Source organism: Phocoena phocoena, chromosome 1 (genome assembly GCF_963924675.1).
Source record: "Phocoena phocoena chromosome 1, mPhoPho1.1, whole genome shotgun sequence".
Taxonomy (NCBI): domain Eukaryota; kingdom Metazoa; phylum Chordata; class Mammalia; order Artiodactyla; family Phocoenidae; genus Phocoena; species Phocoena phocoena.
The window spans coordinates 32,302,774-32,374,087 of NC_089219.1; the positions used below are offsets into that span (position 1 = coordinate 32,302,774).

General features: G+C 47.3%; 1 protein-coding gene and 1 pseudogene across 5 annotated transcripts; one reads left to right on the forward strand and one right to left on the reverse strand.

Annotated features, from left to right (window-relative positions):
* The first annotated feature begins 15,393 nt into the window (after positions 1-15,393).
* MFSD2A (MFSD2 lysolipid transporter A, lysophospholipid) lies at positions 15,394-35,077 on the forward strand. Of its 5 annotated transcripts, none has more exons than XM_065873011.1 (15): positions 15,394-15,405; positions 23,472-23,730; positions 25,168-25,299; positions 26,515-26,639; positions 30,206-30,329; positions 30,440-30,518; positions 30,881-31,038; positions 31,493-31,583; positions 31,702-31,823; positions 32,047-32,130; positions 32,675-32,758; positions 32,852-32,964; positions 33,408-33,551; positions 33,642-33,818; positions 34,601-35,077. In XM_065873011.1, exons 2-15 carry the CDS (start codon positions 23,638-23,640, stop codon positions 34,662-34,664), a joined length of 1,590 nt encoding a protein of 529 aa, XP_065729083.1. In that variant the 5' UTR covers positions 15,394-15,405; positions 23,472-23,637; the 3' UTR covers positions 34,665-35,077. The 5 variants fall into 5 exon arrangements, with proteins under 5 accessions (XP_065729083.1, XP_065729105.1, XP_065729094.1 ...); XM_065873033.1 differs by having other exon boundaries at positions 23,472-23,724; XM_065873022.1 differs by lacking the exon at positions 15,394-15,405 and having other exon boundaries at positions 23,495-23,730; positions 25,171-25,299.
* A 15,787-nt stretch (positions 35,078-50,864) lies between these two features.
* On the reverse strand, positions 50,865-52,918 carry LOC136124727 (signal recognition particle receptor subunit alpha pseudogene; annotated as a pseudogene).
* Positions 52,919-71,314: the final 18,396 nt, after the last annotated feature.

A 71,314-nucleotide genomic window follows, 5' to 3' on the forward strand; every position in this document is an offset into this window, starting at 1 on the left:
TAGTGTCAGAATTGCATTGCAGGATCTTTTTGCATTATGAACCTTCAAATCTGAAAAAATAATTACACTCTGCAATAATTTTTTTGAAAAACTTCCCCACTCCATTCATTTTCTTTTCTTCTCTCTTTCTGAAACTCCTGCTATCCTTTTCTTATCTTTTCTTCAATTTCAATCTCTCTGTGTGTGTGGTTTCGTTTTGGTTTTTGTTTGTTTTTGACTTTCCAGGAGATTTCCTCAACTTCCAACCTATAGATTTAATTTTTGGACTACTATATTTAAAAAAAATTTTTAGAGCTCTTTTTTTTTGGTTTCTCAAATGTTCCCTTTTTGTGGTTTCTTTTTTTTTCCATGGACACAATTTCCCCCTCTCTTTTCCCTCTGAGGCTATTAATAATAGTTTTTATATTAATTATAAATTTTGAAGTTTTCTTCCGCTCCCTGTTTTCCCTATTCCTTGGAATCTGTCTCCCCAACCCCGCACTTGCTTTGCTCTTTTCTTTTTTTTGTTAGAGGCTTTCATCAAATGTCTGGTGATCCTTGCTGTCAGCTTTTACTTATATTAAAGAGTGAAGTATTACAAGCTGATTGAAAGCTCTATGTGTGTGTGGTGGGGACCGGGCGGGCGGTGGTCTTTTAGTTATGGAGCTTCACTAAAGGGTGAGTAAGCAGATATCTGGCAGTTTTACCAGGAACTCTTCATCTGTCTGTATCAGTGGGTTTTGAAATTTCCATGTAGAGAAGTCCTCTAATCTTCTACCAGGGGCAAGGTAATAAGCCTGCTCGACAGTGTTCTGGGAACCAAGAGGGGAAAAGGGGTGAGAGGGTCTTATAGTTCAGCAAATCCCCCCTCATTACAGTACAGTCTGTCACTCCTATTCTCAGCTGTGCCTGGTGTTCCCAAGTCCAGAGCCTCTCAATTCAAACTCCTGACGAGCTGGAAGAGGGCAGTCACTTGGCTGCAGAGGTTGAAGGAGGAGATTTAGGAGTCTAACTCCTTATGCTTCCATGCAGGCCTCCCCTTTTCAGCCCCATCCTACAACCTGCCTTCAAATGTATCCAGCGCCTCCTGTTCCTGAGCTGTTTTTGTGTTCTGATGCAGTTATAGACTTGTTTCTTGTTGGCACTTCTCTCTCTTCCTCACTCCCTGGATAAGGAGCTGTATTTCAGCTTCCTCTGGCCTTTTGCTAAGGCAGCCAGCCCTTATCCATCTGGTTTCCAGCTTCACATCTCTCAATTGCTGTTATCTCCCCTACTCTTTCTTTCTTTTTAAAAATTAAAGTAGGGAATTCCCTGGTGGTCCTGTGGTTAGGACTCTATGCTTCCACTGCAGGGGGCATGGGTTCGATCCCTGGTCAGGGAACTAAGATCCCACATGCTGTGCAGCGTGGCCAAAATAAATGAATAAAGAAGTAAATAAAAAATTAAAGTAAAATTTACATAACATCAAGTTCACCATTTTAACCATTTAAAGTGTACAATTCGGTGGTTTCACAAGGTGGTACAACTGTCACATCTAATTCCAGAACATTTTCATCACTCCTCCCCCAAAACTGGTATCCATTAAACAGTCATTCCCTGCCCTCCTACACCCTGGCAACCTTTAATCTGCTTTCTGTCTCGGTGGATTTGCCTTTTCTGGACATTTCATATAAGTGGAATTATACAATATGTGACTCTTTGCATCTGGCTTCTTTTGCCAAGCACTGTGTTTTCAAGGTTCATCCACGTTGCAGCGTATATCAGGATTTCACTCTTTTTCGTGGCTGAATAATATTTCATTGTATAGATATGTCACATTTTGTTCATCATCAGTTGATGGACATTTGGATTGTTTCCACTTTTTGGCCATTATGAATAATGTTGCTATCAACATTCATGTACATGTTCTCGTTTGAATATATGACTTTGATTCTTTTGGGTATATACTTAGTAGTAGAATTGCTGTGTCAGGTGGCAACTCTATGTTTAACTTTTTTCTTTTTTAAATAACCTTTTATTTTTTAATTTATATTTATTTATTTACTTATTTGGCTGCATGCCTGGGATCTTAGTTCCCAGACCAGGAATCAAACCCACGCCCCCTGTGGTGGAAACACGGAGTCTTAACAACTAAGCCGCCAGGGAAGTCCCCTATGTTGAACTTTTTGAGGAACCGCCAAACTTTTTGAGGAATGCCAAACCGTTTTCCACTGTGGCTGCACTATTTTATATTCCCTCCAGTAATGTATAAGGGCTCTGATTTTTCCACATTCTTGCCAACACTTATTTTCAGTTTTTATTACTGTTATTTTTATTGCCATCTTAGTGGATGTAAGGTGGTATCTCACTGTGGTTTTTTTGGCGAGGACGCGCCTTGAGGCTTGCAGGATCTTAGTTCCCCGACCAGGGATCAAACCCAGGCCATGGCAGGGAAAGTGCCAAGTCCTAACCATTGGACTGCCAGGGAATTCCCCTCGTGGTTTTGATTCACATTTCTCTAAGAATTAATAATATTGAGCATCTTTTCATGTTTATTGGCCATTAGTATATCTTCTTTGGAGACTGTCTCTTCAAATCCTTTGCCCATCTTTTAATTGAGTTGTTTGTCTTTTTGTCATTGTCTGGTTACTAGACCCTTATCAGATACATGATTTGCAAATATTTATTTCCATCCTGTGGATTGCCTCTTCACTTTTTTCATAGTGTCCTTTAATTCACAAAAGTTTTTAATTTCAATGAAATCCAGTGAATCTACTTTCTCTTTTGTTGCTTGTGGTTTGGAGCATCATATCTAAGAATTCATTACCAAATCATGCAGATTTATCCCAATGTTTTCTTCCTAGAGTTTTATAGTTTTAGCTTTTATATTTAGGTCTTTGATCCATTGGAGTTAAATTTTGTATATGGTGTGAAGCATGGGTCCAATTTCTCCCGTTCCTTTCTTTCCTTCCTTCTTTCTTTCTTTCTTTCTTCCTTCCTTCCTTTCTTCTTTCTTTCTCTCTCTCTTTCTTTCTTCCTTCTTTCTTTCCTTCTTTCCTTCATGCAACCATCACCACAATTTCCAGAACATTTTCATCACCCCCAAAAGAAACGCCACACCCATTAAGCAGTCATTCCCTTCCCTTGTGAGTTTATACTTTTTTCCTAATCCATTTACTGTCACTTTAGTGGAATTTCAGGAATCAGTGGAGATAAACCCATGTGATCAATCCTCATGTTCCGCCAGAAATCTGCTCTCCCTTTCAAACTTCAACAATTCTCACTTTCATTAGGCAGATGCCTGAGCCAGGTGGTCTGAGAGGGCTTACTGGAGGAGGGAAATTTCATCTGAGCCTTAAAGGTGTTTAGGATTCCAGTGGAAGTTAAGGAGATGAAGGTGGGAGAAGATGAGAAGGGAGAGTTAGGGAAGAGAAAGGGGGAAGGAGGGGAGATGAAGGACTCTGGCGTCAACACCAGAAAAATTTAATCAGATTAAAATCTGGTTTCTTATCCCAAGTCTGTGGCTCTGCTTGAGTTTCACTGAAAAGCAATCCTTTCCTTAGAACCCTAAGAAATGTGGCCTTGCCTTGAGTGCAGTGAGAAGGGAGTTCTGGAGTCTTTGCACCTCACTCTGCAGCCAACCTGGGGAAGGGGCCAGGTGTAGAGAGACAGGGACAGCTTTCAAGAACGGAGATGGGTAGGCTAAATATAAAACTTCTCTGTTTGCAAGCTGTGTCACGCTGAGTCAGCTTGTACTGCCTCTCAGTTTTCTCATCTGTAAAGTGGTTATCCTTATCTAGTAGCATTATTGGAGAATTAAATAATACTGTTGGCAAGGCATTTGGCACAGTGCCTGGCCCAGAGGAGAATTTCAAAAATGTCAGTTTTCTTTTCTTCCTTTCTTTGGAGATTCAAGGTAAACAATATAGGTGGGGTCTCAATCGAGGCCTTGACTGTATGGTGAAGGAGCTTGAACTGAAGCTGAAAGCAATGGAGAATTATTGGAGGTTTGTGAGTGGAGGAGTGACACAGATATATCTGTGCTTTGGAAAGATCACTTCTGGAAGAAGAGAGTCTAAGCATAATGCAGGAGAGGGAGCCCCAGCTCTGCATCTAATTGACTCCTTCTTCTCATATGTGCCCGACACATATGAATGGTCCTCGTCAGTGTTTCACTAGTGGACTATGAGTTATGTGAAAACTTAAGCCCTGATACAAACAAGGCACTCACAAATTTGCCTTTTTTAGAGGTAGACTTGATGGGAGTGGGGGGAGCTGATGTAGCCAGCCTGAGCTATCACATGGGGGATGAGATGGAATTTTTGAGCAGCTCTGGAGATCATGATCATGGCTGTCGCCCAGGGGCCCTCCACGACTGCCCCTCAGAGAGATAGAATACCACGTGTCCCGTGCCTGAGGATAATTGTGAAACCATATGAACTCTCCTTAAGAAACTTTGTCCGTGGTGGATGACAAAACCTCATCCACACCCTGCTCTGGGTTCTGACCTCTGGGCACAGGTGGAGCCAGGGAATCACCTGGAATCACTCTTCTGTCCACTAGAGGGAAACCCAGGCTAGAGAGACGGTGACTCCTGTGTGTAGGAGACCTGAGGCAGCAGAAGGAGCTGCCACCCTTGGGGCCTGAGTGACCTAGGCCCAGTGCTGTGCTGGAGTTGTTGCCTTTTCAGGAATCGTGGGAACAGGTTGTTACATGTGGTCATTAAAAATTAAATTATATAAATTTACATTTAAATAAATATGAAAAACAAAGATAGTAGAGACTCCAAACTCACCATTCCCCAGTTGTTTTACTGTATTTTACTATTATCTACTATACCTGTTATGGTGGAAGTATTATAGCACGGTGTGCTACTGTCCAACTCCCAACTAGAAAGTTTTCCCCCATCAGAAGGGTGCTTCCCTCAGGAAGCACCCACCTGGGTCTGTCTTCCCAGGCCTGGCTCCAGTCCCTGGCCCCAAACGTTGGATCAGCTACACAGAACACTGTACAAGAACAAGCAAGACACTGGTGTCAGACAGATCAGGGCTCCGCCATCCCCCCACTGCCTGATCTGAGAAAGGCACTTAACCAATCTGCTCTTCAGTCTCCTAACTTGACAAATAGGGGTAGGAATACTCATCATGCATGACCATTGTGAAGATTAAACGAGATCATCCGTGCAGAGCTCTCGGCTGGGCCTTCCCATCACCTAGGAAGGTGTTCTCATGACGTAGAAGCTATTATTATCATACTTGTGGAGGGGTGGGGTAGGTGCCGAATTTAAATTGGCTCTGAGTCCTGGACCACCCTGACACTCGGTGTGTCAGGGAAGGGGCGTGGGACGGGAAGGACCAGGAGGCAACAAATCCGTCGTGGCACCGCTGGCTGACCTGCCCCAAGCACACAGCCAGGAAGTGAACCCACCCCGACTCCAGGGTTGGGGCTCGGGGGGCGGAGGGAGGCAGCCGGACGTCTCAGGCCCGGCGGTTGTGCGCAGGAAGCGGTGGCCGGGGCTGTCCCGGAGCCTCAAAGCGGCGGAAGGGAGGGAGCAGCCGGCACCTGCATTGTGCAAGGCTCGCTCCCGCTGAGTCGCCGCGGACCCCCAGGAGCGCGTTCTTGGCGTTCGCTGGTGGGGCGGGGCCCGCGACGTTCAGGCAGGTAGTTACTGGGCAGGGAAGACTCGATCTGCCTTCCTTCATGCCTTCACTCATTCACATACCCATCAGTTATTAAGGTGCGGCAGGCACAGGTCCATGATCCCAAGGACCTTCACAGTTGGTGGCTCTGTGGTCAGATGGCTGGGTTGGAATCTTGGCTCCACCACTCCGCTGTGTAACTTGGGCAAATGACTTAACCTCTCTGGACCTCAGTGGGTGGAATGTTGGATTAAATGAGCGGACGTAGCTCCACTACTTCATGGAGTGTTGGATTAAATGAATTCCGTGTGAAGCACTTGGAATCATGGCTGCAATCAGTCAGCATTAAGTGTTGGATCTTTTCAAAAAATAATTTTTATTATTGCAAAAGATCATTTCAAGAGTGGCGTGGAGGATGCACTAGAGGGGCCAAAAGTTGCACACTGGAGGCCTGAACAGTGGTTTCAAAGATTTTGAAAACTGATTGCCAACCTTTGAAAATTGTGAAACTTCATCTAAAACTCAGATTTGGGCTTCTTTTTAAAAGATTGATGGTCTGGGAAGCTTGTGTTTCATAACCTGCTATTGGCTATTGTGCTAGAGGCAGTCTCTTTATTTATAGTGTGTTTTCCTATGTCTTTTGCAAAATGCTGTTAATTGTTTTACTAGAAAAAAAAATTAAAAACGCTTGGGCAATTCCCCTGTTGCAAGGGTCTGCAAGGCAAATTTATTTTGAAAGCCAGATATTATATTTAAGCTGTGGTTATTGGTTGCCTTGGTTTTAAAATGTTGCCTTCTGGGACATCTCCTTAAAAAAAAGAAAAAGATTTCTTAAACGTGTCAGAATGGGGCAGTTCATGTCATTTGCGTCCCCTGAACCAAGAAAAGATCTGAAGTCCTTTGCGTTTTCACAGCTGGGCTAGAGGCCAGAAGTTAGTGATTAAGTGGAAGGTGTGGAGACCTTACCAGGAAGTGAAGTGGAGATGGAGCGAAAGAGCAGACAGGTGTCAGGAATTTCGAAAGTAGAATTGACAGCATGTGGGGAATGGGGGAGAAAGAGGAGACAAGTTGACTCTTGGGTTTCTGGCCTGAGGGAATGGGTGGAAGGTAGACCCATTCACTGACCTGAGGGTCCAGAGGAGGGAAATAAGTTTGTATTTAGCCATGTGCGGTCTGAGAGTCTGCGTCAGTCATGAGATCAGTGAGGTATCTCAGATCTGGTGCTCAAAAGAGAGAGCCAGCACTAAGACACACCGTTGGTGAGACAGGAGGCCTGGTTAAATCACCCCAGGGGGGGACTTCCCTGGTAGCGCAGTGGTTAAGAATCCATCTGCCAATGCAGGGGACACGGGTTCAATCCCTGGTCCGGGAAGATCCCATTTGCCATGGAGCAACTAAGCCCATGCACCACAACTACTGAGCCTGTGTGCTGCAACTACTGAAGCCCACGAGCCTAGAGCCCGTGCTCTGCAACAAGAGAAGCCACTGCAACGAGAAGCCCATGCACTGCAACGAAGAGTAGCCCCCGCTCGCCACAACTAGAGAAAGCCTGCACACAGCAACCAAGACCCAACATGGCCAAAAAAAAAAAAAAAAAAAGTCACCCCAGGGATGTGTGGGAAGAACAGAAGGCCCAGGATGGATCCTGAGGACCTGTTTACATTAAGGGATGAAGGAACTGGAAGATGTAAAAGGAGGAGGAGAGGAGCCTGCAAGACTTTGCGGGGTCCAGAATCTCTTCCTTTTACATCCCCTGCCTTGCCAGGGGGACTTATCCTCCACCTGCAGCACTGGCCCTCTCCCCAGTATCTCACCGCAGAGGTGGACTAAAGAATAGTTAAGGGGCTTCCCTGGTGGCGCAGTGGTTGAGAATCTGCCTGCCAATGCAGGGGACACGGGCTCGAGCCCTGGTCTGGGAAGATCCCACATGCCGTGGAGCAACTAGGCCCGTGAGCCACAACTACTGAGCCTGCGCTTCTGGAGCCTGTGTTCCTCAACAAGAAAGGCTGCAATAGTGAGGGGCCCACGCACTGCGATGAAGAGTGGCCCCCGCTTGCTGCAACTAGAGAAAACCCTTGCACAGAAACGAAGACCCAACACAGCAAAAATAAAAAAGAATATTTAAGGAGGAGGGGTTCTGACCAGAGCCTGATGTAGCCTGAATGGTAAGATGGGGGCAAGACCCCAGTCAAGTTCAGAACACCTAAGTGCCCTTCAGAAGCTGCTTCTTGCCCCCCAGGGTCACTTGGTGGGCCTCTGGAGCACTATTGGGAAGGGGAGCTCAGAGGAAGAGCCCAGCTGGGCCCCTCTGGCTGCAGAGTGAGCAAACAGGGCACCCAGGACATTCTCAGCTGTGGGGAAGTTGGGAGTCCAGAGGTACCTGGAGCTGCCACATGGTAGGACAACAGGTCAGGTGAGGGAACCCCAACCCTTGTGACCAAAAGGTATTGCGACTGTTATTGGTAGAGGCCAGTGATCTTACTTGGAAGCCAGAGATCTGGGCTGGGGCAGGGCTGAGCTTTGAAACATGCATTGACTCTTACCATGGGCCAGGCACCACCATGCATGTTTTATCTGATCGTCATAAAAAGTCTATGCAGGAAATGCAATCTTCTCCATTCTACAGAAGAAGAAATTGAGGTGCAGAGAACATAAATAGCATGCCAAGGACATTCAGCTGGTGAGAGGCAGAGTTGGGAGGACAAGGCTGGAGCTCAGGCTCCATCCCTACGGTTTCTCCTGGGGTGGCCCCACTTCTGTGATGGCTTCTCAGTCTCCCTGACACTTGGGCTCTACCTTGGGTATCCTCCTAGGCTTCATCCTCGCCCTCACACTCAATCAAAAAATAATTACTAAATCCTGTCAATCCTACCCCTCTACAGACCTTGTATCTGTCCGCTTCCCTCCAGTCCTTGAGTCACTGCTCCAGTTTGGGCCTTGTGATCTCTTGCATCGGTCTTTCCATCAGCCTCTCCCTTGGTCTCCCTGACTTCCAGTTCTCCCACCTCCACCCCAGTCCCTCCTCCACGTGAGCAGCTGGCGGTCTCTCCTAAAACCCAAGTCTGGCCACGTCATTGTCCTTAACACCTGCCAACGATATCCCATTGCCCTCTGGATAAAGTGCAAATTCCATAGCAGGTAACCAGGCCCTCTGGGCTCTCATGCTCACTGCTCCCCCGGCCTGCTCCAGCCAAACAGGATCTACTTCACCCTCCTCTGAACAGACCCTGGGCTGGGCTTTCTTGACTCTGGACCGTTGCACCCATTGCCTACTTGGCCTACCACAATCTCCTTCATCCATCTCTGCCGACTGAAGTTCTGGCCATCGTCAAAGGCCCAGCTTCGTGGAGGGCCCCTTTGCCAGAACCAAGTTACCTTGGATTAAAATTCCTGGTGTTCCTGACTCTCTCTCCCCTACTGGGTAGCATGAGCTCCTTCCAGCGTGTCTCTCCCTTTGCACCTAGCACAGTACCTGACGTACTGGGGAGGTTCTGTAAGCATGAGCTGGGACTCCCTTAGCCTCCATCCCCCAATCCCACTATCCTGGCTCTGGCTACAGGTTCAGTCCTTGATCTGGCCTGGATTCACTCCAGCAACAGCAGCTCCAGGTCCAGCTCCTGGCTCAGTCCCAACACTGATTCTAGCTCTGACCTGCTTCAAGCTGTAGCTCCACCTCCTGGCCTAGCACCAGCTTTGGCTCTATATCCAGGACAAGTATAGGCTTAGCCTATAGCATTGGGTCCAGACTCATAATCCAGCCAACTGTTTCCTACCTTCCCAGTCTCCAGCTCCACTTTCCTGGACTGAGGTTTCCTGCCTCAGTATTCCCCAGTTAGAAGGAGGGAGAGAGCATGGGAAGAGACTAAACAGAGCCCTATACAGCCTGCTCACTTCTGGGGTTACCCCTGCCCTCAAGCCACATTGCTGCAGTATCCCAGCTCAACGTCAGGGCCCTGACAAGTGCTATGGGGACAAACAGTCCCAGGTTCAAAGCATGAGCCTGCCATTTACTGGCTGTGATCCTTGGCGCCCCAATTCTCTTGCCTATAAAATGGGACAACAGTGGATGTGAGAATGGCAGGAGACAAGGCTGTGGAGTCCAAGGCATGGCACCTAGAGGAGAGTAGATGTCAATAACCGTGAAGGCCTTTCCTCTTCACCCTTCCCCAGGTCCTTTGGGTCAGTTCCTGCAGGTGTCCTTCACATTCCAGTGCCCATTGCATAAGGGTTTTCCTGCCACTATGACATTGGTAGGCCTGGCGCAGCCTTGTTTCTAGGGGACAGAGCCAAGGCACCCTACTGGAATACTGGAGCCCCTGCCCAGAACTACATGTCCCTGACGTCAGGTGCAAACACGAGTCCATAGAGTAATAGGGGAAAGGCCAGTCTTCCTTCTTTGTTGGGGGCTGAGTATATATATTTCAGGTGGGGAAGTAGGGTACCTCCTTCTCCCCTCTGATTGCCTCACTGAGTCTCTGTCCCATCAAAGCTCAAAAGGCAAGGGTTCCTATGGATAAGGGAACTTGGGGACCCTGTCGCCCAGACCCAGGAACCGCCATCAGTGGGGGTCTGGGTGTGATGTGCCGGTGTGTGCCTGTGTAGGTATGGCATGGTGTGTGGTGGGTATAGGCATGTTAGACTATTGTGTGTGGTGCGTATATGTCTGCAGGTAATGTGTGTCTATAAATGATGGGGGTAGTTGGAGGGCTGTGCCTATACGTAGCATGTGTGTGATGTGTATGTGACTTTTGTGTGTGGATAACTGTATATGTGGAGATAGGTATGTGGTCCAAGCAATGTGTGTATGTGGTATGTCTGTATGTGATGTGGGACAGGGTGAGAGTGTGAGCTGGAGAGCTCTGTTAGGCAGTGGGCAGTGGGGAGGTGTTGGCATATCTGGAATTCCCTGCTGAATTCTCTGAGGTGACCCGGGCCAGGGTCATTGTCCCCTTGCTGAAAGAGCAGAGAAGGGCAGTATGCGTGAGTCAAGGGGGTTGGGTCTCTTCTCCAGAGAACCAGACACTCCATGCCCAGCTGACTGCCCTGCCCTGACGTCTACAAACAGCCTGGGGAAATAAATATAACCTTTGGAAGGCCTGGTGATGTGTCTGGGGAGGATGCTACAGCTGGTAGCTCATGTGAGCACTGCCCTGCCTTTGACCAGCGGTCGAGGCTGCTGAGGCCAGTGGCCTTGCTGCCACTAACAGGCCCTAGATGATTATCTCGAACTGCATCCCAGCTCCAGAGCTTCCAGAGCCTCCCTGCTAAGCAGAGTTAGCCCAAGTGCAAATCGGCATCTCTTGGAACTCTAGGCCGGAGAAGGAAAGTTTAGGGACTTCTAAGTCCAAGCCATATTCGGGCAGCTGATCTCTGGAGGAACCTAATTTTAACTCAGGCTGGTTCCTCCCTGCCCTTTCTCTAGGTGTGCCTCTTTCCTCAGAACGGGCCATGCCTCCCCTCTCAGAATCATTCCTTAGATAATGTGATCTTGTGTCTTCCCTCACTCCATGCTGGAGACACCCTGAATCACTTGCATTTCCAAAAATGCACTCCGCAGCCCACTGCCTAAAACACCCTACCCTGCCTGTCTGACTCCGACTCATCCCTCACAATTCAGGTTAAGCGTCAGGATGCTTTCTGAAGTTGAAGCTACTAGTTGTCCCCTAATATCCGTTACCCTGCTTGCCCTTAGTCATAGAACACTGCTCTTTAGCTGGGCACAAAGTTTGCCTGGCGTAAAAGCTCTATTTCCCAGAATTCCTTGTAGCTAGGTGTGGCTCTGTGACTAAGTGCTAGTCAGCTTGTGAGCAGAAGGATTTTGTGCAACCTCCAGGAACTGTTTCTAAAGGGAGAGCGTGCTGCTTTCACGCCTTCCTCCTTGGGACTGACTGGAATGCAGCCGTGATGACCAGAGCTTGAGCAGACATCCTGGACAACGAGATGGAAGCATTGTGTTAAGGATGGCGGAAGACGGTACAGCAATAAAACAGAAAGCACTGGGTTTCTGATGGTCATGGATCCACCAGACTAGCTCTGGACTAGTTATTTCCAGACTTCTAACTGGTTGTAATGACTGTGATTTGGGGTTTTCTGTCACCTCCAGCCAAATCCAAGCCTAACTGATACACTTCCCTTGGATCGGCTATCTCTCTTGTCCCCTCAGCTCTGTCTGCCAACACCCTCCATTCTAATTGCCTAGTTCTATTTGCTCAGCAGATTGTGAACTCACGAGGGCAGGGTCCATGTCATCTATCAAGCACAGTGTCTAACAAATCAAAAAAAGTTAGCTTTTATTAACAACCGTGTGAAGTACACATTGAGGCATCCAGATTTGGGTGGAGCCGTGATTGAGGAGTTATTAGTATATTAGTATAGAATATAATACAGTCTATTAATATAAATATGGTCACTGAAGTGGTGGGAGAGGATGGGGTAAATAGAAAAGAGGGTTAAAGGAAGAGGTCCTTTAAGGTCATGCTGAGGGGGAAATGCCCTAGAATGAGGCTGAGAAAAAAGCCTGAGAGCTGGCAAGGATTAAGCAAAGGGCTCTGGAGCAGGTGAGCTCAGGGTTTCCTCCAGCAGCTTGCAGTAGGCTGGCATAGAAGCAGAGAAAGCAATCAGTTGTGTTTGACCCAGGATGAGGACAGGGGAATGTGTCTGCAAAAGAAATGCCAGCCCGGTGGAGGAAAGACAAAGTAAAACTAGGAAGGGATGCTAGGTTGGGAGAAGATGGGGGTGTGTCAAGCGATGGGAGGTCCTGATGGGGTTGAAAAATAGGTGGCATGGACATGCAGACATGAGAGACCTGAAGAGAATTTGACATTTTTTCAGGGTGTAACCATGCCTAGGATAAAAACACGGTCACCAAATTGTGTATGTGTTTTTTTTTTTTTTTTGGTTCTGCAGGACCCCAGCCTCCCTCAAAGTCCTCCCGGGAGCTCTGGGCATCCCAGGGGCTTCTCACACATGCCCAGAGAATTCACTTATGAGGCTCTCTCCTCTTTTTCCCTTTCTGCTTAGGATCTCAGTGGAACCATTGACTCTTGTCAATGTCAATGGCCAGTGAAAGCACTGCTGCTGGCGAAGCCCAAAGGGGGGCTGATGTGACTGCTGGTGCCCACCTGGCTCTGCACTGAGGCCATCCCTGCCCAAAGCTAAGGGCCCTAGTGTTAAGAGAAGCAGTGGTCAATGGCTCAGAGTTCTAGAGTCCAGGACATCTGAGTTTCCATCCTGGCTCTGCCACTAGCTCTGTGACCTTGAGCAAGTTAACTAACTTCTCTGTGCTTATCTGCAGAGGAGAGGATATTAAAGAACTTACTTCACGGGGATGTGGTGAAAGTGAGAAATTCACTGAAACCACTTGGTACAGTGCCTGGCGTAGAGTGAGTGGTTAACAAATGTTGGATATTATGATTTTTGTTATTATAGCCCTTCTTGCATTCATTAACTCATTTAACAAAAAGCTCTCGGCATTCCCCCACATGTGCTCTGTGCTTCAGCCAAAATGGATTTCCTAGCACTTAGCATCTTGCCTCACCCCTCTGTGGCTTCATACATGCTGTTTGCTCTGTCTGGATGGTCCTTCACTCCTCGTCTGCCTGGCAAACTTGCCCTTCGAGCCCCAGCTAATGCCTGTTATCCTCAAGGGACTTTACAGACTGGATCAGATGCCTCCTCTGGGCTCGCACGTGACCAGGGCAGTCTCGTTGCACAACTCTGGAGGGACCCATCATATAGACCCCCAGACTTGTGCAACATGGCAATCCTGCCCATATTTCTCCTCCGTTTCCTTCTATCATAATTTTTTTAAATCAAATCCTTACTGTAATGATTTATTTACCTGTTGGTTTCTCCCTCTAGACTCTGAACTCCTTGAGGACTCTGCCTGACACAGAGTCAGGGCTCAGTGAATGCTCACCTGAATGAAGGGCTCTTGGTCTCATCCTTGCATCCTGGGGCTCCTGAAGACTGGGAAGACACAATGAACAAACATGAAACATGTTAAGAACTGAGCATGCCCAGGAGGTTCACAACCCTGTGTGTTTTAGGTCGAGGCTTTTTTAAGACAAACAGAGCTGTAAGGGAGGATTCAGTGGTCACAGTGGGGGACTGGAGCTGAGATGTACAGAATGAGTATGTACTTGGGAAACCCAATGCTCCACACTTCTGGAATGCTTCCCTCTGGGACAGGAAGAATTCAAGCCCTCCATTCCCCATGATTTTCATCTGGTCCAAAGTGAAGGAAGTAATCATTTCAAAGCTCTTAATGGGACTTCCCTGGTGGTGCAGTGGTTAAGAATCTGCCTGCCAATGCAGGGGCACGGGTTTGAGCCCTGGTCTGGGAAGATCCCACATGCCGCAGAGCAGCTAAGCCTGTGCGCCACAACTACTGAGCCTACACTCTAGAACCCACGAGCCACAACTACTGAGCCCACACGCCACAACTACTGAAGCCTGTGCGCCTAGAGCCTGTGCTCTGCAACAAGAGAAGCCACCACAATGAGAAGCCCGCACACTGCAACCAAGAGTAACCCCCACTCGCTGCAACTAGAGAAAGCCCACACGCAGCAACGAAGACCCAACGCAGCCAAAAATAAATATTTATTATTTTTTTTAAAAAAGCTCTTACAAGGACATTAGATACCCAAGAGGAACTATCACAGGTTAATGCTCTTTGCAGGCTTGTTTTTATACATGGTAGGCTGGGGCATAGCCTGAAACAAGAGGATGTGCTCAGAGGATCTGCCATTGCTCTAAAAGATAATTCGAGTTATCCCCACTATGGGCAGGGACCCAATTATAGGGCTCTTAGGAAAGTGTTTTTCTTCCTCAATATGGATTTAGACTATACTGTTGCTGAGAATAAACACTTTTATTTTATAGGCGTATGTGTGTATGTGTGTTTTTGATCTGCATTTAACCACTCTATCCCCACCCCGCCATCCCCACTCACCCAAAAGGCCAAATCTGAACAATGAGGAGGAGGCATAGCTTGTTACTTCTCATTGGTGGAAAGACTTTAAAGGGACAGGACACTGAGAATAAAAACTGCCAAGCCCACCCTAGGCTGTCTGGTGAAGGCTATTTCCTGTACCTCTGCACGCTCTTGCTGTGAAATTCGTCTAGACTGAACAAGTCAGACTTTGGCGAGTGTTCTGCTGAGTGTTTCTTATCCTGTTGATTTGATCCCATGTGGCTTAGGGGGTGAGGTTTCCTGCACAGAGCCTAATGGGGACTTTGCCCAATGAAGAACTGGAAAGGTGGTCTCTTTCCGTGGGTGTGAGGGAAGGAAGATCTGAGACAGGAGAATAAAGTTAGGAACTGAGTGTACTCATGAGGGGACATCCTGTTAACAGGTTTTGGTTGTTTTTCCCCTCGGGCAGTCATGTGTCATGTACAATTTTCAATGATTTTTCCCAGTTGTATTTCCCTACAGGAATTCCTGCTCCTTCAGTGAATTCTGTCACCAGCACATAGGCCTTGCATTCATGGCAGCGTCGTGGAGTGAGCATGTCCAGCATTGGGGCTGGGGAGGAGTCCTGCTGGGCAAAAGGCTCCAGAGCAGATGGGGGAGGAAGGGGAATAAAATGTGGAGAGGTCCATTGTAAGGGAGAAAGCAGTCAGGGTAAGGGGATGGACCTGAGCAAAGGCTTCGGTGAGCCCTGGAAACTACCTCTTCTGGGGCCCAAGAGCTTCAAGCCCTACTCCTGGCTGGAACAGAGGGTGGGGTGACATCTCGGGGGGAGGAAAGGAAAGGTAGGGGTAGGAACCCCTTGCTCTCACCCCATGGTTGCCATGAGCTGCGCCTGTGCTTCCTCACTACACTCTGCTCTGTGGGAAGGTCCTTGATAACAAGCAGAATAGATCCTGCCCACCTGAGGACACCTCCACCTGTCACCTGCCCTACCCTTCACTTATTCTTCCTGGTGACCAGGGAAGTCTTTGGCACCTCAAGGAAGGTTACTACCACCTTCACTTTGGCCTTCTCCTCTGGGAAGAGGAAGTAAAGCTTGAAAATCTCCAGGAAGAGAAGTGGGGCAAAGGGAGAAGCTCAAGAATTTGCTACTCTCCCTTCTGTAACCCCTTCCTCCCACCCAATGTAAGCCCAGAGCCTTGAATTCAGAGGACAGAGATCACAGCTTACCACCTAAGGTTTCAGCCCACCCCAGCCCCAAAGTACAGCTCAGAGCCTTGAACCCAGAGGCCAAACAAGCCCATCCCTGGTCCAAAGTCCAGCCCAGAACCCAGACCACAGAGCCCAGAGCACAACCTGTCCCAAAGGCTAGCCAGAGCCCAAGATCAGAGCTCAGAACTTAGAGCTGGACCCTCAGCCTACAACCCAGGTCACAGCCTAGAACCCAGAGCCAGAGGACCCAAAGCTCAGAGTCCAGAATTCAGGTCAAAACAAAGCCCAAAATCTAGAGCCCAGAGCAGCCTAGAGTCCAGCTCAGAACCTGCCCCAAAGCCTAGAACCCAGCACAGACTCATCTTAGTTCCAGAACTCAGAGTCTAACCTACTAGTTAGGGTGGCCTAGAACCCCACACTCAGCCCAGAGCCTAGCAGATCTTTGACGCTCCTCCTAGAGGCAGCCCCAAAGGCAGAGATCAAGACTGCAAGCCGAGGTGGAAGAATTCCAGATCTCAACCCTACTCCTGGCAGGAGGGAGCAAGGAGCTGGTGTTTGTGTGTGTGGCGGGGGGAGTGTTCTGTGGTCCTCCCAGTCCTGGTCTGGAGGGTCCATCTTGGGGACTCAGATACCAGGCAAAACAGGGCTTTCTCTGCAAGGGCTGGCCCTCAGAATCCCAATGGGATGGGAAACAGAGTCCCTCCACTGATGACTTGCTTTGTGACCTTGAGCAAGTTCCTTCCTTTCTCTGGTCTCACTTCTACCAGAAAGGAAATTAGGAAGCGCTTTATGTAGACCCATAGTCCCAGAAACATGGAGGAAGGGGCTATTACAGCCCCTTCACTCATTTAGTCTTTCACTCATCAAACATTTATTGAAGACTTCCCTGGTGGCGCAGTGGTTAAGAATCTGCCTGCCGATGCATGGGACACAGGTTCGAGTCCTGGTCCAGGAAGATCCCACATGCCGCAGAGCAACTAAGCCCGTGCGCCACAACTACTGAGCCTACGCTCTAGAGCCCGCGAGCCACAACCACTGAAGCCCGTGCGCCTAGAGCCCGTGCTCCGTAACAAGAGAAGCCACCACAACGAAAAGCCCGCGTGCCACAACGAAGACCCAACGCAGCCAAAAATAAATAAATTTATTTTTTTAAATGTTAATTTCTTTCCTCTGATCCCTCTGATTGGCAGGATGTCTTTGATTAATAGACAGTGGAAAAACACTTTCTGATCTGGGTTTAAAACTTAAAGGTTGAGAGTCTTAAATTAAAAAAAAAAAGGATACTTGGGGGAGCTGTAAAGGTGGCCTTGTCAGTACTTTCACTGAGACTATTCGGTGTCCACCCAGCAACACAGAGATGAATAAAGCATGGATGATCTTATCCTCTGAGAAAGTAACATCTAATCATAGAGACAAGTATAAGCAGACTAAGTTATGGAATGATGTGACAAAGCCCTTATAGAGATCTGTCTGAGTACACATTTGAAAACATCAGCTTCTGTCTGGGGGGTAGAAGTCTGCGAAGGCTTCACAGGAGGTGGTACTGCAACCAAACCCTGAAGAATGAGTAAGAGTTCCTGAGACAGGGATGAACATGCCAGCCACAGGGAACACCACAGACATGGAAGTGTGTTGGAGGATGGTGGGTGCAGGAATACTGAACAGCTTGGATTGGCTGGGCATTTTCTGGCTGGGGATCTGGTAATCCCTGAGGCTGAGAAGATGGAGAGAGGCCTTGTATCCTCATCCTGAAGACACTGGGGAGCCATTAAAAGGATTAAATGCAGAGGAGTAAAATGACCACATCTGTACTTTATAAAGATGACACTGTCACTGGCCATCCTCAGACCCTCATCTCATCTCTCCTGGACTGTTGCAGCAATGCCCTAACTGGTCCCCTCTGAGCCAATCTCCAACAACAGATGAATCTTTTTTTTTTTTTTTTTTTAGTTTGGCCTCCCCACATGGCTTGCAGGGTCCTAATTCCCCGACCAGGGATCAAACCGGGCCCTCAGCCCCACAGCAGTAGAAGCACGGAGCCCTAACTACTGGACTGCCAGGGAATCCCCCAACAGATGAATTTTCAAAAAACAAATATGACCTTTTCATCCCCCTATTTATTGATTGATTGATTTTTGATTTATTTATTTTTGGCTGCATTGGGTCTTCATTGCTGCACGCGGGCTTTCTCGAGTTGCGGTGCGTGGGGGACTACTCTTCCTGGTGGTGCACGGGCTTCTCATTGTGGTGGCTTCTCTTGTTGTGGAGCCCGTGCCCCTGCATTGGCCAGGGAATTCTTAACCACTGCACCACCAGGGAAGTCCCAAAGTTAACATTTGTTGAGAGCCAACTGTAAGGTTTGTTTTGTACACATACATTGTCTCACCTGATCTTATAACATGATGATCTGATAAATTACAGATCAGATAAATGAGACTTAGAGAACTTAACTGACCTCCCCAAAGTCACAGAGCTGGCTAGAGACAGAACTAGATTCAAATCCTGTTGAGCCTGACTCCAGGCCACACTCTCTAAGGGCCCCAGCTATGCTTATCTCTTGCACCTAATCACCATGAGATCACAGGGTTACGTGTCTGAAGGTAGCCACCAAAAGCTGGAGGTCTCTGCATGTCAGTGGAAGTGGAAGCAGCCACTGCATGGTGTTGGGCTGTCCAGAGTGCTTTTTGTATAGATAGGTAAAAGGAGGCCCAGATGGGAGGCGGGACCTCAGGCAGGTTCTGCTTCTGCCACGTTGGTCTGAGTCCAACAATCACTTACTCTGAAAGAGTCTACCGGCTCTCAGAGGGTCAAGGCCAGCAGACCGAGGCACAGCTGCTATGCAGGAATATGGAATGAGCATAAAGAGAAGGAAGGCAGAGGCCTGGCCAGCCTGTAAGAGAGCAGTATCACTCAGGCTTCAGTCCCCACCCCTTCTTCTGAGGCCAGGCTTTGGGCTTCTGCCCAGAGAGCACCTCACCTGATCTTGTACCCCGGAGCCTACCAGGCAGGTTGGTCCAGCCACTGGGTCTCCCTCAGAGCTGTGCCACGGTGTGGCTTTCTGAGCCAAGGCTGACCTACCCAGCTTCTTCCACACTATCATTCTCATGTCACCTCAGCAGTCAGAGTCTTCCTGGGAAGTAGGGCTGTCTCTCTCTTCTGGAGAGGACCTTGAACCTGGGGGAGTCAAGGATGAGAAGATGCAGAGGCACTAGGTAGGGAAGGGGGCACCAAGTATCCCAAGGAGTCTCTGGGCACTCTCCATGTCCCTCAGCCCCAACTGAGGCTCAGAAATTAGACCCATCACCCAGCTCAGTCCTGAAGCCCAGATAGGAGGCTTCCCCATGGAGTGATCAGCTTTGAGTTGGGGCATCAGCCTCGAGGCCTCTCCTGTCTCTCTATTGCCCAACCAACATCCAGGCAGGAACTGGTCACCCTCAGATGACTTCAAGGGCCCTCAGCTACTTCCTTCTCAAAGAGCCTCTCTTGGGACCCTCAAGAGTCCCTCCTTCTTACTTTCTGCCCTTCCATCTCCCTGCAGGGCAAACAAAAGGGCTAGGTGGGGGAATAGCCTCAGACAATAGCTTGCCCAGCCCTAAGCTCTTCAACCTGGCCATTCCCTGGCCTCAGGCCTCAGACCACCACCACTTAGGGTATAAACTCACTAGTGGCTCTTGAGATAAGTATGTTTTAAGGCATGGGCTGGGCTCCTTTTCTCCAGAAGTCAGGGTGGTAGATCTGCCAGTTAGGGACTAAAGAGATCTTACCATTGGATAATGGTCTGCAAGCAAACTGTCCCACTTGGCAACACTGGCATCTGACAACACCTTCACTTAGCAACAATCTCCTAGCACCAGCACCCCAACGGCTCTACCTGGTAATCCTGCCCTGGAAGAATCCCACAGGGCTAGAAATACCACCTTGAATCACCAGATATAAATCTAGCCCCTAGTCATTTACATCAAATTTTCTCCCCTCTGACTTAAGTGGCCTTACTCTGTGTGGCTTTGCCCAGGATACTACTACTGATGATGATGGTGGTGATGATGTTACTGATGGCGATAAAACTTTTTAAATGCTTACTATAGGCCAAGCGCTGTTCTAAGGACCCTACTTAACCCTCATGATAACACTGTGAGATACACAGAATTATTATCCCCGTTTGACAGGTGAGGAAAGTGAGGCTCAGGAGATTTTGTAATTTGCCCAAGAGTAAATTGTATGGTAGAGATAGGCTATGAAGGCAGGTGACCTGTCCTTGGAATCTTTGCACTTAATTCTGCTGCTCTGTCTCCCAAGAAGATCAGGGGACCCGGTGGCCTTCCCCAAAGGCCTTCAGGGGAGTACGCTAGGATATGATGAAGCCCACCAGGCTGGGAATAGTGCCCTGTGAGGGCATAGACAGGTGGAGAGCAACAAGGGGATCTCTGAAATGCATTTGTCCTTGACTGTGAGGCTGGGCTAGATCCAGAAAAGGTCAAGGTTGGCTGCAAGGATAGTACCCCTCAGAGAGGGGAGTTGCCTTTCTGTTCCTAAGGGAGAAGCCCTTGTCCTCACTGCTATCCTAGATGAAAAGAATGTTGCTATGAAGAAGGGCCCAGGTCTCTGCTCCAGGCTCCTGAGGCTAATGGAGCTGATAAGGTTGCTCTCTGCCCACCTTGGACGGGAACCTAAGCAAAGCCTCTTGGGCCCCAGGCCTGGTGGTGTGGAGGAAAGGGGGTAGGAACAAGAGTAGCCGAGAGGGCCATGGAGACACATTGTCAAGACTGTGTGTAGCCAGAGGACCACATCTCTAAGTGACGAGTTCACAGCCAAGCTCATGGTCTGAAAAAGAGGCCTGACTCTGGGTGTATAAAACTGGTCGCTGCTTTCCCTCTCTTAGCCTCAGGTTCATGGTCTATAAAGTGGGGGTAATAAAAACTACCCTCCCCAGTTATGTTGTGAGTCAATGAGATGGTATATACCTAAAGCACTTAGCACAGTGCTTGCCCAGCAATCATTGGGAGCTGTTGTATTAGCAGGGCCCTGATTCGGTCAGTGGTGAACGAGTGTCTCTAGTGATGTGTTATGGGGCTCTGTCTTGACCAGCAGGCTGGATGGTATAGTTGAAGTTGCCTGGAGCAGCCTGGATCTAAACTTAGGGAGAGAAAACAGGGGGCAATAGAACCAGCATTCAAAACAATTTCGACAGGTTGGAATAAGCAAGATGACACTGTTGTTCTGTGAGCTTCAAGAAGGGGGAGACACTACACAAAGCAGAGGATGAGGGAGAGACCTGACTTGACCCCAGCTCCAGTGAAAAGGATCTGAATGATTTAGTTGACCACAACCTGATGGGAGCTAGTCATGGGAGAGAAAGGCTCCAAAGCCCAGCAGTCTTAGGCTGCATTAACAATGTGTCGTGTCCAGACTGGGGAAAATAATAGGCCTATTGTGTTGGCTTGGTCAGGCCATATCTGGAATCTTATATGCTATGCTGGCAGACTGGAATTGGGCCAGGAGGGGGGACCAGCCCAGCCTCGGCTCCCAGGCACTTGTGCTAAGCCCTTCCCCTGGATTTTCTTGTTTCATATCCAAGACAGCTCTATGAGGTAGTCACTTAATATCTCCACCTTATACACAGGGAGGTTAACTGAGCTGCCCAGGATCAACCACACAGCTGGTAAACGGAGGAGCATGGGGCTTTTCTGAATGGGCTACCCTTATGCTTGTACCTGAGGGAGGCTGAGCAGGCATCACTGAACACATCTGAGTCAGGCCCCCGCTAGTCAATGGGGATATGGCCGTGGAAAAGATGTGGTTCCTACCTTCCCAGAGCTCACGGGTTGGCAGGGGTCTAAATCACCTGTGTGGTAGTGTGATCCCATCGGACTGAGGTTGTTAGTGCTGGAAGGGATCGTACAGTCCCTCAGCCAACTCAAGCCCAGAGAGGGGAAGAGACAGAACAGTGTCACACTGCTCATGGCAGAACCGTGGGGGCCAGTTCAGGCCCTTTTCACAGTATTCAGCTGCCTCATCTTGGCTCCCTTAGGCTCAGCAGTGGCCAAAATCTGTGTGCCAAGATGAGGATCTGCTAGGGCAGACGAGGAAGCTTGGTGTGGCCATCCTGGGGCAGCCAGACCTCATCTCTCCTGCTGGCAATCAGATTTTATGAAAGAAAAAAGGAAACTGACACTGAGCAACCACAGGCACAGGAGTGAGTAGCCTTTGAGCATCCCAGCAACCACTTCACTAGTCAGTCTCAACTGGCCCCCTCCCAGCCTCTTGAGTGCCTGGGAAGCCAGGGCTGATGGTGACATAAGGGGCCCAGAGGTGGTAGAAGACTTTTCTGGCATCTGGGTCTAGCCTCCCATCTTCTTTCTTTTTTATAAATTTATTTATTTTTGGCTGCGTTGGGTCTTTGTTGCCGCATGCGAGCTTTGTCTAGTTGTGGCGAGTGGGGGCTACTCTTTGTTTCAGTGCATGGGCTCTAGGCACGCGGGCTTCAGTAGTTGTGGCACGCGGGCTCAGTAGTTGTGGCTCGAAGGCTCTAGAGCGCAGGCTCAGCAGTTGTGGCACACGGGCTTAGTTGCTCCACAGCATGTGGCATCTTCCCTGAGCAGGGATCGAACCTGTGTCCCCTGCATTGGCAGGCGGATTCTTAACCACTGTGCCACCAGGGAAGTCCCCATCTTCTTTCAAGGACCAGATTATTCAGCACTCTTTCAAACCTTTCCTTGATTGTTTCAACCCAGAGCTTTGTATCTCCCAGGGCTTCTTTTTGGCCGTGCCACGCAGCTTGTGGGATCCCAGTTCCCCGATCAGGGATCCAGGGATTGAATTCTGGTCCTCGGCAGTGAAGGCACGGAGTCCCAACCACTGGGCCGCCAGGGAATTCCCTCTCCCAGGGCTTCTTCTTGGGGAGACTGGTTTAGCCTTCTCATAATTTTTGCTGAGAGGGATAGCACAGGGCTGTGGAGAGGGAAGGATGTGAAATGGGGCAAAACCTTATAGGCCTGCCTCTGCCACATGAGCGCTGTTTCATTTCTCTGAGTTTTCCTTCCATCAGTTGTAAAATGGGGATAATAATAGCACCACCCTCACGCGGTGGTTATGAGGGTTGAATTAGATCATGTTAAGCATGGAGGGAGCTCTCCGTAAAATGCCGCTGTTATCATCATTGTGTGCTGATGGCTGTGGTCCCGACTCCTCTCCACAACTTAGGAGCTTCCTGCCGGCAGCGACTGCGACTGCGTTGCCTCGTCTTTCTCTCCCATCGAGAGGGCCCCACAGATGCCAATGTCGGGAAGAAGAAATGGTCCGTCTTGGAGGAGGGGTGAGGGGTGTCGGTTAGGAAAGTGTCAGCGCTATATGCTCCAGGTTTGGAGCAGAGGGAGACTCGAACTGACTCCAGACGTTAAAGGGGGCTGTAGGTTTCCAAGCCTCTGCCTTTCCTAGGCCTGGGGGTCGGAAGTCTTGGGGTGTAGATCTCACTCAGGTAGAACTCACTCTGGGGGACCTCGGGCAGGTCACTTGTAGCCTCGGACCTCAGTTCCTCGTGCTTGTCAAGTGGGTCTCCGGCTTTAACCCCGGGGTCGCGCGGAGACGCGCAGCCGGATGCGGGCTCCAGGCTGGAGAACGTGGCTTGGTGGCACAAGCTGCAGAGGGGTTTGGGCCGGCGGGAGGACCGACGGGCTCCAGGATTGGCTGGCGGCGGTGTAGCAGAGCTCCAGGATTGGCCAGTTAGAGAGGGCAGGGCCCAACCTTTTAAGAGGCGCGTGGGGAGTGCAGTGAGCGAGTCAGCGGCGTTCGTAGCGGCGGCGGCGGCTACAACTACCACGCGAGCCCGGGGGGAGCGGAGGCCCGCGGAGCAGAAGAACATCGCGGAGCAGAGGAACATCCCGGCTTCCCGGCCCGGGGCGGCGTGGCCCGCGGCTCATGGCCAAAGGAGAGGGCGCCGAGAGCGGCTCCGCCGCGGGGCTGCTGCCCACGGGCATCCTCCAAGCCGGTGAACGCCCGGTCCAGGTGAAGGTGAGGGCCGGGCACTCCGGGTGGAGGGTCAAGGGTGGGCGGCAGGCTGAGGTTGGGGCGTCACGGGATAAACCTGGTTCTGGGACACCTTGGGCTAAGCCGGGAACAGGAGGACCCAGAGGCAGGAGAGGGCCCTGGGGTGCCCTGGAGGCAGGCAGTGATGGAGAAGGTTTGTAAGCGCTGGCCCCCTTTTGCCCACCCCCCACTCTGGGTGTCTCTGGGGAGCGGCCCCACCGGTGGCTCCACGTTGTGCCCGGCTCCGCTCTGCCTAGTCGGTTTCCGTTCCTCTGTGACCGGACGCTTAATTTTGCTGCCCTAGACGCCAGAGAGACCCCAGAAATCTGGGAAACCCAACTTGGTCCCAAATCTCTCATCCCCCTGCTCTCCACCCCCACATGCTACGCCTGCTTCTCAACTCCGCAGTGAGGGCCGCTCAAGTTCATTCATAAGAGCAAGGGCTCTGCTCTTAAAGGAGCCGCATTCCGCAGGCGTTTGTGTCAGTGTAGCTGTCGGCCCGCGCGCGGCGCTTTGCGCGTCTTGACCTTCGGCCCCATTCCCAGCTCTCTGGACATAATGAAGGGCCCAGTGACATCAGGCGGCCCCAGGGAGGGATCCCAGGCAAAAGATATCTGCCTAGGAGGTGACTGCCTTTTCGTTTTAATTTTATTAACCGATCCTTGGAAGAAGCCTGGGAAAGCAATTATGCTGCTCCCATGTTTGAGTAATCTACTTTCCCTGGGCAACCTTAACCTCCCTAGTGCCCCACCCAGAGAGGGTCCAGCCCTGCACCTAGAGGCCTTTCCTCCCCTCTCCAAGATCCTCTGGGAACTGGGGGAGGGGCACAGGGAGAGAGGGAGGGTAGGACAGCTCCTGGGTTTGCCTGAAAGTCTGGCTGCCTCCAGGGGCCAGGGAGGCTCTGGGACAGATGGAAGGAACAGCTGGGCCTAGAGCCAGCTGGGTTGGGCCCTTAGGGATCTCTAGAGCCCTCACCCAGTAGGCATGTTCACTAGCCTCTGAACCAGGGCAGAAGCCAGGGCTGGGCTTAGACAGCTCTTGGCGGCAAGAGGATTTTCAGGTTGTGGCAGCAGGTGCCAGGTGGGGACAGGTCCATTGCTGGAGCGTGCTCCCTCTCCAACTTGGAAACAAACAGAACTGAGGCCTTGGGGGGAGTCACTAAGTGAAGACGAGCTGATAAGGATCTGGGTCTGGGGTGGGGTGGCTTAGGGGCTACTTCCTCAGTATGGATTCCCCTTTTCCAGATTTTTAAGAACAGAGAATACCTTTCATTTCTTGTGGGAAGTGAGCTCTCCCTGGGTGGGAATAGGGCAAGGCAGACTTGTTCCTCCTGGCAAAGTTCCAGAGTTTCCTGTCTCTGGAAACTTCCAGGATGAAGGCCAGGATTGTGGATCTCTTTTCATTCTTTCCTCTTCTTCCCAGAAGGAGTCGAAGAAGAAAAACCAGTTGTCCATTTGCAACAAACTTTGCTATGCAGTTGGGGGGACCCCCTACCAGGTGACAGGTTGTGCCCTGGGGTTCTTCCTGCAGATCTACCTGTTGGATGTAGCTCAGGTGAGTGAGCTGAGCCCGCTAGGGCTCCTCCATCACCCCAAGGTGGGAGAGACTACGGACTCCAGGGTAGGGTCAGTTTCCCCATCTGTGAAATGGGACTGGGAATCCCTAGTCTCCTGCCTCTCAGAGTCACAGCGGATGAGAAACAAGAAGGCTTTGGAGAGTATCCAGAAGGGGAGTCTCTGCCCCAGGAGTCTTAGCTGGCAAGGTCAGCTCACTCCTCCTTGCCTGGCAAGAGCAACAGAGCCTGGAGGGGTAGGCGGTGGTGTGATAGAATGGAGCCCGCTGTGATGTTCTTAGAAGAGACTGGCACACAATACCCCCAGCTGGACAGCAGTAGCTGGCTTGGCTCAGGGGTTGGTGACTTTGCAAGAAAGGTATCTTGTATTCACTTAATAGATGGGGAACCCTAAGCCCCAGAAAAGACAAATGACTTAATTTAAGCAGCTAGTTTTTGAGCAACTCCCATGGACCAGGCCCAAAATGGGATGCAAATATGGGGAACCTGCTGTCAAAATGTAAAAAGTTAGAAAAGTCAGACTGGGGAAACTGCAGTGTGGGAGAGGCCTCTCCAGCTTCCTGGAGTGATAGTAATAGTAGAGCCTTGATGGATGAGGAAGAGTCCAGAGAAACTGTCTATTTAGGCCTAGAAGGTTTGGGGGGAGGGGGATAGCTTGAATGGGTAGTGATAGTAACAGTCTACTTTTTCAACATTTTTTCTATTGATTTCTTTTTCACATCCAAGATAGAGCTTGACCCTGTAAGATAGGGATCATAACCCCATTATACAGATGGGGAAATTGAGGGCCACTGCGGTGACCCAGCAAATGCTATTTCTTTCTTTTTTTTTTTTTTTAGCAAATGCTATTTCTGATATCAGGTGGTTGGGGCTTGTGAGAGGGAGGCAAGGAACTGAATTCTGGATTCATTCTAATTGATGGGAGTGTTTTTCAAGGGCAGCGGAGGGGAGGACCTAGGGGGAAATATCTGGGAAAGTTTCCAAGGAGACACACAGTGCTACTTCTGTTGGGAAACTGTTGTTGTCATTATTAACAAGGCAAGTGATGATGCTTAAGGCCTGGGTGGGAGCAGTACAGGGTCCTACTGGCCAGGCTGAAGTGGGGAGGGAGCCCTGCCTTTGCCCATCAGTGAGGGTGGATGTTGCCCATCAGTTGAAGGATGAGGAAGTCATCTTTTGCCTGTTTCCCATCCCAGGTGGATCCTTTCTCTGCTTCCATCATCCTGTTTGTGGGCCGAGCTTGGGATGCCATCACAGACCCCCTGGTGGGCTTCTGCATTAGCAAATCCCCCTGGACCCGTCTAGGCCGCCTCATGCCCTGGTGAGTAGAAAATGCTCCTTCTGAGGTGGTAGAAGGCGGGGCTTCTGACATGTCTGCTACCCCGTGGTCCTTCCACATGGTTTGTCACAGGCTGGGGGGTGAGGAGAAGGAATGATGCAAAAACCCCAGCAAGGTCTCAGCTGCCCCAGGCATGGGCATTGGAACTCCTGCCAGTTCATACCCAGGCTGGCCGAATTGCTAGACTAAGCAGCTTCCCCTGGCCCAGGCCCCATTCCTCCCCAAGGTCCTTTTCCCTTCCATGAAGCTGGAATTCTAACTTCTCCCGCTCCATCACTTCCCATAATCGTTGAAAGGTTACACTCTGGAGCCGGCCTGCCTCATTTTGAATACCGACTTCGCCACTTAGAGCTGTACGACCTTAGGCAAGACATTTAACATCTCAGCCTCAAGTTTCTTCACCTGCAAAGTGGGGATAATGATTATGCCTGTCTCACAGGGTTGTGGTGAGAATTAAATTTTTTAATACGTAACGTGCTTAGAACCATTTCTGGCACTTATTAAGTGTAATTTGGCACCCCTGCAGAGTGGCTCCTGGTGGAGGGGTAAGCGTGGAAGGTACAACCCAGAAGGGACAGCATAACCTCTGGCTCCTTGGACCGTGAGAACTACCTTTTCCTTTGACACAGAGCCTACACGCCTCAGCCTCAGGCTTTGAGGCAAGGCTGGGAGGGGGGTGGTGCTACAGATCAGATGGCAAAGGCAGGCGCAAGGGACAGGCTGACAGTCCAGAGCTCTGGTTCCCTCCAGGACATCCTGCTTGGTGGTTGGGGGGCGGGGGGGGGACATGCCCCTTTCATCTCTAGCCCATCCAGGCTCGAGTGGGCGCCTTCCTGCCCCAGGGGCGCCCATACCTGGTCTCCGGCCTTCAAGGCCTTCAAAGCTCTTCCCACAGTCCCTGCCCCCCAGCACAGCTTCCTTTCCCACGAGGTCCCCCTCCCACTGAAATCCCGCCAGCCCCTGGCAAAGGCCCAGCTTGGGGCCTTTGATCCATGCTTCAGGGCCAGTGGGCAGGAGAGTCTGCCTTACCTGCACAGGCTGCTGGGGTTCCCGGTGAGCCAGCCCCTGAGACTGGGCCTTGTACCCGCCTCCCTGGCAGCCACTCAGGGGCGGGGCTGAGCTGCCACATCTCCTCATAAGACACAGCCAATGGCAGGCAGCTGCCCCGGCCAGCCTGAAGCAGCAGCAGCAGTAACAGCAGCAGCCCGGGTTACTCCCAGCACATTTGGTTCCACAGCCCCGGCTGCTCGGATGGAGTGTTTGGTGAAGGCTGCCAGAGGAGCCCTGGTTCTCTGAGGATTTGGGAGGGGTGGGGTAGAGCAAGGGCGGGAGAGCAGAGGAAGCCCTCCCTTTGGGAGGTGAGGTCTGGGGACGTCTCGCCCACGCAGGCACGTGTGGCAACCAGCTTGGTGAAGTAGCTGAGGGCCCTTCAGGCTGGTTTGTGATTCAGCACATGGCCTCAGCTGGCAGGGTGAGAACTCCTGGTGATACCTCTGAGTGGTACCCCCACCCCTGTCTGAGCACATGCTGAGGGCTGCCGTGTAATGTACATGGCCCTCCTCTTCATCCACCCCCGTTAGGACCTGGGACCTGGCACCCCTTCTCCTTTCGGTGTAGAAAGAGGCTGGGCCTTCCAGGGCTCCTGAGCCCTGGGGCCCCCTCTCCCAGGCCTCAGACCAGTCCCTGCCCTCAGCCAGCATTTAAATCCTCCGTTTCAGACGAGGAAGACTCTGACGGAACACTTTCCTGGAGTTCCCGGCCACCCATTGAGAGGCAGAGTGTCAGCAGGGTCACATGGGAGATGCAGCAGGGATGGATCTGAGGTCTGATTCCCAGCCCAGTGCTCTCGGCAGCTCCCTGAAGTCTCCCGCTGAGCTTTCCTGGTGTGATAATCACAGCAAACACTTGTTGTGTCCCAAGAACTGTTCTACATTTTAATATCAACTTAAGTCTCAAAACTACTTCAACCCTGTGAAATAGAGCCAAAGTCCTTACAATGGCCTACTGGGCCCTGCATGACCTGGCACCCCATTTCCTGTCCAGCCTCATTTCCTAATTCCATCTCCCATGCTCACGCCACTCTCTCTGGCCCCCTGGCCTCCTTCCTACTCCCCAGGCCTGCTGGGGCACATTTCCCACCTGAGCACTGTTGCCCCGCGAGCTCTGCCAGGCCAACTCCCTCCTCTCATTCGAGGCCTGGCACAGAGGTCACCTTCTCAGTGAGGGCTACCTTGGCCACCTGGTTGTGAATTGTACCCACATACTCCCAATCCCCTTTAGCCTGCTTTCCTTCTTTTTTCTACAGCACTTAATCACCGTCTACTATGTTATGTAGCTTTTTTGGTGTGTGGTAGAATACACTATTTAAAAATTTTTTAATTTACCATTTTAGCCATTTTCAAGTGTACAATTCAGTGACATTAAGTATAGTCACACTGTTTTGCGACCATCTCCAGAACTTGTTCCAAACGGAAACTCTGTACCCGTTAAACACTAACACCCCCCATTCCTTGCTCCCCTCCAGCCCCTGGCAACCAACTACTTTCTGTCTGTGAATTTGACTCATCTCAGTGGGATCATGCCAGATTTGTCTTTCTGTGTCAGGCTGATTTCGCTTAGCATAAGGTCTTCAAGTTTTATGTTGTAGCAAGTGTCAGAATTTCATTCCTTTTTAAGGCTGGATAGTATATATCTTACGTTTATTTTTTGTTTGCCAACTAGAATGTAAATTCCACAAGGGCAATGACTTGTCTGTTTTGTTTACTGATACGTCCCAAGTCATTAGAATAGCGCTTAGCGCAGAGTTGGCACTTGAATGTTTCTTGAGTAAATGTTGAAGGTAAGGTAGGTGCTATTACTATCATCGTTTGTAAACGATAATTTGGTAAAATGAACCTCAAAAGTTAAATAACGTGCCCAAGACCAAGTTATTTATAGTTACTCGTAGAGCCAGAACTGGATCCCGGAAGTGCGGCTCCAAAGGCCTTTTCACCATGGTTCTCTGCTGCCTTTCTATACTGATGCCGTGAAGTTGGACCATCCTGAGATCTAACTAGGATGGTGTGGGACTCACATGTGGGGAGGCACTGGGCCCAGTCCTCCCCTCTGGCTGCTCCAGAAGCAACACCTTCACCTGGAGTTGGCCTCCCCCGCTCCTGTGTATGCACACATGGGTGAGATCCCACTGGGATTTCTCCTCCCCCACTGCCTCCCTGCCCCACCATCTGAGGTCTTGGCCTGCATTCTCAGCCCCTCAGCCCATAGAAAGCCCCTGTCTTTGGAGCCTTCACACCTGGGGAGATGCAGGCAAGACTCAGGAGGGTCTGACCTCATACCCCATGCTCAGGATTGTAGGCTGGGGGCCCTGCCTCAGTGTGCCCTTCTGGGCTGGGCCATCAGTCCCTTCCCAGAGACCCTGGGGCGGGTACATCCAGGGGGAGGAATTTCCTTCCTGCCGGGCACCCTGTGAGGCTGCAGAGCAGTCCAGCCTGGGCCCTGATCCTGGGGTTTTGGCATCCTGCCTCCACTCAAACCCTCCCCTTCCTCAGGATCATCTTCTCCACGCCCCTGGCCATCATCGCCTACTTCCTCATCTGGTTCGTGCCTGACTTCCAACAGGGCCAGACCCTGTGGTACTTGCTTTTCTACTGCCTCTTTGAGACGCTGGTCACGGTGAGTATGGGCAGGGGTGCGGGAAGTCCCTGGAGCCTCCGGGGTTGGTGCCCGAAGCCACATCTGTCTGTCCATCGTCTGACTGGCCGAGGGCCTCTCTTCCATGCCAGTGTTTCCACGTTCCCTACTCAGCTCTCACCATGTTTATCAGCACGGAACAGAGTGAGCGGGATTCTGCCACTGCGTATCGTAAGTCTCCCCAGCCCACTGAGCCCCACACCAGGGACCCAGGGTCTCCACTCCCTGACCCTCCTACCATGTTTCTTCCCTTGTGGGCCCAGCTCCCTGCTCTTGGGAGTGGGTGTGAAACCATCTTAAAAATAACTTATTGTTCTGGTGAGACCAGGGAGGTGGAAGGACCAGGGAGAGGTCACATAGCGAGGCCATGAGTTTAGGCCAAGGTGCCATCTACCCCAGTACCCAGTAACCGTCCTATCTGGAGCTGCTACTATCACCTGTGGCTAGAGCTGGGCTTATATCCATCCGACCTTCCTCCCTGGGGGCCCACAAGCCGTGCGGCCCCTCAAAAGGACTTGCTTTTTCCTGCTCAGGGATGACCGTGGAGGTGTTAGGTACAGTGCTGGGCACAGCAATCCAGGGGCAGATTGTGGGCCAAGCACATACACCTTGTGTCCAGGACGCCAATGCTTCTACAGTAGCCTTGGAAGGTGTCAATCGCACGCAGAGCGCCACCTCACTCAGAGAAACGGTAAGGCCCTGGCAGGGCAGGGGTGGGGGAGGTGAGGAACGATGGGGTGATTTTGCCATTATCCTCAAAATATTAATAAAGGCTAGTGTTTGTAAATGTTGGGCATCTGTTATACAAAGTGTTAATGTGCCCACTTTGCAGATAAGGAAACTGAAGCACAGGGAGGCTAAATAATTTGTCCACGGTAATCGAGCTAGTGAGTTGCGGAAACTAGATTTGGGGAGATTTGAACTGTGGGCTCTCAGACTCCACAGCCTGGCCTTCTTAACCTTTTGTTCATCTGGACTTGGCCTTGGGAAGCAACAGCAGGTGCAGGCTGATTTCCCCATTTCGCGGATAGAGACAGTGAGGCCCCCAGAGAAGGGACTGATCCAAGGTCATTGAGTAGAGCTGCTGGGAGCTGGGATGAAATCAGACTGACTGTTTCTCTATGTCACCTTTCCCCTCTTTACAGCAAAACGCATACCTACTGGCGGCAGGGGTCATTGCCTCCATCTATGTCATCTGTGCTGTCATCCTGACCCTGGGCGTGCGGGAGCAGAGAGGTGAGGGGTCCTGGGGAGGGGTGCAGGCCCCAGCGTGGGGTGGTTTTGTCCCTTTGCCTGGGCCTCAGGCTTGGGGAGGGGCCTCTGCTCCTGCCTCACCGTCCCCTCTGGCCCCCAGAACCCTACGAGACTCAGCAGGCCAAGCCGATGCCCTTCTTTCGGGGCCTCCGGCTGGTCATGAGCCATGGCCCGTACATCAAGCTTATTGCCGGCTTCCTCTTCACCTCCTTGGCTTTCATGGTGAGTCGGGCCCTGATATGCTCAGCCCGGGCGGGAGGGGGTATGTGGAACGAGGGGTGGGGTAGGCCTCGGACTCAGGATGGGACAAAGCCCGAGGGACAGGTGGAATGGAGGCGGAGTGAGCAGGGGTCCCTGGAGGAAGGGGAATGTCATGGAGGCTCAGCCCCAACTACATCACCTGTTTCCTTACCTTTCCTTCCCACCACGCTCTCCTGTCCCCCAGCTGGTGGAGGGGAACTTCGCTCTGTTTTGCACCTACACCTTGGGTTTTCGTAACGAATTCCAGAATCTGCTCCTGGCCATCATGGTGCGTGTGGGGCCCCGAGGGTGGCCGAAGTGGCTTAGGCTGCGAGATGGTTCTTTGGATAGCCAGAGGACGTTTCCCAGACTGGCCCAAGGTCATGAGGGATGAGGGAGGCTTCTCAGAACCTTTGGATCTGACCTACCACTGCTTAGGTAGGACGATGAAAGAAAGAGTTTGGGTACATATATCAAATCTTTATGTTGTACACCTTGAACTAGTACAATGTTATATGTCAATTATATCTCAATTACACTGGGGGAAAAAGAAGAAAGGGTTTGGGGTTAGATGTTCAAGTAGAGAGCATAGCAAAAGCAAAGGTGTTGGAAGCCAGAACTTCCGGAGCTCTGTGCTCAGAGAAGGCAGGAGACGAGATTGGGACTCGCTCTCAGCTCCCCTGAAGAGCCATCGGGTGCCTGTCCTCAACTGTCCAGATGATGTCATCTGTCTCTTGAGCAGGGCTGGGAGCACCTTTAGAGTCCTGGAAAGAGCAGGGGGTATTCCATGGCTCTAACCCACTTCCCTCTCCTCCCCCTTTGCCCATCCACAGTTCTCGGCCACAGTCACCATCCCCATCTGGCAGTGGTTCCTAACCCGGTTTGGCAAGAAGATGGCTGTGTACATTGGGATCTCAGTGAGTGGGGCTGAAGGACAGGGCCTGGGCTGACTTGGGGGCTACTGATGGGAGCTTCCCAGCTGACTCGTATTCCTGTGTCCGCTCCCCTAGTCAGCAGTGCCATTTCTCATCTTGGTGGCCCTCATGGAGAGTAACCTGATTGTCACATATGTGGTAGCTGTGGCAGCTGGCATCAGTGTAGCAGCTGCCTTCTTACTACCCTGGTAAGTATATATAGGCCCAGCTGGGTATGTTTCCCAGCCTCCTACCCCCCAGTTCTGAAGCTCCTTAGGGAGAATCCTGTGGGACTTGTCTCCCTGCAGGCCATTCTGTGGGTCCAGGTTGGGGGTGGGGCAGGTCTTCCCAGTACAGTTGTACAGGTTGTGAACTGCACAACCACATCTAGTCAGGGTGGGAAATGGGGGCTTAGATCTTTGCACTCTATACCTGCCTAGCTGAGCAACTAGATCTGGGGCTACTTCATCTTGGAGGAAGGGGCCGTCTTTTTTTATTCACATGAAGCTGCCCACTCCTCATTGAACTGTGTGTGAGCTGTGGGACTGCAAACTCTCAGAGGACTACTCTTATTGACACGGACCACATGGGCTAGTGGAGGTCTGGGGTTGCTAGGTGGAAGGGTGCTCACGGCTGCCACCACCGTGTACAGGTCCATGCTGCCTGACGTCATTGATGACTTCCACTTGAAGCAGCCCCATATCCATGGGACCGAGCCCATCTTCTTCTCCTTCTATGTCTTCTTCACCAAGTTTGCCTCCGGAGTCTCCCTGGGCATCTCCACCCTCAGTCTGGAGTGAGTGGGGTGGGAGTCTGGGCAGTGCTGGGCAGGGGTGGGTCCCAGGTGCCCCATCCTCACCACTCCCCTAACCACTGGGTCCCACAGCTTTACTGGGTACCAGACCCGTGGCTGCTCCCAGCCAGCACGTGTCAAGTTCACACTGAAGATGCTGGTGACCATGGCTCCCATAGTCCTCATCCTCGTAGGCCTGCTGCTCTTTAAGCTGTACCCCATTGACGAGGAGAAGCGGCGGCAGAACAAGAAGGCACTGCAGGCCCTGAGGTGAGTGGGGAAGGGACAGGGAGGTGGACGAGGGGACATCATCCAGTCTAAGCCCTCGGCTAGTGCCTCCTGGGGCCAAAGCCAGATCTGCCTTCCACACATCTTCCCTGGACAGCTCCTCCTCTGCCCTTTCCCCCAGCTGATTCATCACCGTGGCAGTTAACATTTCTTGAACACAGGCTGCCTGCCCGGGCTGAGTGGTTTTACATTTATTCATTCAACAAGTACTTAATGGGACGCCTATGTGCCAGGCATTGCTCTAGTGAATGAAACAGATAAATCCCTGCCCTCAAGGAGTTTACATTTTAGAGAATGTACTCGTGATCTCCTATGGTCGTCCAACAACCTTGGGTGTCAGAGATTCCTATGATTCCCACTCCGCAGATGAAGACACTGAGGCTTAACCAGGAAGAGTGACAAGTGATAAGGGGCAGAGCTGGGGTTTGAGCCCTGGTGTTCTGACTCCAGAGCCCACACTCTTCACGGCTCTCCTGGTGTGCAGGACCTCAGGTGCGGAGACCAGAGGGCAGGGTGGAGTGAGTTGTGCCAGCTCAGCTCGCCCAGGCCAGGGTGTGGTACTGGGGCTTGGGGTGCCTTGTGGGCTGCAAGAACAGCGAACAAACCTACCAGCAGTTTCTGGGCTGAGAGTGGGAGTGAGCAAACTACGTCCTGTGATTTAGACCAGCCTGGCAGTGAGCTAAGACCTCAGAGCCAAGATCCTGCGGGGAACAAGCAGGTGGGTAAGGGTGCTTCCTCCAGCCCATCTCCTCTGGCTTTTGCAGGGAAGAGGCCAGCAGCTTGGGCTGCTCTGACACAGACTCTACAGAACTAGCCAGAATCCTCTAGGGCCTGCTGGGTGGCCCGAAGCCACCATGCACAGGGCCTGGGTCACCGGGCCAGATGAGGAATCTGGGCCTGCTTGCCTGCTCACTGAACAGCTGGTCTCCAGATGCCAGGAAGGGAGCCAAAGACTCAAGAGTGAGCGACTCAGGACGCCTCCTGTGCCCATCGTGAGGCGGGCTGTTTATACAGCCACCAGCCTCCCTCTGCCCCCCACAGGGGCCAAGCCCAGGGGCTGCTACTGTGAATATACCACGAGGACTGATCGGGCCTAGCCCGGGACACTAATGTAGAAACGTTTTATACAGAGACTAATTAATAACTTAATGACCATGTACATAGCAGTCTGTGTTTGTATATGTCTGTGAGCTATTAATGTTATTAATTTTCATAAAAGCTGGGAAACGGAGCTGCCTGTTTTCTGTCTTTGTCCTGACACTGAGCCGTTCTGTGCCAAGGTGCAGAGAGTGAGGGAGTGTTCAGCCGCAGGTGCCCTGGGGGGCGAGAATGTGTGTGGAGGTGTGATAACAGCATCAGCTAACATTTACTAAACACCTGTCTGTACCAGGCCCAGGTGTGGAAGCTTTCCTCTCACTTTGCCGATGTTCTCACTTAATCCTGGGAACCATCCTGCTAGGTCAGGACTGTCCCCATTTTAAAGATGATGAAACTGAGCCCCAGTGTTGAGAGGGACTTAGCTAAACTCACACAGCCAGAAGAGACCTAACTGGAGTAACATCCCAGGTCTTCGAGACTAGTGCCTTAACCACTATCCACTGCTCCCCTGTGTCTGAGAGCGGCCAGTTTGCTCTGCTCAGGCCCGCATGCTCTGCTTCCCACGCTAGGCTGGCCTGAGCATGTGGTGCTGGCTGTGCTGGGGCAGACTCTGTGACTGGGCCCCTGTGGGGTCTCCAGAGGCCTGTGATTCTTCCTCCACCACTGATAATGACAGTGTTGGAAGGCGGGAATGTACCCAGCTGGGTGTATGTGTTGGTTGAGGGGAGGGGGGTCTCACCACTGGTGGCGGGGAGGAGGATGGTGGGGAAGGCCTAGTTTGTAGCATTTGCCTATTTCCAAGCTGTAAATATTCTCACTATAGCCAATTTCAAGTTACTAGCAGTTGTTCTGTCCTGCAAAATTCCTGAAAATTTAATAATTTGCCCTCACACGCTGGTAGGAACTTGCCTCAGCAAGTCATTGGGTTTTTTTTTTTTTTTTTTTTGCGGTACACGGGCCTCTCACTGTTGTGGCCTCTCCCGTTGCGGAGCACAGGCTCCGGACGCGCAGGCTCAGCGGCCATGGCTCACGGACCCAGCCGCTCCGCGGCATGTGGGATCTTCCCACACCGGGGCACGAACCCATGTCCCCTGCATCGGCAGGCGGACTCTCAACCACTGTGCCACCAGGGAAGCCCCAAGTCATTGCGTTTTACACACTTAGATGAAACTCCAAAAAATGAAGAAAGCAACACTGGCAGGATCAAGAGGCTACCAATCCAACCTCTTTATTTTATATAGATGGATAAATGAGGCCCAGAGAAGAGGCATGCTTAGACTCTTTAGGCTTGGTTTTTACTTTGGGTTTGGGGCTTTTTTTTTTTTTTTTTTTGAGTTGGAGCTCCATTTTTTGGATGAAGTTCTACTTAACCACTTTTTAAAAAAATTTTATTTACTTATTTTTGGCTGCGTTGGGTCTTCCTTGCTGCCTGCAGGCTTTCTCTAGTTGTGGCGAGCGGGGGCTACTCTTTGTTGCAGTGTGTGGCCTTCTCGTTGCGGTGGCTTCTCTTGTCGCGGAGTGCAGGCTCTAAGGTGCATGGGCTTCAGTAGTTGCAGCACGCGGGCTCAGTAGCTGTGGCGCACAGGCTCAGTAGTTGTGGAGCACGGGCTTAGTTGCTCCGCGGCATGTGGGATCTTCCCGGACCAGGGCTCAAACCCGTGTCCCCTGCATTGGCAGGCAGATTCTTAACCACTGCGCCACCAGGGAAGCCCTCAACCACTTTTTAAAATTTATAAAGTGTTAATAACAGGCACTGTTACACATACTTAGTAAATATCAATTTAATTAGTCCTCCTAACTTCCCTCTGAGTGAGGTAGGTACATTTCCATTCAGTAGATGTGCCACCACCAAGCCAGGTCCTGCTGCTGCCTTTGGAGCTGCCCTCAGGGTCAGAGGCTGCTCTGGTCTGACTTCCATAGCTGGAGCGTTCAAGGACTCCAAGATGACATTTGCAGAGGTCCACTCACACCTCCCATCTCCCTCCACTCACACCTCCCTTCTCCCTCCACTCTGATCAATAACCACCAAATCCCATCTTTAAAAGAGAAATTTCCTAAACCACCCAAGCTTACTTCTTTCCCATTCCTGCAATTACTTCTCAGGTCTTATCTTCTCTCACCTTGGATGATTATACCAGCATCCTCACTGGCTGACTGATTTGATCTCAAATCAGATTTGATTCCTTCCGCAAGCTATCCAAGATAACCTAGTAGATTTCCTGTTTAGAAACTCCTTTGAGTCCCCATTGTCTTCAGGAGGAAATCCAAGACCCCTGCCGACTTCCCCAGCTCTAGATTTAGATGCAGCCCTTTTTGCAGGTCACCTGCCTGGCCCTGGAACACACCTCTGGCCCTTGGTCCCCTTGGTAGACACTGGTCCAGTGTGCCTTTGCTCCAGCATGCCTCTCGAAAGCTATGCCTGTCCCTTGCATCTTTGGGGCAGCTCTGGGAATCCATGCCCTCGTCATGGTCGCCCACACGGCGCCCAGGGCCAGGCATGGAGGGGAGGGGTGGGGCGTGTGGAGCTGAATGAATGAGCTAAGACTAGAGAGGGCTTTGTCAGCCAGACCCAACTCCCACTGACCACTAGGAGGCTTCCCCGGTCTCAGTTTCCCTCCATTGTACCTTGGGGATTTAGAATTGAAAACCCTTGCTTCTCCAGTTTCATGTTCACAGAAAGTGGTTCTCCTCAAAGACCGTTTGCTGACTCTTGGGGGTGTGATTTAGGAGGCTGGATAGGTGGGGGAAGTGGGAAAGCGATCTGGGATCCCAGGGACTCCTTGGATCATTGGCTGCTCCAGGTGCCTCTGGACAGCTCATACTTTCCTGTCCTTCGGGAGACGCTGCCACCTTGACTTCCTCTACGCTTGGATCCAGCAACACTACAACAAACCCTGCCTCTCCCTCTTCACTGTCCTGCCCTCAGCCAGGCAAAGCACGTACCCCTCCACTCCACCCCTGCTGAGGACCAGATGTGCCTTTGACTCCACCTGCTGGCAGAAAGGGGAAACACCTTTTAACACTGCAAAGAAGGATTTCCGGATCTGTCCTTGACTGGCTCTAGGACCCTGGTTATCCATTTACGCAACAAATATTTATAATGGGCCTATTATGCGTCATGCATCGATTAGGCTCTGAGGATAGAGTGGTGAACAAAACAGAGCTTACCTTCTTAGTGGGGACCAATGACAAATAAATGGACATGCACATAAGATAATTTCGGATTGCAATAAGCACCATAAAAGAAATAAGCAGGGTGCACTAATAGAGGGAACTGGTGTGGAGGTTACTTTATTTATTTTATCTGGAGGTTATTTTAAATCAGGTGCTCAGGAAAGAATGTTCTGAGAAAGTGATGTTTGAATCAGATCACAAAGGAGGAGAATTAGACAGACATTTGAAGAGATTGGGGGAAAGTATTGCAGGTAGAAGCGACAGCTAGCATAAAAACCCAGAGGTAGGAAAGAACCTAGTGTATTTGAAGTACTGAAAGAGCACTGTGCAGCCAGAGAGTCGTGAAGGAGAGGGTAGATGGTGTGACATGGATTTGGAGAGCTATGTGGGAACCAGCTCACCCAGGGCCCTGCAGCCCACAGTGAGAGTTTCAGTTCTATTTTGAGAGCAGCCAAAGCCACTGAAGAGGTTTAAAAATTGATTTACATTTCTACAAAATTGATTTACATTTCTAAAAAAGTGTAGGCAGAGGCAGATGGCACAGGGCTTTGTGAACCAAAAGGATTTTTCTCTTTATCCTAAGAGCAGACAGAAGCCATTGACAAGTTTTAAGTAGGGGAACCATATGATGATTAAGAGTTTAGAAAGACTGTATCATCTGCTTTGTGGAGAAAGGACTGAAGGAAGTGGAAGTGGAAGCAGGATGACTAATGAAGAGGCTGCTCTTGAAATGTTCCTGGGTAATGAAGAGTACCAGACAGAGGTGGTGGCAGTGGAAACAGAAAGAAGAGAGATTTGGCAGCTGTTTGGCCTGGATAGTTGACAGAGAAAGGGTGAGATAGGGAGAGGGAAAGAGAGAAATGAAGGTGATGTCTAGATTTCTTTCTTTCTTAATAATTTTATTTATTTATTTTTGGCTGCATTGGGTCTTCATTGCTGTGCATGGGGTGTCTGTAGTTGAGGCAAGGGGTGCTACTCTTCGTTGTGATGAGAGGGCTTCTCATTGTGGTGCTTCTCTTGTTGCATAGCATGGACTCTAGGCATGCAGGCTTCACTAGTTGTGGCACACAGGCTCAGTAGTTGTGGTGCACGGGCTTAGTTGCTCCACAGCCTGTGGGATCTTCCTGGACCAGGGCTCGAGCACACGTCCCCTGCATTGGCAGCCAGATTCTTAACCACTGTACCACCAGGGAAGTCCAATGCCTAGATTTCTAATTTGGGGAACAGAGAGGGAGCAATAGAGGAGCTCCCTCCGTAATAGAGGGAGCACTGGAGGAGGAGCAAGCTTGGGGGACAAAACAATTCATTTGTCACCTGTTTGTATCATTTTCATATAAAAAAAAGGAAGAAATCACACTTAGAAATTCGACTAAATCAGAAACAAAGATATGAACTATCACCACTATTACTATGTAACCTTTCATTGGGATATTAGCTAATGCAATTAGATAAAAAAAGAAATAAAATTGGAAAGTAGGTAAAATTATATTTATTTGCCAATGATTGTATTCCAAGAGAACCCAAGTGAATCAACTGAAAAACTCCTCTAAACAAGAAAAGTCCATAAGGATATGGGATATAAAATTAACATACAAAAATCAATACAGAGAGGGCAGACAGCAGAAGCAAGAAGAATTACAATTCTGCAGTGTGTGGAGGGAAAACCACATTCACAGAAAGAGAGACAAAATGAAAAGACAGAGGACTTTGTACCAGATGAAGGAACAAGATAAAACCCAAGAAAAACAACTAAATGAAGTGGAGATAGGCAACCTTCCAGAAAAAGAATTCAGAATAATGATAGTGAAGATGATCCAGGACCTCAGAAAAAGAATGGAGGCAAAGATCGAGAAGATGCAAGAAATGTTTAACAAAGACCTAGAAGAATTAAAGAACAAACACCTAGAAGAATTAGAGAACAAACAAACAGAGATGAACAATAAAATAACTGAAATGAAAAATACACTAGGAGGAATCAACATCAGAATAACTGAGGCAGAAGAACGGATAAGTGACCCAGAAGACAGAATGGTGGAATTCACTGCCATGGAACAGAATAAAGAAAAAAGAATGAAAAGAAATGAAAACACCCCAAGAGACCTCTGGGACAACATTAAATGCAACAACATTTGCATTATAGGTGTCCCAGAAGGAGAAGTGAGAGAGAAAGGACCAGAGAAAATATTTGAAGAGATTATTGTCAAAAACATTGCAAACATGGGAAAGGAAATAGCTACCCAAGTGCAGGAAGTGCAGAGAGTCCCAGGCAGGATAAAACCAAGGAGAAACACGGTGAGACACATAGTAATCAAACTGACAAAAATTAAAGACAAAGAAAACTTATTGAAAGCAACAAGGGAAAAACAACAAGTAACATACAAGGGAACTCCCAGAAGGTTAACAGCTGATTTCTCAGCAGCAACTCTACAAGCCAGAAGGGAGTGGCACAATATACTTAAAGTGATGAAAGGGAAGACCCTACAACCAAGATTACTCTACCTGGCAAGGATCTCATTCAGATTCCATGGAGAAATCAAAAGCTTTACAGACAAACAAAAGCTAAGAGAATTCAGCACCACCAAACCAGCTCTACAACAAATGCTATAGGAACTTCTCTAAGTGTGAAACACAAGAGAAGAAAAGGACCTACACAAACAAACTCATAACAACTAAGAAAATGGTAATAGGAACATACGTATCAATAATTACCTTAAAAGTGAATAGATTAAATGCTCCAACCAAAAGACACAGGCTCGCTGAATGGATACAAAAGCAAGAACCATATATACACTGTCTACAAGAGACCCACTTCAGACCTGGGGACATACAGACTGAAAGTGAGGGGATGGAAAAATATATTCCATGCAAATGGAAATCAAAAGAAAGCTAGAGTAGCAATACTCATATCAGATAAAATAGATTTTAAAATAAAGAATGTTACAAGAGACAAAGAAGGACACTAGGTAATGATCAAGGGATCAATCCAAGAAGAAGATATAACAATTATAAATATATATGCACCTAGCATAGGAGCACCTCAATACATAAGGCAACTGCTAACAGCTATAAAAGAGGAAATAATAGTGGGGGACTTCAACACCTCACTTACACCAATGGACAGATCATCCAGACAGAAAATTAATAAAGAAACACAAGCTTTAAATGACACAATAGACCAGATAGATTTAATTGACATTTATAGGACATTCCATCCAAAAAACAGCAGATTACACTTTCTTCTCAAGTGCACACAGAACATCCTCCAGGATAGATCACATCTTGGGTAGCAAATCAAGCCTCGGTAAATTTAAGAAAATTGAAATCATATCAAGCATCTTTTCTGACCACAATGCTACGAGATTAGAAATAAATTACAGGGAAAAAAACGTAAAAAACACAAACACATGGAGGCTAAACAATCACTTACCAAATAATCAAGAGATCACTGAAGAAATCAAAGAGGAAATCAAAAATACCTAGAGACAAATGACAATGAAAACATGACGATCCAAAACCTATGGGATGCAGCAAAAGCAGTTCTAAGAGGGAAGTTTATAGCAATACAAGCCTACCTCAAGAAACAAGAAAAATCTCAAATAAACAATCCAACCTTAAAGGAAAGTTAGAGAAAGGAACTAGAGAAAGAAGAAAAAACAAAACCCAAAGTTTGTAATGATCAGAGCAGAAATAAATGAAATAGAAACAAAGAAAACAACAGCAAAGATCAATCAAACTAAAAGCTGGTTCTTTGAGAATGTAAACAAAATTGATAAACCTTAGCCAGACTCATCAAGAAAAAGAGGGAGAGGACTCAAATCAATAAAATTAGAGATGAAAAAGGAGAAGTTACAGCAGACACCACAGAAATACAAAGCATCTTAAGAGACTACTACAAGCAACTCTATGCCAATAAAATGGACAACCTGGAAGAAATGCACAAATTCTTAGAAATGTATAACCTACCAAGACTGAACCAGGAAGCAATAGAAAATATGAACAGACCAATGACAAGCACTGAAATTGAAACTGTGATTAAAAATCTTCCAACAAACAAAAGTCCAGGACCCGATGGCTTCACAGGTGAATTCTATCAAATATTTAGAGAAGAGCTAACACCCATCCTTCTCAACTCTTCCAAAAACTGCCGAGGAAGGAACACTCCCAAACTCATTCTATGAGGCCACCATCACCCTGATACCAAAACCAGACAAAGATACTACAAAAAAAGAAAATTACAGACCAGTATCATGGATGAATATAGACGCAAAAACCCTCAACAAAATACTAGCAAACAGAATCCAACAACACATTAAAAGGATCATACACTATGATCAAGTGGGATTTATCCCAGGGATGCAAGGATTCTTCAATATATGCAAATCAGTGTGATACACCATGTTAACAAACTGAAGAATAAAAACCATATAATCATCTCAATAGATGCAGAAAAAACTTTTGACAAAATTCAACACCCATGTATGATAAAAACTCTCCAGAAAGTGGACATAGAGGGACCCTACCTCAACATAATAAAGGCCATATATGAAAAACCCACAGCAAACATCATTCTCAATGGTGATAAACTGAAAGCATTTCCTCTAAGATCAGGAACAAGACAAGGATGTCCACTCTCGCCACTATTATTCAACATAGATTTGGAAGTCCTAGCCACAGCAATCAGAGAAGAAAAAGAAATAAAAGGAATCCAAATTGGAAAAGAAGAAGTAAAACTGTCACTGTTTGCAGGTGACATGATACTATACATAGAGAATCCTAAGGATGCCACCAGAAAACTACTAGAGCTAATCAGTGAATTTGGTAAAGTTGCAGGATACAAAACTAATGCACAGAAATCTCTTGCATTCCTATACACTAACAATGAAAGATCAGAAGGAGAAATTAAGGAAACAATCCCATTCACCATTGCAACAAAAAGAATAAAATACCTAGGAATAAACCTACCTAAGGAGGTAAAAGACCTGTACTCAGAAAACTGTAAGACCCTGATGAAAGAAATCAAAGATGAAACAAACAAATGGAGAGATATACCATGTTCTTGGATTGGAAGAATCAATATTGTGAAAATGACTATACTACCAAAAGCAATCTACAGATTCAACGTAATCCCTATTAAACTACCAGTGGCCTTTTTTACAGAACTAGAACAAAACATCTTAAAATTTGTATGGAGACACTAAAGACCCCGAATAGCCAAAGCAGCCTTGAGGGCAAAAAATGGAGCTGGAGAAATCAGACTCCCTGACTTCAGACTATACTACAAAGCTACAGTAATCAAGACAATATGGTATTGGCACAAAAACAGAAATATAGATCAGTGGAACAGGATAGAAAGCCCAGAGATAAACCCACGCACCTGTGGTCAACTAATCTATGACAAAGGAGGCACAGATATACAGTGGAGAAAAGACAGTCTTTTCAATAAGTGGTGCTCAGAAAACTGGTTAGCTACATATAAAAGAATGAAATTAGAACACTTCCTAACACCATACACAAAAATAAACTAAAAATGGATTAGAGACTTAATGTAAGACTGGACATTATAAAACTCTTAGAGGAAAACATAGGAAGAGCACTCTTTGACATAAATCACAGCAAGATCTTTTTTGATCCACCTCCTAGAGTAAGGGAAATAAAAACAAAAATAAACAAATGGGACCTAATGAAACTTAAAAGCTTTTGCAAAGCAAATGAAACTGCAAACAAGACAAAAAGGCAACCCTCGGGATGGGAGAAAATATTTGCAAACGAATCAACAGACAAAAGATTAATCTCCAAAATATATAAACAGCTCAGCCAGCTCAAGACCAAGAAAACAAACAACCCAATCCAAAAATGGGCAGAAGACCTAAATAGACATTTCTCCAAAGAAGATATACAGGTTGCCAACAAACACATGAAAGAATGCTCAACATCATTAATCATTAGAGAAATGCAAATCAAAACTACAATGCGATATCATATCACACCAGTCAGAATGGCTATCATAAAAAAATCTACAAACAATAAATGCTGGAGAAGGTGTGGAGAAAAGGGAACCCTCTTGCACTGTTGGTGGGAATGTAAATTGATACAGCCACTATGGAGAACAGTATGGAGGTTCCTTAAAAAAACAGAAATAGAACTACCATACGACCCAGCAGTCCCACTACTGGGCATATACCCTGAGAAAACCATAATTCAAAAAGGGTCATGTGGGCTTCCCTGGTGGCGTAGTGGTTGAGAATCCGCCTGCCAGTGCAGGGGGCATGGGTTTGAGCCCTGGTCTGGGAAGATCCCACATGCCACAGAGCAACTAAGCCCGTGTGCCACAACTACTGAGCCTGTGTTCTAGAGCCTGTGAGCCACAACTACTGAGCCCATGTGCCGCAACTATGGAAGCCCATGTGCCTACAGCCCGTGCTCCACAACGAGAGAAGCCACTGCAATGAGAAACCTGTGCACTGCAACGAAGAGTAGCCCCCGCTCTCCACAACTAGAGAAAGCCCGCGCACAGCAACGAACACCCAACACAGCCAAAAATAAATAAATAAAATAAATAAATTTATTAAAAAAAAAAAAATGGGTCATGTACTAGAATGTTCGTTGCAGCTCTATTTACCATAGCCAGGACATGGAAGCAACCTTAAGTGTCCATCAGCAGATGAATGGGTAAAGAAGATGTGGCACATGTATACAATGGAATATTACTCAGCCATAAAAAGAAACAAAATTGAGTTATTTGTAGTGAGGTGGATGGACCTAGCGTCTGTCATACAGAGTGAAGTGAGTCAGAAAGAGAAAAACAAGTACCGTATGCTAACACATATATATGTAATCTAAAAAAAAAAAGAAGGTCGTGAAAAACCTAGGGGCAAGATGGGAATAAAGATGCAGACCTACTAGAGAATGGACTTGAGGACGTGGGGAGGGGGAAGGGTAAGCTGGGACAAAGTAAGAGAGTGCTAGTGTATATATGGACATATATACACTACCAAATGTGAAATAGATAGTTAGTGGGAAGCAGTCGCATAGCACAGGGAGATCAGCTCAGTGCTTTGTGACCAGCTAGAAGGGTGGGATAGGGTGGGCGGGAGGGAGACAAAAGGGGGAGGAGATATGGGGATATATGTATATGTATAACTGATTCACTTTGTTATAAAGCAGAAACTAACACACAATTGTAAAGCAATTATACTCCAATAAAAATGTTAAAAAAACAAAACAACTGCATCGTTTGACATGATAACCACTACCATGTGTGGCTATTTGAATTTAAATGCAAAATAATTAAAATTAAATGAAAAAAGATTCGGTTTCTCAGTCCTACTGGTTACATTTTAAGTTCTCAATAGCCACGTGTGCTTAGTGGCTATTGTATTCATGTAATTATAGAACATATCCATCATTGCACAAAGTTCTATTGTCCAGTGCTAAGTTAGAAGATAAGGGGAAAGAGAAGACCACACTTATGAGAGCAACAAGTTACCTAGGAATAGGAAAAAAATAGCTCTCTGTTACACCACATGACCTATTTGGTCACAGACCCCCTGTCTAGACCGCTCTGTATTTCAGGTCACAGCCAAAGTCTCATCTCTTTGGGAATCTTCCCTGACTTTTCCAGGCTGACTCAGAGGTCACTCCAGTACCCGCCATTCTCATTCTCATTATTTGCAGATTCCGTGTCTGCAAATTTCCTACTTGCTAAAATTCATTTGTAACCCCAAGAAGCGGGGCAGGAGAGGGGAGAAGAAAGCAGCAGCAATGACAGAGGCGGTAGAGAACCAGGGAAGGTTTACGACTGGGTGTTTTGGATGAGATCCAGAGCCTCCCTCTTTTTTTTTTTTTTTCTTCAGCTAAGACAGCAAAAGAGATGATTTATTGTACACACGTTACATTCAGCCACAAGTGAGAACAGAACTAGTCCAGAATGTCAAAGGTCCAGGGCAAAGGACCAAAAGGGACCGTTTTGATACGAGCAAGGGGGTTCTCTCAAAGGTGGTCGAGGCGATCAGAATGGCCATCGATGTTCCAGATCCACTGAGACAAGTTCTAGACAGTAGGCAAGCAGTCCAACAATTTGTACCAGCGTCCCTGGCCTCTGGCTTCCCTTGTTTCTGCTCCTGTGGCTTTCTAGGTCCTCCCTCTTTTTCTCCAGGGCAGCTGTGAGAGGCAGGGTGGGGCTCACATCTCCAGGGCAATCAAGGAAGTGCCCGATTGCTATGGCCTAAAGTGCTTTCCATTTTCCGGGGTGAGGCCTAAGCCCTAAAGTGGCCCAGCCATGAGTAAGTTCTGATTGCTCACCCATCCAGGAAATTACCTTCTGTCTGGCAGAGATCTTGTTGAAAATGACCTGGGGTGGGTGGAGTGAGTCCCCACTCCAAGGTGATCCAATATGGCCTGGATAGCTTGGAGGGAGTCTGGGATATCTTGGGGGTGACCTGGGTCAGAGAAGCAAGGAGGGGGCAGGACTGTCTGCCCTTATAGTGGTTCATCAGAGATGAGAGATGAGGCCTGAAGTCTCTCTGTCTCCCACGGCAGTCACCGCAGTCACTCAACCCAGTACCTTTCCCTTAGGACCCCCATGCAGCCTCAAAGGACATCTGTAATGGGGAAGGTAGGGGAACCACCCAGGGCAGCCCGCAGGTTCAGAGAGGGCAATGGAGTCACACAAGGTCACACAGCCAACCAGAGACAGAAGCAGAATGGAATCTAGTTCTCACTCCCACACTTAGAGTTAATTTTGTTTTCCCTCCAAATTATCAGTTTCTTTCTTTCTTTCTTTCTTTTTTTCAGTATTAATGCTTTATTTCCTAAACAGGGTAGTGGTTTCACAGGTGTTTATTACATTAGTCCTTATAGCCTCTGTATGTCTGAAATACATCATAATTTTTAAAGGGGGTAAATGGTAAATTTGTAGAATACAAGAACAGTTTAGAGGAGAGCTTGCTGACGGAGGGGCATGGATGGGCATAGGGATGAAGAAGTAACAGTCGTGTCTCAGGGCTGAGGAACTGATCTCCATCCCCTTCATCCCCACTGCAGTTTTCTTGGTTCAGGTTTTCATCTTTTCAATAGCTTCCTGTTTGTTTTTCCTTGTTAAAGTCTTGTTCCCCAGAATTTATTGTTTATAGTTCTGAGCGGAATTGTCAGTTTCTGAAGGACCAAGACTCTTGTCCTGTGTCAGTCCCTTCCCCTTTACTTCCACCAGGGCCTAGACTCCAGAGCTAGTTTCCTAGCAGATGGGTTTGGTCTTTTCTGTTAACACCCAGGCGAGATGCAGATCCACTCCCTGCTATTTCTTAAAGGGACCCATGCACACAGCCCACAAGAGAAGAGACTAGGTTGTCTAACCCAACTGCCACCTGATGCTTGGATGCCGCAACGACATTTCCGCCTGTGGCTGGCTGGCTGCATTTTGCTCACACACGCCGTTGGCAGACGGTTCATTATGGTTCAAGTCAGTCTTTTTATTTCTAAAGAAAGGTGTAAAAAAGATATTCCTCATCCTAAATGGAAACTGGGTGCTTGTGGTTTGCCCCCCACATACCCTGGATCTGTCTTTGGAGTCTGCACAAAACACAACCTCCTTCAATCTCATCTCAAACCTGCAGAGAGTTGAAGATAGACCCATGTCCCCAGAAATGGGTTCAAGGCTTGGTTTCACTCCTTTAGTTGTTTTAATTTCCTGTAAAGAGCATGCGTTTATTTGCTTTTGTAATTATAAAGGAAGCTCCTTATTAAAAAAATTTTTTATTACGGTAAATTTCATATAGGAAAATGCACAAATCTTAACTGTACAGCTCAACTTTTCCCTATGTATACACTCACATAACCTCCACCCAGTTCAAGATATAGAACATTTCTATCTCCCTGGAAGTTCCCTTGTGCCTTTTTCAATCAATACCCAATCCACCAGAGGTAATGACTATTCTGATTTCTGTCACCATAGGTTAGTTTTGCTTATTCTTGAACTTCTTATGAATGGGACCATATAGTATGTATTCTTCTGTGTCTGGTTTCTTTGCCTTAGCACAGTGTTTTTGAGATTTATCTGTGTTGTTCTGTGTACTAGTATTTTTTTTTCATTTTGATTATTGCTGGTAATATTTCAGTTTGTGAATACATCACCAAGTGCTTTATTCTCCTGTTGATGGATATTTGGGTTTTGTCCAATTTTGGCTGTTGACTAAAGTTGCTGTGAACATTCTTGTACCAGACTTCTGACAGACATATGAACTAATCTTTCTCAGGTGTATGTCTGCATGTGGAATTGTTGCGTCATAGTGTAGATGTATGTCTGGCTTTTTAAGGATCTGCCAAATAATAACATATGCAAATTCAAGTTAGTCCACATCCTCAGCAACCCTAGATGACGGGTTTTTTTTAAAAGCCTTTCTTCTGAATGTATCAAGTATCTCATTGTTGCTTTGACTTGCATTCTTTGATGAGATATTATTTTAAGCAGTTTCATACATTACTGGCCATTTGTCCTTTGTGAAATGCTTGTTCCAAGTCTTTTACTCATTTTGAATTGAATGCTTGTATTTTTCTTAACGATTTGTAAGGGTTCTTTCTATATTCTGGTTATGATTTATCAGTCTCTACCTTGCTGATTTGTTTTCTTAATGGTATCTGTTGATGATTAGATGTTTTGAAGTCCAATTTATCCATTTTTTAATAGCTAAGTGCATTTTGTGATCTGACTAAGAAATCTTTACCTACCCCAATATCAAAAAAACTCTATGTATTTATTTAGAAGTTTGAGTGGTGAAGTTTTTACATTTAGGTCTATGATCCACCTTAGAATTATTTTCTGTGTATAGTTTAAGGGTCAGGGTTCTTTTTTCTCCACATACATCTAATTGTTCCAATATCATTTATTAAAACGCCATCCTTCCTCTACTTAATTACAATGACACCTTTGATGAAAATCAAGAGAGCATACACGTGTGGGTCCATTCTAGACTCTTTATTCTGTTCCAGTGATTGTATTTGTCTATTTTTGCTCCAAAAGGTCCCTGCTATTAATTACTATAGCTTTATAGTAAATCTTGAAATCTGGTGACGTAAGTCTTCCAACTTTTTTTCAAGAGTTCTTGTATATTCTGGGCTTCCCTTGTGGTGCAGTGGTTAAGAATCCGCCTGTCAATGCAGGAGACACGGGTTTGAGCCCTTGTCCGGGAAGATCCCACATGCCACGGAGCAACTAAGCCCGTGTGCCACAACTACTGAGCCTGCGCTCTAGAGCCCGCGAGCCACAACTACGGAGGCTTCGTGCTGCAACTACTGAAGACTGCACGCCTAGAGCCTGTGCTCCACAACGAGAAAAGCCACCGCAATGAGGAGCCCGCGTGTCGCAACAAAGAGCAGCCCTGGCTCTCCACAACTAGATACAACTACGGAAAACCTGGGCACAGTAACGAAGACCCAATGCAGCCAAAAAAAAAGAGTTCTTGGATATTCTAGGTCCTTTAATTATCACGTAAATTTTGCTATCACCTTGTCAATTTACACACAATCACACACGTACTACACACATGGCCTGTGGGAATTTTAATTGGATTGCATTGAACCTACAGACAAATTTAGAAAAAATCAATAACAATATTGAGTCTTCCAATTTATGAACATGGAATATCTGTCCATTTACTGAGGTAATCTTTAATTTTTCTCCAGATGTATTTTATAGTTTTCAGTGTCAAGGTCTTGCACACTTTTCAATAGATTTATTCCTAGGTATTTAATATTTTTCATGCAGTTACAAATAGTATTGATTTTTTTATTTATGAAATTTATTTTCTTATATAAATTATGTATGTCTCTGGGCAGACAACCTTCACCTTATTGCACTAATAGCACATCTGTAATACCAAGCTACAGGACAAGTCTTAACAAGATCTGTATTCAACGTAGCACGTGTCTACCAGGCACTGTAGAAGAGGATGAGGAAAAGCCAGGATCCAGCTCAGGTGAAGAAGGGGAGGGGGCAATGTGTCTCGCCTCTGACAGATGGTTTTCTCCCGGGAAGGGGAACATGCAAAGTTATGTCTGGAATCTGGAAGGGGGAGGAGATCTTGGAGGCTGAGAAGCCCAATGCAACACTGCAGCTCGGCTCCCTTTATCTCTGGGGGAAGCAGGGACTCCTCTTTCACTCATCTGTAACACATCACTCTGGCCTAGCTGATGCTTTGGGTAAACAGAGACAGGGGTCATCCTCAAATTAGCAGCACTTAAGAACAGGCCATACACTGCCACAGTGTGCCACAGTCCCTGGGGGTCCCTGGCCCCAGGGACCTGAAAGCTGTGTATCCTAGGGAGAGGTGCCACTCAAGACCCAGAGATGGCTGTGGAAGTCCCTTTATCTAATGGAGCTGGGGATGATGCTTGGACGTCCCCATGACCACACTTAGCTAGCAAAGCTCTGGTGTTGGATCTTCTAATCATTGGTCAAAGCTGTAATGAGACCGAGTCTGTAGGCAGAGTGAAGGGATGCCTGAGTAGGAAGGGGGAGGAGCGTGGGGATGGGGGCGGGTAATGGGCAGTGATTATAACATGATTAGGTCCTCCTTGCAGATGGAGGCTGGGCTGAACTGGGAGTGGGGTTAGGAGGGGCTGCAAGCCCCCGCCCGGAGCTCCTGTCACTCTGCCTTTGAACAACGCTGAAGACAATTTGCTCACATGCTCTAGAGCACATTCTTGATACAGGGATGGGGGCTTTGCGGGGAAGTGGTGATTTGGTATTGGCCAAGAGCCACATTAAGCCTGTATGAGGGCAACGACCACAGCCTTGGCCTTGAGACTGCATAGGTCACAGTAGATCTGGCCAGTGCTCACAAAGACGATGGGTTTGCTTGTGATGTAGGTCATAGAAATAGCATCTCCCACCTTGTCATCAATGGTATCAAATTTGGTAAGGGCACCGAGGTGTCTGGGCCATAGAATGGTCAGCCAAGGCTCTGTTGAACTTGACCAGCTGGTCCACGGCCTCATTGCCTACTAAGTCCTCCCCCACAAACAGCACCAAGTCGGTGCATTGACAGTAATGAGCTTAGCCAGGGCAGTCATCAGAGGGGCATTGTCTTGCATGCGGCCAGCTGTGTCCACCAGCACCACATCAAAACCTTGGTTATGTGCAAAGGCAACGGCTTCCATGGTAATGCCAGCAGCATCCTTGCCATAGCCCTTCTCAAACAACTGCACCATGGTGTGGCTGCCGTGATTCTCGGGGTGGGGGGGTGTAGGGCACTCAAATGCCGGGTGTGTGTCCACAGCTGCTCCACAGCCCCGGCACGAAACGTATTGCAGGCAGGAATGAGGACACTGAAGCCATTCTCTAACAGCCAGAAGGAAATCTTGGCAAGATTAATAGACTTCCCCATGTCATTCACACCACAGAAAGTGACCACGTAAGGGCGCTGATGGTGCTGGGCATCCGTGATATCCTGGAGCACGTCCACACAGTGCTGTGGCTGTGGAATCTGCACCAGGGACTCTTGGAGAGCTTGCTTTGGAAGTCACCGTGCTGAACGTCCCCATCACCTTCCCTTCCAGCTTGTTGGCCACAGATTCACAGAGTTGCACTGCAATGTCTGCTGCCACGTTCTTAGCGATGAGATGGTCACGCGTCTTGTCCAGCACAGATTCCACGTCTTCACGACTCAAGGTCTTGGAACCCTCAAGGCCCCTCAGCATCCCAAACATGCCACCCACGTTCCCCTTGGTAGCACTAGGTTTGATGGAGTTTTGAGCAGTCCCTTAGTCATCTGAGCTGCTGCAGTCCAGATCCTAAAGCTGCCTCCCAGACCCAGTCCCTCGAATCAAGTTGATGCCCTCGGCTGGGGCCACCTCAGGGGCTCCATTGGTGGTGGGAGTGCAATAGTCCAAGACTTCTCTGTTAGCAGAGCCACCCAGTGCCCACACCCCGGGCACTTTTTTGCCCTTCTCCTTGGGAGCATTTGACTTACTGGACTTGCCGGACTTCTCCATACCCCTCTCATGCTTCTGAATGAACTCTTTTCACTTCCTGCGGATCAATTCCTGTTTGGAAAGTTCTATCCCGTTCTCAGGCCCCACTGGGAGACCTGACTTTTCTGCAGGGACTTTTTTGCTGGTAGCCAAAGGGCCATCAGAACCTTCCTTCTTGGTCCCCTTGTTTTTTTTTTTTTTTTTGCTGTTCTTGGCTTTTTCCTTAGGCTTTTCACCCCGTGTCTCAATCATGGACCTCACAGGTTTCTTGGCCTTTTCAGAATCTTCCAATTTCTTCATGGTTGTGGGAGCACGGACCTTACCGCTCTCCTCTGATTCACGAAGGAGCCGCAGAAAGTCATTCTGGCAATTGAAAGTGCCATTCAATAGACTTAAGGCACGTTGCTGTTGGATCTCAGTGCGGTACTTGTCACAAAACAGCCGGTGCACAGCGTCTATCAACTTGCCTGCGTATGTCAGTGTTAGGATCTTCTGAAAACCTACCACAAACACCAGCTCAAACTGGTTGTCCAGTTTATACCTGGGCGCGAGTGCCTCATGGATGAAGGAGTTGTTACCTCCCCTTTCCTAACACGGTACCGAACGAATCAACGCGTTAATGAGCCGGGTGCATGAGTCGCTCACGCCCTGGAATCACCAGAGCACGAGCCGCCTTTGGAGAAAATGGTGAAGAAGTCGAGCGTGGCGGCAGCGGGAAAGGAACCGGGCTGGCGCCGGGAACTCAGGCCGAGATCGTCGCTGCTTCCTGCTGCGCCAAGCGCTGGACACGTCCCACCAGTGGCCCCGGACACCGGCTCCAATGGTATTGTTTTGTTAAGTTTCATTTTCCAATTGTTTCTTGCTAGTGTGTATCGACAGAAATACATTTGTTTTGTATATTGATCTTGTATCCAGTAGCCTTTTTAAATTCACTTATTAATTCTATGAAACTTCCATATATTTAATTTAAAAAACATCTTCATCGATCTTAAAGTTCCAGCTGGTATTTTCATTATTTTAAAGCATCCCATTTATTGACCATCACCGCTTATCTTTCTGGCTCACTCTCTTAAATATCGTGAATCCATTAACTTTCTAACCTCTTCAGGACCTCCAGCCCATTGACCCTACCACCTTTTTATTGCCCTTCACCTTGCCTACTTACCTCTCGGGGTCCATGGTCTCATCATTATCATTACTTTCTTGCTCTCTTTCCTCTATATAGATCTTGCTTGGATACATTCCTGTTTAAATCCAAATCCCAGGCTCAACATTGTTGAGAAAAAGACACAACGATATTGGCTAGTTTCACTATAAATGGGCCTGTGATGCTACTCATTTCCCAAGTCCATTTGTTCTTCCACTCTTAACTGACTATCTCACACCCTCTGTCTTCTCAAACCTCCAAAGCCTCCTCTCCACCCTCACTCTCAAATGGTGATCTTGCTTCTTATTTCATTAGAAAAGCAATCAAAAGAGAACTTCTACATTCTACGACCAACACATCAACCTACCCACCAGTATGTGCACTCCTTTATTCCAGCGCATTCGTCATACAATAGTTTTATCTCTCTCTCTCTCACATCTTCCATTACTCCCTCTCTAATGATTCATTCTCAGCAGCTTACAAACAGGCCATGTTATCTCTTGTCTTAAAAACCAAATCAGGGCTTCCCTGGTGGCGCAGTGGATAAGAATCTGCCTGCCAATGCAGAGGATATGGGTTCGATCCCTGATCTGGGAAGATCTCACATGCGGCGGAGCGACTAAGCCCATGCGCCACAACTACAGAGCCTGTGCTCAGGAGCCTGTGATCCACAACTACTGAAACCCGCGTGCCTAGAAACCATGATCCGCAACAAGAGAAGCCACCGCAATGAGAAGCCCCCGCTCGCCACAACTGGAGAAAGCCCACGCACAGCAATGAACACCCAACACAGCCAAAAAAAGAAAATAAAGAAAATAAAATCAAACCAAATCCCTCCTCTGACAGCACGCTTTTTTCTAGGTACCGTCTCATTTTTCTAATCTACTTTATAGCAACACATCTCAAAAGATTGCCTTTATTCTCTCTCTCTACTTTGTCTACTCCCATTCTCTCTTGAAGCCACTCCAGTCCACTTACCCTAGCCGCAGGGAGTGCTGTAACAGGGAGCAGAGAAAAGAGCAGTATCTGGAGAGAGGGATGATTGGACTCTAATCCGGTCAGCCTTTGCCCCAACTGTTACACCAAAACTGCTCTTGTCAAGGTCACAAATGACCTCCATGTTGCTAAGTCCAGTGGTCAGTTGCCCTCTTACTTGCTTATCTACAGCCCAGATGATCATTTCCTCCTTGAAACTCATTTGACCTCACAGGGACACTCTTCTCTCTTTGTTCTCTTTTCCCCTCTGGGGCTTTCCTCCCATCTTCCCAACCTCTACCTGAAGTGCCCAGGACCCAGTCTCAGACCTCTTCTCTTGTCTACACTTGGTTGATGGCTCTCAACCCTATCAGATCCAATACTCCCTTTTAATTTAATTTAATTTATTTTTTAAATGTTTTATCATAAATAATGTCAAACATACAAACAAAAGTGGAGAGAATAGTACAATGTATTCCCATATATCTATTACCTGGGTTCAGTATTTAACAATACTTCTCCCCATTTGCTTTATCTATCCCTTTTTCTATTTTTCTTTGCAGAAGTCTGGGATTTGAAAACAAATCCCCAGACACCAGTCATTTCACTCCTACCTACTTCAGTATGCATTTCTTTTTTTCTTTTTCTCTCTTTCTTTTGTAATTCAAGCAAGATCGGTATGCATTTCTTTTTTTTCTTTTTTTTTTTTTTTGCTGTACGTGGGCCTCTCACCGCTGCAGCCTCTCCCGCTGTGGAGCACAGGCTCCAGACGCGCAGGCTCAGCAGCCATGGCTCATGGGCCCAGCCACTCTGCGGCACGCGGGATCCTCCTGGACCAGGGCACGAACTCGTGTCCCCCGCATCGGCAGGCGGACCCCCAACCACTGCGCCACCAGGGAAGCCCCTGGTATGCATTTCTTAAAGACATGGGCCATTGTCTTGCAAAACCACAATGCCATGACCATACCTAACAGCATTTAAAATAGTTCTTTGGTATCATTTAATATCCAGTCCATAATTACACTTTCCTTAATGTCTCAGATACGTGTTATTACAGTGGATTTGTTCAAACTTGGATCCAAACATGTCTCATTATATTTTGCTCCCTATCCTTTCAACTTTATTCATTGCCAGCAGTCCTCCTCTTCCCTTTATTTTTCATATCATTGACTTATTGCAGAAACCAGCTCAATTGTCCTGTAGAATGTTCCACATTCTGGATTTATTCCTTTTTTATAACAAATCTTTTGTAATTTGCCCTTTACTGTCCTGAAATGAAATTGAGAAATAATGTAGCTACTGTATTAGTTAGGGTCTGGCAGGAAACAGATGGCACACTCAAGCCGAGTCCAATCAAGGCCAGTTTTATGAAGGGATTATTGACAAAGATTGGGCAAAGTTAAGGGAACCAACAAGAAATGAGGAAGCACTAGAGGATGTGTCTGCCATCCCTGGGCCTGAAGGACCAAGAGGAGGGAGTGGTATCTCCCTTTGGCTGAACCCCACAGGAAGCCACTGGGCGAGGGAGCTGGTTGATGTCATTTATGAAAGTTGGCCTCCTGGGGCAGGTAGCAGGGTGCAGTAGAGCAGAGAGTAGATTGGGTCGAGAGGGACAAATGAAGCATATCCCTCAAAGCAGTCTACACACATAATTTCAAAATAATGAATTGAATTTCCTGTATTACAAGGAAAAAGAAGAGGAAACTAATGTATAAAGTATTATATATTTGAATATGCAAAAATTTTGCACAACTTCACCAGAAGCCCTAATGGAATCCTCAGATGCTTGCAGCCGTTCCTAGAATCACTGTGTCTGCCAAAGCTACACATGCAGACTGATCCAGGAGAACTGGAGTGGCATCTCAAATACAGAGAGAAGCCATGTTGTTGATTTTCGAATCAAGACCAAGCACCCTCTTGCATCAATTACAGGGAAATGGCGTTCCTGGGAAACTTGGTGTATATTAAAACAATACCCCGGGGGCTTCCCTGGTGGCGCAGTGGTTGAGAGTCCGCCTGCCGAAGCAGGGGACACAGGTTCGTGCCCCGGTCCGGGAAGATCCCTACATGCCGCAGAGCGGCTGGGCCCGTGAGCCATGGCCGCTGAGCCTGCGCGTCCGGAGCCTGTGCTCCGCAACGGGAGAGGCCACAACAGTGAGAGGCCCGCGTACCGCAAACAAAAAAAAAAAAAAAAAAAAAAAAAAACAATACCCCGAATACTCGGTGTTTATGTGGAGAATAGATTTAGGCTCTATGCTGAGATAAATAATAAACATATTTTTTACCAAATGAATGTCTGATAGAACATTTTAAGTTAATTAATTAATTTATTTGTGGTACGCGAGCCTCTCACTGTTGTGGCCTCTCCCGTTGTGGAGCACAGGCTCCAGGCGCGAAGGCCCAGCAGCCATGGCTCACGGGTCCAGCTGCTCCGCAGCATGTGGGATGTTCCCGGACCGGGGCACGAACCCGTGTCCCCTGTATCGGCAGGCGGACTCTCAACCACTGCGCCACCAGGGGAGCCCCTGATAGAACATTTGAAGATCATATGGAATGCGGGACAATTTCTGTTATGCAGGACTGTCCCGTGCATTGCAGGATGCCGAGGAGCCCCGGCCCCACCCACTAAAGCCTCATAGTGTGCCCCACCCTAATCATGAATACATAACCTCCCCCAGCAAAAACGTCCTGGCAATTTTCCAAAATTTTTTCTAGTGGGTGGATCATCCTGTTGGAGAATCATTGGCTTAAGTGATCTCCTCTGGTCTCATGGATTTAAGTACACTGACGGCTTCCAAATTATTCATTGTCTCATCCTCTCTCCTGAGTGTACACTTGTAGATTAAATTTCTACTTCATGTCTCTGTTTACATCACTAACTGGCACCTCAGAGTTTACATGTTACAACCAAAACCTTGAACCTACTCCTGAACGCAGGCACCTCCAACCTTCTCCTCCCCCAGATTTTTTTTTTTTTGCTGCGTTGTGTCTTCGTTGCTGCGCATGGGCTTTCTCTTCATTGCGGTGCGCGGGCTTCTCATTGCAGTGGCTTCTCTTGCTGCGGAGCACGGGCTCTAGGCGTGCGGGCTTTAATAGTTGTGGCACACGGGCTCAATAGTTACGGCTCGTGGGCTCTAGAGCGCAGGCTCAGCAGTTGTGGCGCATGGGCTTAGTTGCTCCGAGGCATGTGGGATCTTCCCAGACCAGGGCTTGAACCTATGTCCCCTGCATTGGCAGGCGGATTCTTAACCACTACGCCACCAGAGAAGTCCCAAGATTTATTTTAGTTTAGTAAGTAACAATTTAATTCTTCTAGTTGTTCAGGCCAAAAATATTAGAATCATTCCCAACACCTCTCTTTTTCTCATGCTCCACATGGGATCCATCATCAATTCAGTTGGGTCCACCTCCGAAATACATTCCAATCTGATCAATTTTACCATCCCCACCACCACTTTGGTCCAAGCCATTGTCATCTCCCAAAACTGTTACAACAGCCTCCAAAAGGGTCTCCCTGTTTCCACCCTGGCCTCTACTTTCTATCTGCAACATGGCAGCCAGTGAGATCACTTAAAAAATGTGAGTTAGATCAGCTCCCACCTCTACTCAAAACCATGCAAAGTTCTAAGTGAAATGGGAACCTCTGGTATCTCTGTGTCTCCAAATTCCTTCTTCCTGTAAGGAGGCCAGTCAGATTGGATTAGGGCCCATCCGAACAGTCTCTTTTAACTTAAACACCTCTTTCAAAGTAGTCCATTCTGCGGTACTGGGGATTGAGCTTCAACATATGAATTTTGGAGAAACACAATTCAGCCTATAACAACATCCCTATTCATATGAGGGATAGTTGCATTGTATTAAGGAAAACATTACTGTTCTTTGAAAGTTAAATATGGACAGAAGAATGTATATGAATTTCACTGACTAGGTAAAGGAGTAGACCATATCAGATTGTTGGCATCTCAGCACCATTCTCACTTCCTTCTAAGATTCATCCTCACTTCCCCTATATTTTGGAGGCTGGAAGCCTCAAGACTATGTTTCCCAGATTCCCTCGACAGCACAGTTCTGGGTTGTGTCCTGCAAATGAGAGGTGCACGTGTGAGATTTTCAAAGCAGAGGAAAGGAGAGACCATTATTACTCTGTCAGTGGTGACCAGGCTAGGGCTTCTGCAGGCGGCAGGTGGAGGTTTGGAGTGTAGCTTCAGGTATCCTCCTGTGAATCACCCACTTTGTGTCTCTGGTAACTGAGACCATTGGTGTTGGTTCCTTATGATTTCTGCACTTCCTGATTGCCTAAACATTAGCAGACATATTTTTGGCTGCAGGATTCTTTGCAAGATACTTCTCAAAATCATGTATTATCATTACCAAGCCCTCTTCTTCTCCCTCGATTATACAGGCATGGAGGCCCAGCTGGGCAGGCCAAGTTGCAGTAGCCTAGTTCTCCAACTGGGAGCAGAGGAAGAGAGCTGTTTCTCATCAGCTTTCATAATACCCTCAAGGCTTGGGTTCTAACATTTTTCCCAGGGAAACTCTGCACTGGTGGTTGGTTGCAGGACATTTAGGGTGATGAATTAAACATTGCACATAGGATTGGAAGACTTTAGTTCTAGGCCTAGCCTAACTATGGGATTACTACATGGCCTTGGACAAAACCCTTGACTTTTGGGGTCTTACTTTCCCCATTTATAAAATGGGAGAAAGAAGAAGAAAACAAATTTGAGTCATAGCTAACATTTACACAGTACTTTCTATGTTCCAGTCATTATTCTGAAGACTTTTCATATAGCCACTCATTGAATCATCATAAAACTCATATGAGAAAGGTACTATTTATATCTTACATTTGGGGAAACAGATACTAAGAAACTTACCCAGGAAGTCTGTGTCCTTGTTGGGGCTTTGAGCCATTAAGCTATTTGGCCTCTTGTTTCATGAAAATGTGTGATAAATGGCAATCGATTTACAGTTTGGAAATGACTAGTTTGGGATGTACTGGCCTTTGTCCCAAGTTCTTTGGCCTCCCAAACAAAGTAGGAATTCACTGGATCCAGGAACTAAAGATATTAGGAATTGTCCTGTGTCTTCCTCTCGTGTGACTCTGTATAACTTTCTTTGCTCAGTGTTTTGTTCCACTGGCAGGTAGAAGACGACCAACCCATAGCTCTGAAGCGTATTTCTCTGTTCAAGTGACCTCCGCTGATTGAGTTGGACACTCCTGATTCTAATTATGGATTTCCCTGAGAGAGAGAGAGAGAGAAAGAGAGAGAGAGAGAGAGAGAGAGAGAGAGAGAGAGAGAGACCCTATTAGCCCAGCTAGAATCTGGAAATGACTGCTCTCCAATCACTTGGAGGTGGTACGTTCACTTGCTGGACTATAGAGATATTTAGGTCCTTTTTCACCAGCTCAAGGACAGTAATATGTCTCTGTCCTTACGGAAAAATCTCTTCCTTCTCCAAGCCTGGCAGCCAGCCTCAATCTTCCAGGGACAGCTCAGTTATAGTGGAAAGAGCCTTCCATGCAACCTGAAGTCCTGGGATGGGATCGACATCCAGGTCACCGCTTACTGACTATGTGACCTCAGGCAAGTTATATAAGCTCCCTGAGCCTCTGTGTACTCATTTCAGAAAAATCAGAAAATGCAAACAGTTATAACTAGAAAAAGAAAACCACCCTCTTTGTCCCCTTCTTTCTCCCTTTTACTAGGCTCCTTTTGATGTAACACACACAGGCACAGATGGGAGGAGTCTAAGGGTTTAGTTTCAAAGCTTTGGCAGGGCCTTTGTGTCTTTGTAGAAAAAGGAAAAGCCATTAAGAAGTACCTGGCTCTTCAATAGCCTTGCTCACTATTCCCAGTGGCCTGAGTGAACACAGTTTGGGAGGCCAAGGATCAAAGAAGGAAAATAAAACTGTTCTGCATTGCAGATAGAAGTCCTACCCATTGTGAGAGAGGTGGCCTTGCAAATTGCGGGGGTAGAGGAGGTGAGGTAGCTAAGTCAGGGACAATTAGTGAAACCCAAGAGCAGAGAATTGTATAAACCTCTAAGGGAAGGTAGGCCACTAGGACAAGTATGGGAGGGGTAGGTTTCCCCTTCCTGTTCTGACCCAGTCAGTGGCAGCAGGCCACCTCTAATCTAATCTAAAAGAGCCCCTTAGAGGAAATTAGTAAAGGGCGCCCCCTCTCTGAGTGGATGCAGCTCTGTGCCAGGGTGCAGGGTTCGGTGAGTGGAGTGTGAGCTACACACCTTACACGCGTTCATGGTCTCCAAGGCTACACTCAGCAACCCTGAGTGCCACTCCTCAATGTAGACTAGTGAGCTGCAAGGAAGGTCAGCTGAGAGGACAGACGAGCCCGAACAAGGGTGATGCCCAGAGCTCTCCCCTCATCTCAAGACACACCTGGTGGGATGAGAAAAGGAGAGGCCAAGCATGCAGCCCAGCTCCCTACCCTCTGAGATTACGTAAAATTGCCTCTACAAAAATAAACAAACAAATAAATAAATAAACATTTTTAAAAAGTAAAAAACAGGGCTTCCCTGGTGGCGCAGTGGTTGAGAGTCCGCCTGCCGATGCAGGGGACGCGGGTTCGTGCCCCGGTCTGGGAAGATCCCACATGCCGTGGAGCGGCTGGGCCTGTGAGCCATGGCCGCTGAGCCTGTGCGTCCAGAGCCTGTGCTCCGCAACGGGAGAGGCCACAACAGTGAGAGGCCCGCGTACCGCAAAAAAAATAAAAATAAAAAAATAAAAGTAAAAAACAAAACAAACAAACCAGCAATTGCCTCTAGCCTCCAATCCCAAACCCTGTGAAGGAAATCCACAGCCTTCCTAAGAATCCTGTGAATCCCTAGGGATTACATTCTCAGGTTATCCCACTGGATTTCTGATCCCTTCTGCATGTATTACCTCACTTCTTTCTCCAAGTTTTACAAAAACTACTCATACTAAACATTAATTTGAGTAGTAGGTATAAGATTAGAGGCAGGCAGGGAAGTATTTACATTGAAGAAGGGAAAGCTCCAATCTTAAATATTTATTTATTTGGCTGTGCCGGGTCTTAGTTGTGGCACGCGGGATCTAGTTCCCTGACCAGGGATCAAACCTGGGCCCCCTGAATTGGGAGCTCAGAGTCTTAGCCACTGGGCCACAACGGAAGTCCCCCGATCTTTTTTATTTATTTATTTATTTTTGGCTGTGTTGGGTCTTTGTTGACGCACACGGGCTTTCTCTAGTTGTGGTGATCGGGGCCTACTCTTTGTTGTGGTGTGCTGGCTTCCCATTGTGGTGGCTTCTCGTTGTGGAGTAGGGGCTATAGGTGCGTGGCTTCAGTAGTTGTGGCATGCGGGCTCAGTAGTTGTGGCTCGCAGGCTCTAGAGCACAGGCTCAATCGTTGTGGCTCATGGGCTTAGTTGCTCTGCGGCATGTGGGATCTTCCCAGACCAGGGCTTGAACCCGTGTCCCCTGCATTGGCAGGCGGATTCTTAACTGCGCCACCAGGGAAGCCTGGGGAGTCCCCCAGTCTTAAAATTCTTTTCAGTTATCCTGCCATTCTATGGGTTTCTCACTGACATTTAACCCCATGTACTCCAGTCTTCCAGAATTTTGCTGGCTCCCCTCACTCTCCCTTTCCCATATATCCCTCCCTCTAGAATTACCTTCTGTACTCCAATTTGCCTTCCTCTATTATGCAGACCAATTCAGCTCTCCCCAACTCTGAATCTGCAACATGGATATCTAAACTCATCAAGTGGGGGGTCTTATATTTAATGGAATCCACCCTTCGTATAACACCATACATGTGATACAGTTGTGAGAACCTAAGGGGGAAAAAATGTTAGCTTCATTTACCATGAAATGCTGGTGAACCTCCTGGGTAATGTGATGCTTAGTAAATAGGAGGCATAGAATATCAGGTAAAGTTGAAGTAGAGTGATTTTTTCTTTTTTTTTTAAGCCAGACTGAAAACTTGAGTTGTTACCTGGACCTCCACATTGCTGGGAAATGTGAAATATTCTGCATATCTAGCTTAGTCAGAAATATACTGATCTTCTATTAACTTGATCTTTAAATAGAAATTAAGGTCTCTCAATAATGAAGCCTTCAAATTGCCACTCCCTGAAGACAAAGATCGGTTTTGCGGGCCCTGAGGATTATATAGTTTTACTGGGTACTTTTTTTTTTTTTGCAGTACGCGGGCCTCTCACTGTTGTGGCCTCTCCCGTTGCGGAGCACAGGCTCCGGACGCGCAGCCTCAGCAGCCATGGCTCACGGGCCCAGCCGCTCCGCGGCATGTGGGATCCTCCCGGACCGGGGCACGAGCCCGCGTCCCCTGCATCGGCAGGCGGACTCTCAACCACTGTGCCACCAGGGAAGCCCTGGGTGCTTTTTTAAATGGTGGTTCTTAAACATTAAAAAATTATTAGTATAAATATAACTCAGTGAGACTTCAATGTCCTGCGTTGGAGATGATGAAGGAGAGGGGAAGTGGGGAAGTGCTGACTGACACAAGTTAAGTCACTTTGTGCAATTTTGCCTAAAGATGGAGCTATCGAAGTCAATGCAAATCCAGAGTATTTTGATTGTCCATGACTTGGGGACAGAGATCAAAGAAAAAATCTTACTTCTAGTTAAGTTTAATAAGTCAGAGAGTCTGCTGTGTTCCAAGAAGTTCAAATATTGATACATCCTGCCCAGACTTCAGTTCATCACAATTCGTATCTTAGATGGTAGAGAGAGAGGGCCAAGTGGAACTACCTATTACAAACTGGTCTCTCTCTGTTCTGTGGAGAAGAGATAGTCAAGCTGACATAGAAATTCCTAATAAAGATATTTAGGATCATTTTTTTTTTCAATGGGGTCTCACGGATAACCACACAGCTGGCAATCTGCCAGGATTCTTGGGAATGACAAAAAGTGGTGATTGCTGAGTTAAGGGTGTGGATGTTGAGTGGCTTGGAATGGTTGGGACAGAAGTTCTCTCGGGATGTCAGCAAAATAGAAGGTCCCAGGGACACAGTATTTGCTGCTCTTTTCCCCCAGCTCATATCATCATATGATATGAGCTCATATCATACCTGAATCTCCTTTTCCTGGTAGCTGTCACAAAACCTGGGAATAAGGTTTTGTGAACATAAACTTGGTTGCAAATGGCGGGGAGCAAAAGAATACATATGTATGAACGTAAAATTGGGTACAGGATTTTGGAAGGCTCTCACATTAGGAAGGGGTTCTAAATCTTAAGCTTCACTAATTTTATGTTAAATGTGTATCTATTTTGACCTGAGTCAGAGAACATTTTTCTGCCCACTGTATTTCTGGCCATTGGTCCTTCTGGAAGGCATCATAGAAAAGGATCAAAATCCATCATGTTCATTGCTGCCGAGTGATGGCGTAACATCAGAGCAGCAACCCTGGGCCATCATCGGAACTAGCCTTTCTCTAGCTCATCAAAGGTCAGCTTTGTAATGAGAGAAGCAAGTAGAACAGCAGGGCTGTATCTGGAAAACATCAGGTTATTGTGACTATCTTTTTAGCATTCTCGTGCTGATTGCTCAGAGGTTGTTTGCGCTAGCTGCACAATGGATAGAGGACAGCCAAGATGATCAGGCCAAGCTCTGCAATCACTTCCCTCTTTTTTTTTTTTATTTGTTAGGGATGGAAAGTCACACCATTTTTTTGAGATGGCCCCTGGCTTCCTACAACATAGCCAGGGATGACACAAGAGGATATGTTTTCCAGTTGTCTTTTAAATTAGTCCATGACTGTATATCTGATGTGATCTGATTTATATTTTGAAAAGTTCTCTCTGGCTGTTGTGTGGAGAACTGATAGCGGGGACATGAGTGATAGCAGGCAGGTGAGTTGGGGGCTCTGCAGTAGTCTAGGCAAGAAATGATGGGGGTTTAGACTTGATAGGTGGGACTTCAGAGAAGAAGTTAGAGTCTTGAAAAAGGAGAGTCAACAGGATTGCTAATGAATCGGATGTGGGGTGAGGGCTGTAGGATGGGAAGGAAAAGAGGATTCGCAATTGCTTCCTAAGGTTTTGGCCTGAACTACTAGATAAGATTTCGGAAAAGGGGAAGATGGGGGCAAGTGTAGAAAAAAAGAATCAAGAATTCTCTTTTGATCATGAAATTGATCCACAGACTATGGAACAGCTATTCTAAACAATGAAAAATTTCAAGTCATTCACTAAAATATCCATCCATTAAAGAGCAAGCTCTACAAAAACCAATGCAGGGGCTTCCTTGGTGGCGCAGTGTTGAGAATCTGCCTGCCAATGCAGGGGACACGGGTTCGAGCCCTGGTCTGGGAAGATCCCACATGCCACGGAGCAACTGGGCCCGTGAGCCACAACTACTGAGCCTGCGTGTCTGGAGTCTGTGCTCTGCAACAAGAGTGGCTACGATAGTGAGAGGTCCATGCACCGTGATGAAGAGTGGCCCCCGCTTGCTGCAACTGGAGAAAGCCCTCGCGCAGAAACGAAGACACACACAGCCAAAAAAAAAAAAAAAAAAAAAAAAACCAATGCAAATACTATATTTATATGAATAAATTTTGTTTCTTTTACTCTGACACAGAGAAGTTCATGTCCTGTCAGTGTTATAACTAGGTCAACATAACCAAATTCCACATCCTCTGGAGACTTTCAAGGTTAAAAAAATAATAAGTATAAGAAGAAGTAAAACTACAGGAGAAATTAACACAACACTGTAAATCAACTATACTTCATGAAATAAAATTTTTAAAAAAAGAAGTAAAACTCAAATGACCACCATGTTTGCAGGCCAAACAATAATATCTAAAAGGCAAGTCTCAAGGTTTAATTATCAACAACAGAGAATTCTGAAAGAGAATTTTGTTAAATGGGGAAAGTCTTGGGACTTCCCTGGTAGCACAGTGGTTAAGAATCCACCTGCCAATGCAGGGGACATGGGTTCGATCCCTGGTCTGGGAGGATCCCACATGCTGCGGAGCAACTAAGCCTGTGCGCCACAACTACTGAAGCCGGTGCGCTGCAACTACTGAAGCCTGCTTGCCTAGAGCCTGTGCTCTTCAACAAGAGAAGCCACTGCAATGAGAAGCCTGCACACTGCAACGAAGATTAGCCCCCGCTTGCCGCAACTAGAGAAAGCCCATGCGTAGCAACGAAGACCCAACGCAGCCAAAACTAAATTAAATAAATAATTTTTTTTAATGGGGAAAGTTTTTTATATGTCTTCTCATTAATTGATTGATTAATAAATTATTAATAATCTCACATGCAAACAAAAAATGCATTCAACTCCTTCCGAAAGGAGACAATCCATGTCCAGTTATGGCATCCATTCCTTCCCGGGTTACATGTGCTCATTTAACAAACATGTAATGAATGTCTATTATGTACCAGGCACATTGTAAAGTTATCGAACATAATTATGAAGAAAACAGCTTCCTTGTCTCTGTGGAGCTTGTAGTCTAGTTGGGGAGATAGAAATGTAAACACATGGCAACTTTCAACTTCAGCAATCTGGAATACTAGATAACCTGAAAATGGTCAGATGATAAACACTTAGAAATGCTGACTAAAATTTAAGGAAATGCATAACTGAACTGGTAAGAAGAAAGAGTAATTTCCAGGGTCCAAAGTAAAGAGAGAGCTGAAAACCAGAGTGGTAAGCATGAGAGCAGATGACGTAGCTACCCTGGGGGAAGGCTCAATCCCAATAATCTAAAATATTCTAGGATCTATTCAATGTGGGAAAGGACTAAACAAGGACATGAACCCCAGGGGTGAGAATCACTGGGTGCTACCTTGAAGGCTGACTACCACAACCCATCTGGCAAAGCACTAGTCCAACCAAGGTGCTGGCCAATGACAAGACAATCTGGATTGGTGGGAGAGGAGAGAAGTCATAAATACCACAATCAGCTCCATTAAGTGAGGACTGCTGCCTCTACTTACGTTTCCTTCCTTGCTGTGCCATGGATATTTTTTCTCTTTTATTTAGATATAACTTTGTGAGATAACAGAAAATATATATACTGTTCTCTGCCCCTGGTTCTTGATACCGAGCTCTAAAACCCTTGTAATTTCCTAATCTCAAGGAATTAATTAATTCCTAATTAATAAGAGCACCAGGAACATCTTTCATTCTAATATTTGGTCTTTGACCCCAGATCCTGACAAAGAGTTCCTTGGAATTTCCTGAGTGATAACAATGCCTTTGTTCTAATGAGGTGACTCAGTGGGCTCCTGGATGGGGGCTGATCACCAGAAAGACCAAGCCGTGATTAGAATCTTGGTATTTTCAGTTTACCTTCCACTCTCTAGAGAGGAAAGAGGGGCTTGAAATGGAGTCAATAATTGATCACGTCTATGTGATGAAGCCTCCATAAAAATCCCAATAGTATGAGGTTCTGAGTGCTTCCAGGTTGGTGAACATGTGGAGATATAGGGAGAGGGGCATGCCCAAAGGGGGCGTGGAAGCTCTGTGCCTCTTCCCTGGTGCTTTGTTCTGTGCATCTCTTCTATCTGGATGTTCATCTGTGTCCTTTATCATACCTTTTATAATAAACTGGTAAACAGTAAGCGAACAGTTTTCCTGAGTCCTGTGAGCCACTCTAGTAAATTAATCAAACCCGATGAGGAGGTCATGGGAACCTCCAACTGACAGCCAGCTGGCCAGAAGCACAGGTGACAACCTGAACTTGCAATTGGCAGATGAATTATGCGGGGGAGGAGAAGTCTTGTAGGACTGAGCCCTTAACCTATGGAATCTGAAGCTGACTCCAGGTAGATAGTGTCAGGATTGAGTTAGACTGTAGGATGTCCAGCTAGCATCACAGAGAATTGCTTGTTGTGGGGATAAACCCCACACATCTGGTGTCAGAAATGTTTTGAGTGTGGTAGTGGTATGAAAGTAAAGGAGAAACACAGGAGGAAAACTGGGTTTTTCCTTCTCAAGCTGACATAGAGTAATATGCAGAAAGTCAGATATATTTAGAAAGTAATTATCCTTCTCTTTCCTTTTCCCTTCCCCTAGACTCATGTATGATGTGAATTGTGATGGTTAAATTTGTCATTTTGTCCACAAGTTGCAAAATATGGAGGGCAATCATGATGGAACCAGGGGAGAAATGGATGCTGTAACTGGACATGGGTTATCACCTTTTGGAAGGAGTTGAGTGTATTCTTTGTTTGCATGTGAGATAATTACATTATGTTAGGCAGAGGCATTTAAAAATTGTATATGGTATGAAAAAAAGTGGGAGGACGTTGCTTGGCAACCATGGTTGGAATGCAGAGGACATCTGTTGTTTTCCTCTATCTCCTTCTTTCGGAGAATGCCTCCTCCCCCGCTATATGCTGGCTTGGTGGGGCTGTCAGTCATGGTTCTCTGCCCTTCCTTAGTCAGGGATGGCGCCTAATCCCGACTAGGCCACTTGGAAGTGCTTTCTCTGGAAGAATATTTTAGAGGGAGACAAGAGAACAAAAAACTCTTCAAGTTGATTCATTCTGGGGCAGTATCCTGAAGGGCCTTTCTGATTGTTTCTATTACCTACCTATCCAGAACTGCCCGGATTCCCGATTATCTTGATACTTAACTGTTCAGACCGTCTTTTGATTTTGTGAATTTTCACATTTTCTTTTGACAAATCCTTTGATGTTCCCCCTTAAGTTAGCCAGAGTTGGTTTCTGCTGCTTGTAGCCAAAGAACTTTATTTGGTAGTTGGTTCCTGAGTGTTCAGCTCAGTTAGAAGAATCCCACTAAAAAAGAACACTAAATTCAGTTAGAATGGTTTTGTAGCAAAGAGGACCCCCAAATAAGCTGATACTTAGAGATCCAGCTCTTTCAACACATGCATATAGCAATTTCCTCCCCGGGCATACCTCCATAGTGTCTGGACTGAAAAAGATTTCAGGAAGAGTACCAGTACTTGCTGATACGTTATATTCAGAACCACTACCTAGGATATGGCCTTATAGGTTTTGCAGTACAAAAAATTCCAGGGAGTGCCATTCACGTAGATTATGATGTGAACGGTGCCCTTGATGTTGTGTAGTGCAGTGACCTATTACTCTCCTCTCATAGTCCCTGTTGCTGGATTTGGCTTTTTGCGTAAGCCCCATACGGTCTCCTCCTCTTGAATTTTCCCCCAAGTGCACAGTTGAATTTCCTTCCAACCAGTCAGGGCTAAACCAATCCATCAGATGAGTTTGCATGTGTACGAATCAAATAGTGGACATAGATCAAGACTGATTCTCAGGAGGTTCCTAGGAAATCAGAGGATACACTGACTATTTATATCCCCCTGAAATTCATATACTGAAGCCCTAAACTCAGGTATGGCTGTATTTGATGATGGGGCCTCTAAAGAAGTCATTAAAGTTAAATGAGATCATGAAAGTGGGTTCATGATCCCATAGGATTAGTGTCCTTTTAAGAAGAGATACCAGAGAACTCTCATTCTCTCTCTCTCCACACACATACACTGAGGAAAGGCCATGTGAGGAGGTAGCAAGAAGGTGGTTGTCTGCAAGCCAGGAAGAGAGTCCTCACAAGAAAGTGAATTAGCTGGCTCCTTGATCTTCACTAGAAACTGAATTGGCTGGCACCTTGATCTTAGACTTTCCAGCCTCTAGACTTGTGAGAAAATTAATTTCTGTTTTTTAAGTCACCCAAGTCTGTGGTATTTTGTTATGGCAACTCAAGCCGACTAAGACAGATTTAAATAGGTATGTGGAGGTGGAGAGAAGGGCATTAATGACTTTCACTTATCAGAAATACTGACTCCCAAACTGTGGCCAATCTAGCCGCTTTGCTACATGAAGAAGATAAAATGAGTTGATTGGGTGTCTTTTTGTTTGTTGTGGGGGAGGACAGATGAATGGAAAATGTGGGAGAGAATAGAATCAAATCTTTCTATGTTTTATATTTTCTTCAACATACAATCCATAAATACCTTGTCACTATAGCAAAGTAATTATTATACCATGACTACCACCACAATCACACACACATAAGCATTAGAACAGAAATTGTATTAATCATCAGGGAGGTGCAAATCAAAACAACAATGAAATACCACTTCACACCCACTAAGATGGTTATAATAAAAAAGACAGACAGTGACAAGTTTTAGAGAGAATATTGAGAAATTGGAACACTGATCCATTGCTGGTGGGAATGTAAAATGGTGAAGCTGCTGTGGAAAATACTTTAGCAGTTTTTCAAAAAGTTAAACACAGAGTTGCCAAGTGATCCAGCAATTTTACTCCTAGGTATACCCAAGAAAGTTGAAAACGTATGTTCATACTGCAACTTGTACACAAATGTTCATAGCAACACTATTGGGACTTCCCTGGTGGGGCAGTGGTTAAGAATCAGCCTGCCAATTCAGGGAACATGGGTTCGATCCCTGGTCTGGGGAGATCCCACATGCCACAGAGAAACTAAGCCCATGCGCCACAACTACTGAAGCCCACATGCCTAAAGCCTGTTCTCCACAACAAGCCACTGCAATGAGAAGCCCATGCACTACAATGAAGAGTAGCCCCCACTTGCCACAACTAGAGAAAGCCCGTGTGTAGCAACGAAGACCCAACACAGCCAAGAGTCAGTAATAATAATAATTTTTTTTTTAGTAATAATAATAATTTAAAAAAATTTTTAAAAAGATATAGCAGCATTATTCATAATAACCAAAAAGTGGGAAAAAAAACAAATGTCCATTAACTGATGAATGAATGAACAAAATATGGTACATCCATAAATGCAATAATATTCAGCTACAAAAAAGAACTACTGATATATGCTGCAACATGGATAAACTTCAAAAACATTCTGCTTAGTGAAAGAAGCCAGATGCAAAAGGCCACATGTTGTATGATTCCATTTGTATGAAATGCTCAGGGACTTCCCTGGCGATCCAGAGGTGAAAACTCTGTTCTTCCACTGCAGTGGATGTGGGTTCGATCCCTGGTCAGGAAAATGACATCCTGCATGCCACGCTGAGTGTGGCCAAAAAAAAAAAAATCAGAATAAGCAAATTCATAGACAGGAAGTAGCTTAGTGGTTGTCAGATGCTGGGTGGGAGTCATGGGGGATGACTGCTAAGAGGTGTGGGGCTTTTTCTTTTTTTTGGCCGCACAGCATGCGGGATCTAGTTCCCCAACCAGGATCGAACCCGTTCCCCCCTGCGTGGAGTCTTAACCATTGGACCGCCAGGGAAGTCCCAGTATGGGGTTTCTACTTGGGGTGATGAAAATGTTCTGGAATTAGATAGTAGTGATGGCTGCAAACTCTCTTAAATATACTAAAAATGACTGAATTGTACACTTAGAAGGGTGAATTTTATACTATGTGAATTATATCTCTATAAAGAAAACCAGAAAGGATAGCAAGCTGACTTCTATACTTATAGATCTTGGACAGTCAGCCATTTGGTAACACCATCCAACTTTGCATTTTCTACCAAAACGCAAGAAGGAATTACTCAGAGAATAAGGAGAAAGAATTGGTTATAAGCTACAGAATATTAATTTAAAAAAGATTTATACTGTATACAAGGCTAATTATAAATGCCATATAAAATTCTACAAAATATAAACAATACCTAAATGCATAACGTAGAAAGTTAAAGTCTCCTAAATCCTATTTTATGAGCTAATGTATGGTGGTAGTTTAACAAATCCTGACATCTCAAGTCTAATAAAATAAAAGTTTATTTATTTATTTATTTTTGGTGCGTTGGGTCTTCATTGCTCGCGTGGGCTTTCTCTAGTTGTGGCGAGCGGGGGCTACTCTTCCTTGCTGTGCGCGGGCTTCTCATTGTGGTGGCTTCTCTTGTTGCAGAGCACAGGCTCTAGGCACTTGGGCTTCAGTAGTTGCAGCACGCAGGCTCAGTAGTTGTGGTGCACAGGCATAGTTGCTCCGCAGCATGTGGCATCTTCCCAGACCAGGGCTCGAACTTGTGTCCCCTGGATTGGCAGGCAGATTCTTAAACACTGTGCCGCCAGGGAAGTCCCCTTTCCATTTTAAACGTTGAAAAAAATTGCTGTATTTTTTTTGTTAGTATGCAGGAGTTCCTTGTCTTTTCTAGATTAAGGACCAGTAAACTATAGCCCATAGACCA

Coding starts and splice junctions, on each gene's coding strand:
- MFSD2A (XM_065873011.1), top strand. CDS start 23,638: ATGGCCAAAGGAGAGGGCGCCGAGAGCGGCTCCGCCGCGGGGCTGCTG. Junction 26,640..30,205: donor CTAGGCCGCCTCATGCCCTG/GTGAGTAGAAAA, acceptor CCCCTTCCTCAG/GATCATCTTCTCCACGCCCC. Junction 31,584..31,701: donor GGGCGTGCGGGAGCAGAGAG/GTGAGGGGTCCT, acceptor TCTGGCCCCCAG/AACCCTACGAGACTCAGCAG.